The sequence below is a fragment of the Spea bombifrons genome, chromosome 11 (assembly GCF_027358695.1).
Source record: "Spea bombifrons isolate aSpeBom1 chromosome 11, aSpeBom1.2.pri, whole genome shotgun sequence".
NCBI classification, from domain to species: Eukaryota; Metazoa; Chordata; class Amphibia; order Anura; family Pelobatidae; genus Spea; species Spea bombifrons.
Window position 1 is genome coordinate 19,293,244 of NC_071097.1, and position 69,293 is coordinate 19,362,536.

Sequence of the window (69,293 nt, forward strand, 5' to 3'; positions counted from 1 at the left end):
CATAAAGTTTATTGTACTTTGCTTTAATAAGGAACTTTAGTCATAAAAACAATATGTGTCTACATTTGCATCAAATATCTTTTACATTTAGCTGAGACTGCAACGTAGTATTATGGCCTGCTCTGTACATGGTATGAGATTCAACAGGGGGCGTAACTTCCATTAGGCAAGAGAAGAATCTTTGCCAGGGGAGCTCTGGAAGGTTCGGGCACCCTTGAGCTGCGTGGCCGCAATGAGCCTGTACCCCATCCTGCTTCTGGAAGGCAGGTCCTTCGCTCATGCCCCAGATGCCAAAAGCCATAGTTATGGCTCAGATGGACAAAGTTTATCTCACTGTTCCTGTCCTTATGCAAGTTGATCAGTCAGTGACTATGTGCCCAAGGATGCCTCCGTCCAATAAACTGAAATGTTCCCTGTCTATGCCATTGGCAAGGCAGCCTGTGAAATAAGCTAGAGTATCAGCTGCATGCATGACCTACTGTTTCTTAAAGAAACGCCATACAACGCAGAGAAGGGTAGGGAATTCACACAACTGCTCCTTTTACTAAAAGTGATGATACCAATAAATTCAAAGATATGATATCCCAAGATCCATAATAGTTTAAACTCAATAAAACTCTACTGCCAAGCAGGAGCCAAGCAATTATAATGCTAATCACTTGTTACTGCAGTAATTATAGTTATTTGAAAATACAAAGAACTTCATACATATTTACAATAAGTTTGTGCTTATGTCTTGTCTCTTACAGTCAATTTTGTACAGTGCAATGCTTTTTAAAATTACATTCTTCAATTCTTTTTGGTTACATTTTGTGTAAATGTTGAATGTAATATATAGCGTCAGCCAAATTTTAAAAAATGTAGAAAACAATCAATTAAAAAACGAAATACTGTACTGTTAGGTAAATGCTAACACTTGACTTATTCTAATGCAGTTAGCAGTTGTCTTCCCAATAGCCCATAACACAATGTGCCTGTTTTGAATTTAGAAGTCATGATAATAAGACCTTTTTTGTTTTGTAATAATATTATAGGTTTAACTATTATATGTTAAACAGTAACTATATAAAATATTACCATTTTTATTTAGAATATAACACCCCTGATGAGACACACACAATTAAACAAATTAACCAGAGAACACTGTATATTATCATAATCTATTGTTACAATAACAAAATAATTTCATGATAGAATAATATAAGATCATGCTTTCTATGTTCATAAGAAATGCATTGTATTGTGCTGCAGTACAGCAGTGCATGCCTAAAACAAGCCTACAGAAGGCACAATTAGTAATGCTTAGTAATGATGCTTGTATCTGGCGCTAGTTTTTACTGCTTGAAGCAATACTTTTCAATCTATCCACATACTGGGACTGGGAAAAATGAAAGACGAGGCAGCTATCATATGCACTAAAGTGCATGTGATGGCTCATATGTTCTTTTAACGCTTCTCGCGGTCTTGCAAACTTTACAAAAAAAAATAGCGATGGCGCAGCAATGCCAAGAAAGCAGACACACAGTACATGAACTGATCACACAAAACATTAATGGCACAACTATATGGCAATACAAATGTGCAAAGAGACATCAAATACTTTGTACAATGAAAATCCATTGACCAGAGCTACAGTTTCCATATGTATTTATTAGAATTTGATATAAATTATATTTATGAAGTGTTGGTTGTTTTATACTCCATACATTATCTAGATCATGCAGCAACTAAACTCTAGAAGGAATTCCAAATGGGGAGGAGAAGCATCCTATTACTAACGGTACCGTTTTATGGGTGGCGACTGTAACACAATCAAATATATTCTAATGATATCTCTGCTCTATTTTCGTTATTTCTCCCACTAGTGCAGCTCTCCCTGTCGGGTGCTTTCTATGTGAAGCACTCTGCAGAAAGCCTAAGCTACAGCATAGGGAGCTTAAAGCTAAAATTTAGCACACAGTAATGGTTAAATCCCGTATTAAGACTAATGCTTGCCTTGGTCAGATTCATCAGGAAAGGAGGAGGTTGAGTCAAAGTCAAGATGGATGAAATACCACCTCCTAATCCATCCTTGCTTCCTTCTGCATATCAAGAAGGATGCTCACAGGAGTGTGTGTGTAAGAAGGGTGAGTAAGACTCATTTGGCATATTGGCTTCGCCTGGTTCAATTTATATTTTGCTACCTGATCAGACACTAAGTCATGTTAGAAGTTCAGTTTATGTGACAAAATGCCATATTGACTCAAATTAACATAACCACAGACATTTTGGTCAGTAAAGTTATTAATTCACTCTGATCAAAGTCTCAATAAATTAGACTTACACGCTTCAAGTCCTACTCAAGAGCACTGAAAAGCAACTCAGAACTCTTGAAAATAGTAAAGTCGCTCTTTAGATCATCTAGGACTTTGGTGAACAGATCAGTTACAGACATAAGCCATTTATAGCATTGACATCCTTGGTAAATATGAGAAAAGAAATTATATATTTTTTAACCCTACAATCTTTTCTTTAAAAAAATACACAAAAATACCCTGCTCTCATGGATACCAAACAATTGCAAACACAACACAAAAAAATGAAAAAAAATAAACCATGTTAAATATGTGTGGCACAATTATTGGCATGAATATGCATCAATATATTCTTCTAGATTGATTGAAATGAATCAATCTAGAAGAGGATGTGTGTCTATATTGTCTCAACACAATGTGAAGAGGATGGTTTGAGTGGCCAAAAAATCCCCAAGAATCATAGCTGGAGAATTACAGAAGTTAGTTGAGTCTGGGGGCAGAAAGTCTCCAAAACTACAATAAAATATTACCATCACCACAAATGGTTTGGAACGGTTTCAATAAAATGCCTCTACTCTCATCCAAAAACAAACTCAACCGTCTTAAGTTTGTCAGACACTACTGGAACTTCAAATGGGACCAGGTTCTATGGTTAAATGAAACCAAAATGTATTCCCCAATCTTATCAGGCATTATAGGAGAAAATCCAGAGCAGGTATCTTGGCAAATGGATGTATTGACTAAAAAGGTGCCAATGATTGTGCCAAACATATATTTAACAATTTTTGTATTTTGTTTGCATAAACCTGTGTTGTGTTTACAATTGTTTGATATTCATGAGGGCAGAGTATTTTTTTGAAGAAATGATCAAAGGGTTAAACAATACACACAAATATTAGTATTTGTATACTAGTTGACACAATCCCACCAAAAGGCTAAACTACATCTGCCATTTACTCCCATTCTGTGTGTCTGGCAAAAGCCAAAGGATAGATTTCTGTTTATGAGAGATACATTAAAGGTTACTTGGGTTACATTTTAGTGCGCGAATGTTGTCACAATGTTCATCCAACTTACTTTCTAAGGCAGTGTTACCAAGTAGAAACAAGTAGCCTACTTACAAGCACCAACAAATAGAACAATATACTGTATCCTAATAATGCCCACTCTATAACACTGCTAGTGTGTATGACAGAATATTCCTTTAAACCCTCAACTAATTATATTTTATAATATCTGAACTTTTGCCTCTAGCCAGCACTTAACTGAGATATATATTTACTAAACTGCAAGACAGTTGAAGACCATTGCTAAGCTGAGCAACTGTGTAATGCATAGGTGAGTTTCAAGTAATCACCCGAAAACTTTTTCTTTTAAGTTTTTAAACATACTGTGCTGTTTTATTTTTAAACCAGTTGTATTTTTCCATGATATAATGTTTTCAGTTACCTGCATATTAGCCATTTGTCTGTGTTCTAGCTACGTCATATTAGCCCAGTCTACTAGACAAATACCCTGACACCTTATCATACTCACTGTGATAAACAATAGCATTAGCACCCAGATGGACACTCTGACTCTGGTCCTTTTTGCAGGTAAAGCTGAGTGGGATGGACATTATTTAATGCATAATGATGCCAAAGAGTTGACATATTTAACTTTCCTGGAAACTTCTGATCTAATCAATAAACCCTAAAACTAGTTACCTCTATGTAAGTTTTAGCATTTTGCTGTTCAAACAGCTAGCATTACTATACTACACACAATAAATTGCCCAGTTTCCCTCAGACCTTCAAAATCTGGATTTGGACAGCCTTTTATAGGCATTGTCTATCGTACTGTATACAGATATGTGGCAATATCTTCCATGAACCATAGGAAAAGCCATGATGCAGGACACATAGCTCCTGCTATAGCTCCTGTCCTTGTCATCCATTCTGTTTTATAGAACACTACAACATTTCAGAATCCAAAAATAAATAGTACGTTTCCGCTGCAGCCATTTAAACACCAGAAAAACATCCATTTTTATTATTGGTAGGATTTTCTGCTGCTAAATGTTGTCCGTTTGATTACTGATCTGTATGTTTTATCTCCTAGAATATTACATTTCAATAGAGACAACATCTGGCAGGCCAGCTGCTGTTGATTCTACATGATCATCCATACACTACATCTTAATAAGGATATACAACATTAGGTAGCAATGTTGCAATTTCCACATTTTAGGACCCAATAATACTTAATATCCCATAGATTTTAATTTTTAATAGGCTTGAACAGATAAACATGGAAAATAGTGACTAGGTCAACCCAAAATACTGTGAACAAATGATGACACGGGTGACTCCAAATGGGCTGCCCTGGGTGAGATGCATATATTATACATTATGAATCACCTGAACCAGTAAGTTTCAGCAATACAAGTCTAATTATTGGCCTTGCATAATGCATAGTATAAACATATATGTAATCATGGCCAGAAACCTATAGAACACATTGTAAGTCTGTAGAGAACAGAACACTTAGAACACATTGTAAGTCTGTAAGAGCAGAGCCCTCTTCTCCTTTCTACCAGTATGTCCTAACATGTTTTATTTATATTGTCCACTTTATATAGTATTATAGATTTACCCCATGGGAATCTGCTAGCACTCTATACATGAAATGTAATGTAAGATAATGTTATACCTTTCCATCAACAAGAAATAAAACTTTTATGGTAGAACATTCATGGCATTAATCATACATAGATGTATATACCCATCTCCTAATACCCCAAAAATATTGTGAAAAAATAAAAATATTTAATGTTGCTTTGTACTTTTTTTTTACAAAAACCTATTTACAAACTAAATATTTTCCAAACACCTCTGAGAATCAAAAACAGATTTGCCAACTCATTGAGGAACGTTAATTGTATAAGTCACAGACTTATTTATTGTCATTCATTTAAAATAAAAAATGTCCCCAGTTAAGCTACTATCTCCTTAATGTTTATTAGCTGATACCCAATTGTAGGTTTTTGGACTCTTCACCTTCATACATTCTATGGTCAGTGTTTAAGTCTATCTGACCTATTTAACACAATACTTCATAAAGATTCATGCTTTTTAGATGCAAATGTAGCTGGGTGCAAAACTGAAATTTGCTTCCACCTGGAGTATTTGCCAATTAATTGTGACTTTTCTATTTTTAGCTAAACCTTTTATAGATGCTTACAAATGTAGACCAGGAACTTTAAATATCTGCTTTCTGATGTCACAGTGCATTCAACAACTGCTTTTACTTCCATTGTACCACAACGGGAATGTCATGTGACACTTGTAACAAAACTGGGCTTGAGAACCCTAGGCATTATCCACCGTTTTCAGAATATGGGCAAATGTTTTCAACCACCTCTAGTAATGAGATGGAGCGTTTAAAGCAGACCCATGATCCTTAGACATATCAATATTTAATAGAGCATGAAAGGTGCCTGCAAGTTTTTTTTTGTTTTTTTTTTATCTTTCTTTGTTTTTATATATCGCAGATTTTAAAATATATATAATTACATATCTCTGTCCATCCACTGTGAAAGCTGGGCATTTTAAACAGTTAAAATGAACAGCTAAACAGATAAAATGAACATCTAATCAGGTGAAAGTCATCCCTATCATTTTTTTCTGTTGTTAAGAGGTCTGTTTAAAGAAATAGCTTTATGGGGAATAAGCCATCTTCTGCACACTAAAGCTGCAGGTCAATTTATTGCTTCAAGTCAAACGTTCACCTTAAAAGCTACAAACGCACGAGTGAAAACACATTTGGCATCACGTGGCAGCTTTTATGTCGGTTTTACAGCTAAGGATACTTTGGTTATGAGCCAAACAAATAAAAAACTGTGAAAAATGTACATATCTCCTATCAACAATTTACATATTGTAAATGTTACGCAATCAAAATACAGCATATCTGTGAAATAAATTCACCAAGGGAACTACACAATTGAAATAACTATTACATATATGCGTTACTTTTCACAAGTTGCAAGGTCTTTCCCGTTTGTTAAAACTGTATGATTATCTATAAGTGATCAGCACTGAATTTCATGTTTGCTGCTCATCAGCCACATACTGTTGCCTGCTTGCATGTAGAACATGTATGATACATGGAATTATGTGTTACAACTTTTGACATATGAAATTAGCCAAAAAAACCGCACTACTCTCCTATGCTTAGCAACCCTTGGCTAAAATGGCACAGGGAAGGGCATAAAAAAAGGAATACAAAAATAAAATAATACTATACAATAAGACTGACTTTTAACCATATGCGTTCTTTTCTACCTCTTTACAGGTTAGGGGTCAGTAACTGGCCCTTGGACACCTTTGAGGTAATGTCAACATTTCAACTATAGACATATATGTGTGTGCATTTCAGTTATATCTTAAAATACATTCCTGCCCAATACTTACAGTGATGTGAAAATCTAAAAAACCTTGATCAATTTTTACAACTTGTCATAAATATACTAGCTTTACTTGGTATTAGCAAAGCGTGTTAAATCCATTAAGAAATAGCTCGGTTGGCACATTAGCCAAATAGTGTTACTATGTAACTACAAAATCACAACTAAATTCAAGCTTTATATCAGTCCAAAAATCAGTCATTACAAAAGAATGCTGTATTATTTACATCGTGGTTAACCCACTCACTCTCAGTTTCACTTGCAATGGTTCTCTTTGTAATTGTAATCTGAAAATGCAGGGCAAATTCGTATGCTCCCGCTCTGCCCCTTTAGGCCAGAGGTCCGTAAAGATTTCTACTTGAAGTCGTTTACATCAAGTGGTCAAGTAAATAGCACTGCTGTCCTCATCTGAGTGAATCAAGTAAGCAAGGTCAGTGAAGACAATACGTCTCAAGTTTGTGTCCTCCTGGTTTGGGTTTCTTCTTACTGCAGTCCAAATCCCTCCGCGTTGGAAATAGCTATTGTCAGTTTTTGCTTCAATTCTTTTTTCGTTTTGTAAGGAGGCAGGCAGAGCTGGTTAAAACAGGTGTGTGCTGTTGGCAACCTAGAAAACAAGAAAATGTATATGATAAAACATTCACTCTCTACAGAAAAGCAATGCATTTGGGTATTGTTGGTTTATAGTTACAGTAAAAGTCATCAGGTGCCAAACAGGGTAAGGAATCAGGACACCCTTGCTTGCACCATTAGACTCCAATTAACATATGGGCAATGCTGTAATAATTTGTGTGCCCAAGACACGGGCTTCCTACTAGGAGAGGGGCCCCTCCACAGTTTAATGCATGATCTTTGTAAGCGTTTCTATGCAGTGATCTGGTGAGAATTCTTCAAAAAGGTTTGGTAGAATCCATCCTTTTCAGCAACAAAATACAGTACTGTAAAAAAAAAAAACCTTTAATTCTAGACGTTTGGGGGTCAAAAAAGTAAATACAAAAGGATTTTAAAAAGAGCAATACCAGTTAGTGGATGTTTCTGTCTTCGAAATCTTGAAGTTTAAATCGGCCATTCCGCCAACTGGTACCCTGTCACTTCCGGTTGCAAAGTGTAGCAACTTCTTTTGGAGTTCAAGTGGAAATCCTAAAACAACATCCCAAAAGTGTCTGGGAAAAAGAGACACATGATTTTAATTGTATTATATATATATCTATGTCTTTATTTAGTCTATTGTTGATATTATATTGTATTTGGTAGAGCCCACTGTTTTTGTAAGCGTTATCCTAGCAACCAAACTATTTGCACTTCCCTTCCCCACTCTCTTCTTCCAACCAAGAAGCAAACTGTTAACTACATCAAGGGTTAAAAAGCCAAGACATTAGCAACAGAGAAATGGTATCACAGTCAAGGATGGTGGAATCTACGTTTGAGCCTATACCAGCTGTGTAGGCAAAGATTTGTGGAACATTGTACATTGTACACATTACAAAACTGGCCTAAGAAGAAAAAATATTTGTGTAGTATGTATTTTTTTATTTTTATTAATTTAATTGAATTCATTTATAAAGCCACTAGTACAGAACCCTACCTGACTAGTGTGCCCCCTTTAGAAGAGGTGAGACTTAGAATTTTGGCTGAGCACTGCTTAAAGGAAGGCAAGGAATATATGTTATGTCTTCAACACCAAAATACCTGAGCATGACTGCTCCTTTAAGGAAATTATGGGTTAAAACTGGAGAACCAACAGATGACTCAGCTTTTCAAAGATTGAATTCTCTTTTATCTTATTTTGCTTTACAGTAACAATGGGAGTGCCGTAGATACATTGGTGACTAAGGTTTCCTTTCACTTCTTGCATTATATTTACAAAACAGGAGTATTCATCTGATATAAGATACACTATAATATATTCCAAATGCAGGCGTGTATGTTTATAAACATACTGCATAAAGTGACATGTCATCATGGGCTAGACTGTTTTGTTAAACAAGTTTTGTCATATTAGAGCTTTAGAATAGTAGATCCGTGGAAGAGTAGTTGGTAGAGGTACAGTTGAACAATTAAAAAGTATTTTGGTTAAGCATAAGGGTAACCTGAATTATAAATAACTAAGAGCTTTTAGTTATATTAAAAAAAAACAGGCTACACACATTGACCTCTGGAATGAAAGACCCCTAGGGCTGATAGAGCTCTAGGCAAAATTGAGCTCTGGTGCCCCCTCCTGCATGCACTTGCTTCCTAATACAGGAGGGAATGTGGCGAAGGAGCCCCCCACACCACCACCTCAACCACCAAGGGTTTCTATATGGTAGGGCCAGCCCTGATGGAATGTACGTCATCTTTTTCTAATTTATAAAACATTTCCCAACCTCCTGTATTTACATCTGTTAGTATGGTCTAATGTTCAAATAAATGATTAGGTTTGCAGTTTCTTAATACACAGCAAACATTTGCAATCAAATGTTGTTAAAATCAATATGCTGCAGACAGTATTTCTGGGTTACTTCAATTTTAGACTTTGTAAAACACCCAACATGAAGCTAATCTACTGTTCCAATATTTGGAATAAGAAAACCACTATCCTGACACAGAGGTCACCTTTAGCTGTACAACGGGCTTGGGAATTGAAAAAAGTTGGAGGATCGGCGCCTTTCCAGTTTTTGCTTGTTCTGTAATGGAATCCAAAGGGAGTAGAACAGCTAATTTACACGTCTAAGATATCCTAAGTGCTTCACAAATCAGGCCTGTATGATACAGTGTAAGGGAGGCCTTTCTCTAGAAAACCCTAGCTCCTGCTTGAGGTGTGCAACAAACCTTGCCTGTTGTGTATAGGCACAAATTTAACAATGTACATCACCAATGTAGCATGGCATGGCTTCAATATTATCACCAATGTTTAAATGAACTTGTGCATAGTTTGTAGATAAGATACAGTCTGTGATTGGATCCACAACTAACAATTGATTTGAAAGGCAGGAGCATAATCTATATTATACAAATATATTTCTCAATTAAAACTGATATATTTTATTGACACACACGACTGAAGCGTTTTAGCTTTCTGGAGGTTTTGCCCCTTCCAGTGTTGTTTTTGTGTACAGAATTGTGATGAAAAGCCTTATAACCAAATATAAAATGTTAGAGCACAGGCTGGTTGCTGTTTACACCACTCTAGCGCTCGGATAGATAATGCAGATCTGGTGCATCTCACCTAATAGTGAGGTCGGTTTTTAAGTAGCCATCATACTGAGTGTTCTTCTGTAGTGCAAGCATATCGAGCTCAGGGCTTCCGCAAACAAGAATTTCCACTTCTTCAGGCCGAAGTAGCTTAAAAAAAAAATCAGGTTGTACAACAATTTCATTTAAAAAATGCAAATAAATCAGCATACTTTTTTTGGGGATCAACATTGCTAAGGTAAGATGCGTGGTTATCCTGGACCTTTAAGTTATTAAACCCATATGTGCATCTCACTCAAAAAGGTTAATCAATTGTTAGGTATCAAAAACTACTTTGGTAAATCTTTTCAGAGACAGTATGACAAGAAAGTCTGAAAATCTAACAAAATAGCAATTACGCTAATACACACATAAAATGCATACAGTCACTCAGCATAATAACGTGGGGAAGAAAGAGTTAAATGAACATTAGCCAACTATATGAATGCTAGCACTAATTTAATAGAAATGGAATTTAATCCATTGCTAGGGCCATCTTTGCCAATGGCTGTTTCTTACCTTCCCTGATGTCTGGGGATGAAAAGAAGACTACTGTGAAGTTAGGAGTTTGGCAACTTATAGCATATTGGGGTAGTTAAATACCATACTATAACACTCTAGGTGTAGGGCGACATTACATTTACTGATGCAAGCTTTTAGGGAATGTTAGTTCAATACTATATCCCATCATTTCTACCAGTACCATGATCCGCAAAGGCATTAGCCTTTACTAGTAAAATAAATTACATTCCTTGCAACATTAAAAGATTAAAAAATATTAATGGTGATAAATCCAGTCTTACCATTAAAGCATTTGAAGAGCACACGCTGTGAAATCCATAGTAAAAAGCCGAGAACTGTTTGTAGATGGATTTATTAAGAAGGAAGTCAACATAAAGTTGGACATATTCTAGAAAGCAAAAATGTTGTATTTTTTTAGTACAGTTTTAACAAAATAATAATCCAATTAAAAAATGACTTTTTTTATCAGGTTAATTTGTTTTTTTTAGTGTAATGAGATATCAGTAATTTACCTTTTCTGTTCTGATTGGTAACAGGGATTTTATCACCACTGGGTTTTAAGTTATATGATTTAATGACCCCAAACTCTTCTTGAAAAACCTAGAAATAAAATCAAAACGGGAATGTATAATGAGACTGTAAGAAATACCGCATATATTATAAAAGAAAACACAAATGACGGCATATATATATATATATATATATATATATATATATATATATATATACGTAGAATTTTATGACAATCACTGCACTAGTTGTACAACTCACCTGGAATGTTGAGTAAAAGTCTTCTTCCACATTGCCTTCATATGTTAGAAGCTCATTTAAACCATGTGCAAGTTCCTAAAAATAAAAGATTTGCAATAAATAATGTCCTGTTCATTCATCATCACATTAACTTAATATGCACAAGTAAGACACTAGGGGAGTGTAATATATTGGTTAATTTTATATAATTAATTAAATAATTAAAATCTAAGAGGAGTGGCCTGGCCAAGTACTTTGACCCTTTGTACTTGTTTTTAATTGTCATTTTCTTTCTTCACATCTTATTCGTTTTTGAATGAGTAGACTGATCCAAACAATCAAGGTTCAAATCTCAATTGGTTTCTTTTAATAAATCAAACCTAGAGTTTACTAACAGCAAATATTAATTGCATTGATTTCTTCAAACTTTGTAAAATCAGACCTGGTGGGGGCTAATTTGAGGTCTGACATTTCTTGAATTTCTCTGTTTAGATTGTATTCAAGCCATTTACATACTGTGCACCAAAATAGTATCATCCTGAAGTCCTGTTTGATTATATCCATCAATGACTGAATGATGACATCTGCTAGCTAAGTCATCCAAAAAAATGACCCAACCAAAACGTCATATTGTAATAGGCCACGAGAATTAGCAAGGCTTACACTTCTATTATACAGATTATTATAGAATAGATTACAGAATAGTAATCTAACTTGGTCACATTTTTGAACTTTACAAATTGACTTTATTGTCACGAACGAATGGATCAAACAATGCCTTGTGAGCCAGAGTATACTATAAAGCGAGTGTGAATGGATGTGAAAATCAATGTAAATACATTTCCAAGGAGCTGTGGGAAGTCTTTATTCAATAAAGTCTGATTAAGGTAATGCTGGACAATTGATTAAATTATAAACATGAATATTATAAGTGTGGATGTGACAATCAATGTTAAATGTATTTTTGAAGAGCGGTGAAAAGTCTTTATTCAATAAAGTCTGATTAAGCTTATGCTGAATAATTGATGAAATTATACACATGAATAATATAAATGGTATAATTATCTCTTCTTGGTAGAAATAATACTTACAGGCATAATCTGATAGAGGTCATCTAGAGTGACAGATCCAATGCCTACAGGCACGTTTTGATCACAAGGAACTATGGGTGGACTCAGGAGCTTCTTATAGCAGCAGGGTGGAAAGCGGATATCAAGGGTTATACTGTTATAGACAGCAAGTCCCATCAGCTTGAAATGTTAAGGATAACCAACAGTAGTCTGTGCTATACATTCTTATTGCTGAACATGTGGGCTTCCAAGTTACTTGGGCAAAGAACTGTGTGCTTCTTCTTTTCCTTATGTATTCTTGCCAATATGAGCTGCATATTCTTCTAAAATATCAGAGTTATGTATAAAAATTGATGACTTGAAAAGTCATCTTCTTCTCATACAATGGATCATTCCATTAGATGCTAGAGCAGTACTTACATTGCGTTTGATATGGTAAATCAACACAAATTATAGTTCATGTACAACATCAATTTTAATGAATACAATTTTTGAACCAAAAAAAAAGGATACAGTTCCAACAAGCCGAAATTCAGAATAGTTATCACATTTATAGCTGCTAAACCAGTGGAAGTTAGAATCCTTGTGATAAGTAAACATGCCTAGTAAAGAAAATGAAATCACAAGAACAATTACTAAAACCAACTTATATAATGGACTATCACAGTAAGAATTATGTCAAAGTTTTTCTTCTTAATTATTTTAATATAATAGATAATAAATTTAAATGAATTGAGTTTTCCGCACAGCGTATTCTATGCATTTCTTTCCGATCAGCAATTTAGTGTATAGTGTAGCTAATGGGACACCATATATCCATACAATCTCTTAAAGACTCACCTACAGTCCTCAACCAGTTATAGATTTTTCCCTTCCTTCCCTTATTGTCCCTATTATCTCCTATCTTAACCATTCCAACCTACTAAACACCATTCCACCTGCATGACATTACATTAAGCAAGCGGAACACAAATACCTCCGCATGTATGATACAGTGAGTCTGTCATGTATTATGTGGATACAGAAACTTTTCTGCAAAGATGTAACTTTTATAAAACATAGGCTTACCGTAGTCGGGACGAAAAATTTGCCTGATGAGCAGGAGAAACCATTCTTTTGTCAGACCACCCATGTCAAGACCAGCTTCTCCTACAAAGGTAACCTTTAACTTTTTTTTCAAATCTGTTCTTTTTCTTGTCAGCTAAGAAGAAAAAATGGATATCAGTTCATATATATATAAAGGATTTAAGTGCATATCTTAAAAATCCTTCTAATATTTAAGTTAGAAATTTCTATTGGACACATTACACATATATATTTATATATATATTTACATATATATATATATATATATACACACAATAATATGCTTAAGGACGCTACTATTGATAGTAGTAGTCAGTAGTAGTGATAGTAGTAGATAGTAGTCTACAACATTAACAGTACCAGACGCTGCCTGTCCCAAAAACAATGCTTACTGATTCTTAAAAAAAATCAGAACCAAGTCATTTATTTGAAAAACCTTTGTAATCTCCCACAGCCTGCAAAAAAACAGCAACATTTTATGCAAAAATAATACTGTAAATTTCCAAATAAGACACACAACAATATACAAATATTATTACCTCGTCAAGCGAGTCACTGACGAGCTGCAGCCTTCGCACTTTGATGTTCAGGAAGAGCATATTCATGTCAGGTTTTTGCCTCCGAGACACTTTGTCGACAAGACTTTGCTACAGGATATATATATGTGATAGCGTAAGTACCCAGCCAGATTTAGTAAATAATAATGACATTATACTTTTGTACAATGTACACAATAAAACAGTGTTATGCAAAAAAAACCTGATTGTAATACTCAGAGTCCTGATGTTTTATGATGTAATAAGTGCAGATTTGGCGTGTAAATGAGTTAACCCCACGAGGGACATAGAGGTTTGCTACCATTTTGTATTTGAAGGTCACAATGAGATTTGTAATGTGTACATCACAAACATTGTCATTACAAAGTTTCTCTTGCAACAGCTTGATTTGTATTTTTAGAAACATGAAATAAGATAACAAGTTTGATCCAATTGGCCCATGTAGTCTGGTGGTAGTTACGCCACCTACTTTGATAGCTGGCATTGTTTCATGCTGCATACCGTATCTCACAACGGTGAGTACACCCCTCACATTTTTGTAAATATGTTATTATTTCTTTTCATGTGACAACACCAAAGAAATGAAACTTGGCTACAATGTAAAGTAGTGAGTGTACAGCCAGAATAACAGTGTAAATTTACTGTTCCCTTAAAAATAACTCAACATACAGCCATTAATGTCTAAACCTTGGCAACAAACGTGAGTACACCCCTAAGTGGAAATGTCCAAATTCGGCCCTAAGTGTCAATATATTATTTTCCAGCACTGCCTTAACCCTCCTGGGCATGGAGTTCACCAGAGCTTCACAGGTTGCCACTGGAGTCCTCTTCCACTCCTCCACGACGACATCACGGAGCTGGTGGATGTTAGAGATCTTGCGCTCCTCCACCATCTGTTTCAGGATGCCCCACAGATGCTCAATACCCTCAGCTTCTTTAGCAAGGCAGTGGTCATTTTGGAGGTGTGTTTGGGGTCATTATCATGTTGGAATAATTCCCTGCGGCCCAGTCTCCGAAGGGAGGGGATCATGCTCTACTTCAGTATGTCACAGTACATGTTGAACTGTAGCTCCCCAGTGCCGGCAGCACTCATGCTGGCCCAGACCATGACACTCCACCACCATGCTTGACTGTAGGCAAGACATACTTGTCTTTGTACACCACGTGAACCAAATAAGTTTATCTTGGTCTCATCGGACCACAGGACACGGTTCCAGCAATCCATGACCTTAGTCTGCTTGTCTTCAGCAAACTGTTTGCAGGCTTTCTTGTGCATCATCTTTAGAAGAGGCTTCCTTCTGGGATGACAGCCAGGCTGACCCCCCACCCCTTCAGCCTCTGCAGCAATGCTGGCAGCACTCATACGTCTATTTCCCAAAGACAACCTCTGGATATGACGCTGAGCACGTGCACTCAACTTCTTTGGTCGACCATGGCGAGGCCTGTTCTGAGTGGAATCTGTCCTGTGAAATTGCTGTATGGTCTTGCCCACCGTGCTGCAGCTCAGTTTGTTTGTTGAGTTATTTGAGTGTCATTTCAGTGTTCACATGAAAAGATATTATGAAATAGGTGTACTCACTTTTGTGAGATATTGTATGCTTATACATCTTGTATGAAACATAAATCTTTGCATTTATTTATTTTTCTTTCTAAATAAATAGGGGTTTCTAAAGCAAAATGTCATTGCTCAGAGTAGGCTTATGAACCATACATGAATCTTTCAAGAAAGACACCAGTGGCCTTCACCTGTAAACCTTGTGTGTTGTCAACACAGGGGGAAACCCTGTTGAAAACTACCCTGACTATAATAAATATGAATGTCATTTTTGTAATTATTAATGTGTAACATAATCACTGTTTTAATATGAAAAGCAATAACTCAATAAATAGCTTAATAGCATTAAGACTATTTTAGTTTTAGAGCTCTGCATACTCGTGCAATGCTGATCATTTGCTGCTCTGAATCCTTCTGGATGATGACTTTCTTTGCAGCGATAGAAATGATAAATGGAAACTGGCAGAAGGAGAATCTGGAAGAAAAAGAGGGAAATTATTAAGTAATTTAATAAGAAGTATTAAAGGACCATTAATAAAAAGCCATGCTCCAGTCATACATATATATATATGATGTTTCTGAGGCTTTGTTCAAACTGGTGATGCCCTCGTGTGGCCAGTGTGAGTATGGAAACAATTCTGCATGAGTGGTACAATGTTGTCATTGTACCACTCTTGTTTTTCTTTTCTTGTGAATGTATTTTCATGTACATGCCATGTATTGTGTCTTTTATTATCATCTAATAAACGCAAAATTGAAGAGAAAAAAAAATGGAAAAAAAAATTCTGCATGGACAAACTGTAATGTTATTTTATATATATATATATATATATATATATATATATATATATATATATATACACACACACACACAATGTACAATTGCCACAAAGTAATAGAATTTTAACACCAGGATCTTGTTAGTCATCTATTTGTGAAAATGGAGTGACTGAATCTGGGAACCAGAAACATTCAAATGCGGAGTCCAGCTGATGCTTTTTCATTATCCTTGGGGTAAGATTTGCCAATATTGTGCACGTTCGTTGATGTCACACACTGTGCTAATTGCCAAACAGCCACTGTGTGGAAATTTGGGTAATTTGGTAACCGTTTTCACTTCTGACCCTGTATCAGTGTGATGCAGGTTAGGTATAGAGTAATCCTGGTGCAGACTGGCAACCATGGGACAATCAGGAGGAACATGCCATTGTTTAATACAGTGACTGTAACATGTTGCCTCAAAAATGCTTTTTAAACATAACCTTCAGTGAGTGTTATGCAATTAATAAGAAGAGAGGAGAAACCTACATCTTTACCACTACAGTATGTATAAAAACCCCTTCTACACGACACTGCTGCTGATTCCAGCCATAAAAATAACATTCCTCAAAATAATAAGCAAGAAAAGTCAATCCTTTACCACCTTCCTAAAATATAATAAACTGTAGTTGTTATTGATCCCCATATTAGATGGAGGTTGTTTTAAGGGATGCCTTGAATGGGCAATACATTAATAGCCACCCTAGGGCCTTTCTGACAAAGCAAAATTGCATCCATAGCAGTGAACATTACAAAGATCCACTACACAGGATGAGAAATTTGAAATAAAGTACTTTTCAAATCTGACTTTAAATGGTCTTTGCAGTACAGGACGGTCCTGTACCACGAAGACACCATTAAAAATCAACTTAAAAAAGGTACTGAGCTACTTCTTTATATGTTGAGGGCCGTTTAAAGTCTTAATCTAACTCTGGCACACATGCACACACACACACACACATAAACCCAACCTGTGAGAGTTTCCATAAAACTGCCAGGTTTGATATTCTTCCATGAGATCAATATGATCCAAAGTGGAATTATAGAAGTCGGTGTAAGATATTAAAGGTGGATTGCAGAGGGTATTTGCAGCATCTGCAAGAACACACAGTAGTTAAAAATCACAATAAGGCAACATAGTTTAAATACTATAAAATCAGTTAACATTCATGGTTTGCCCAAAGTCCTATTGTGAGCAGAAGAAAATATCCCAGCATGCACCTGACCTCCAAATATTGATTTTTTTGTTTATTTTGTATGTTTTTTGTAGGTATGCAACTTAATTTACAAGTGGTACCCAGATCTGGAGATAAGAGAACAGTTAGGAGTGCAGCACACAGACACCTAGAATGATTTCATTAGCAAGAATGCTAATATTAAGACTGCATGAACACCAGTTTGGAAAATGGTTCTGTAACATGTGGCCATTTTTATTTGCTTTACTTAAAATGGAACAACTGACAAATCAACTTTAAACAAAAATATTATAGTGGTCGTGATTTTTTACTATGGACAACTAATCCCTTGCCACTCATTGTATGCTTGCCTTGGTCATCTATGTGTCGTATAAACATTCAGCTATTTGGTATTTGGTCGTATTTTGTGGCGCATGCTCTCTCACAAAAGACTAAGTGGTAAACCTAATCCCTTGGTCCTACAAATGCCGTAAATCTTTTGGAGTCATCACTCGGCCATCATTCAGGTTTAGAATTTATGGGGGGGAAATTAGGCTAAGAAGAAGGGATATGATCAACTTTGCAAGCTAAATAACAATGGGGTCAATTATCATTTAGATAAAGGACATTTTTCCCTCTGTAATCACCCATTCTTGGTTGAGCTAGTCTCATATCTCTTTATACAAATGTTATCTAAAAGACACTCAAAGGGCTAATAATCAATCAACTAAACAGGTGAAATTTAGATGGAGTAATCTTTCACGTTACTAGGTTGCACCTAAGATTAGGTTTCCAGAGCTAGCTTCTCATTCAGAAAGAAATGAGGACATTCCGTATTTTGTCATTTGAGGTTTATAGTGTTTGAAATGGTAACAGAATTTCCTGTAGTCTTACTTAACAATGCCAGAACTTTGGTTGCTGAAGGAATCCACCATGTGCATTTGGCCAAAGGAGGAAACTCTTCTGGTTTTGCAGGAAAGAGCCGTAGGGAGATAAACTGCAGCAATCTGTCAACTAATTGCTTGAACCTTTTCTGGGACATCCTAGTAAAGAGGGAATGTGCTTTAAAATGACAATAATACTATAATTGTATCAAGCGCTAAAACAAACCACCATATTTAATGTTATGTTTTCAAGTTATTCAAGCTTATGTTTTCCGTAAATTGCAGAAGACTTCTGGATTTGTAACAAATATTCTTATATCATGTTTCCAAGTGCCAAAGTACAAGAGCAATTCTTACTTTTTAAACCAGTTAATTAGGAAATGGTGGTCCGTATCTGAAAGCGTGGCGATTTGCCTGAGTAAATGTGCGTAGATGACATAAGTACTTGTACTACTAAACTGGGGGTTCTGCAAGAAAAAAAAAGATAAACATGTAAATTTTATCACAATCCATTACTTGGCAAATTATTGGAATTTAACAAATAACACAACAAGTAATCAAATACAGGATTTTAATATATTTCTATGTTATAAAGCAGTGTGGCAAATTGTAAGGAAGAACCGGGCAATGATTTTACCTGTGTAAGTATAAAGTACGCTCTAAGATCATCTTTTGTTCTTGGCCTGAAGTTTAAAAAAAAATAGAAAACACTGTTACACATATTGCCCCATATAATTAATGTCTTGGCGTGGGAGATTCTTTAATCACGGGATTCTGGTATATATATATGTTAACATTTTTGATTGTCTCATCTGATCATTTTATAATACAACAGACAACATATTATCAAAATCATCAGTGGACATTTATATACTAAAAAAAAAAATACATATTTAATATATTTTCTTGGCTCTAAAATTTGAGCAGGGCACTTGTAACATTTTTCTTTCTGTATGTCCAAAGTGTTTCATAGTATTTGCTGTTTGCTCATTGTACAGTGCTCCAAAATTTTATGGCACAAAATAAATCAATAAATAATTATGTTGATAGTAATATTTACATAGCTCGCTAAATTGCACATCAAATGTCAGATGTATGCCAAAGATGTCTCACAAACAGTAAGTTGAATGCTAGGGTGTAATATTAAAAATGCACATGTCTAAGTCATTTAGAAAGTCAGACTGTTTTAAGGTTGCAGGACTACTTTAAAGAAGTGAGACAGGGCAGGAAACCAAAAGGAACTGAAATATATTTGGGATGTAGTATTTGTTCTTGCATAAGAATGTATTGTATGAGAATACCTGTCAAAATTGTAAATGAAACAGTTTCAGTAAAGTACGCTTACCCCTTCCATTCTCTTAAGAGGCTGTTAATAATACCCTTGAGCACTGCTTTCTGGATATCTTGAGACTGAAATAGTAGAAGGAAAAGTGTAACCAATTTATTTAACATATCTTATTTAACCCTTTGGTCTGGTAGGTTAATACAGGCTAAATGCCCAATGTGCGACATGGATAGGTTATAGACATTGATGATGAATAACATATTGATGCTATAGTTTTTTGAGATACTTACAGTATTTAATAAGGCATCATAGACTGTATTCACAAATTTTGTGTTGATCCTGGAGTCTTCTATGGTGTTTATGGATACGTTAACATCTTTCTGTAAAAGTTAATCATTTTGAAGTCAATTAGGATACTTAAAACAGAAGCACTTAAGAAAATGTACCATCTCTCCAGCTCTCCTAAACAACCACAAATAAAAAAAAAATCCAATGCAGTATTCTGATTATTTAAAAATGATGCCCAAATTCATGTCATTTAAGCTTTAAGATGAAATAGATTGACCTGGTGATGCAAGATTTGTTCCTCTGCTATCCATGACTACCAAGCAAATGGACCAATTAAGATCATTCACATTATTAAAGATAAACACAGGCCATTTATCTTGTATAGCTCAAAGGGTACTGTTAAAATAAACACATAACAATTCAAACATACAAATTGATTACCAATAACAACCAATGAGCTTATCTCACACAGAACTACTTTCAATGACATTACTTTCTGCATGTTAAACTATGGGGAATGGTGATCAAGATGGGGGCAGCCTACTATCTCCATGTTTGACTACGGGGATCACGACAGGCAGTCCATCTTAACTGTGAACACTCTTTCCCCGATCTGGCAGACACAATCTTTCCTCTTCCATCACACTCGCTGATAAACATATTGTAAATCATTACCTTAAATGCAGCATTTAGCTCCAGGAATGAATCAAATGTTGTTAAATAAAAGTCATATACAGCTTTCCATTCTCCTGTAGATTTTGCTTTCTCCAAATCGGTCCTGAAAAAAGAAAATAGACATAAAAATTATGAATAGATATTATGAATTTAACTAGTACCTACAATAACTAGAACAGACCTTCACAACAACACTGGATACTATCAATCCATAACGTTCATGACAAATACTACACAAAGTAAATTTACTGCACATCAACATTTCATAAGTTATATTAGAGGAAGGGAACTATAGGGAGTCTGTCATAAAGTTTGTATTTGATCTGTAGACCTGGTTAGGGAAATGGGTAGCTCATGAAATATGTTTTTAATTATAGCTACATACCCAATGACACCTCCCTCTATGACTACTCCGGTACTACTGAGATGTATTTCTGCCTAGCATACACTGCAGGTGCTTCTACAATACCTGATGTATGGCCCATGTGCAGTGCCCACTTTATTAAAAAAAATCTGAAATTTTTAAGGCATATGGTTCTAGTTCTCTCTGTCTTCATACCATTCACACCTTTCCAGGCTCATCATCATTGCTCCCCGTTCTCAATGCTGTCTTGTAGGCCCTTTCTTAGTTATTGTCGATTTCTCTTCTACACCAATACCCCTAAAATGTCATGCAAATTTCTGTCACGCTACCTCACCTACATTTCTTTTCAAGAGGACTTGTCTTTACCCGTTTGTAAGCAGGTGGGATGCTATTAAAAATTGCCTGGCAATAGGGTTAAGACACAATATAACAATTTTCCCTTCGTCAGGCGGAGATCTTCCAACCTGGCCTTTGAAGACCCGGAGCTAAGAAGACCAGCATGAAAGGCAGGTACAAAACCCCTGGCTTCATTTCATATTGAGAAAAGAGAGCCTTACCATCAAACACTTTATATATATATATCATTCTTTTATGTATCTTTAGAATACCATATTCTATACCCCTAACAGGTGTTTTAGATGTCCAATTTTGGGGTGGCAACTATCCAATATCAATCTATACAGACCCGATCTGTCGCTCCAGCTGGGGAGAAGATCCCCATTAGTTTACATTAGCGCTCCAGCTGGGGAGAAGACCCCCATTAGTTTACATTAACAGCCCCTTTCAAGATAAAGACATCAAAGACCATTTTGTGTGGTTAGGTTTTCTTGTCTGCATGATGAAAGGAAAGCTGTGTTTTTCCATAACAAATCCCTTTCAAAATAATTTATTTGCCATGTATAGCTACTGACCTATTTCATAAACCTGATTCTTTTTATAGCCTACTGTTTGTTGTCCTTTTGATTAAGTAATAAGTCAACTAACAGGAACAAAGGTGAAACATCAATGCTTGACAGTTTTGTTTTACTCTTAAGCGACTTTAATAATTAACACGTTTAACTTAATTAACACATTCACTTTTTTCAAATTATAGTATGTCTGCTTTTGAGTAGAATTGTAATTTTATTTGTTGTTGTAAATGTTTAAAGCATTACGGAATGGCTTTATGAGCAAAATTATAAATATATATATATATATATATATTTACATACATAAGATACGCATAGAACTATGTATATTTGATACACAAAGCATGCATGTATAGTCGTGATTTTCTATACAAATGACTCAATTCTTTCTGATTTTCTGTAAAAAAAATAAATAAAGTTGCATTATGCTGTGTTTACTGATGGCTGAAATTCCAGAAATTCAAAAAGTAATAGGTGGTTATGTCAGGAAAGACATGTAACTAAATGTCAGTCCTTTATCTAGTGAGGTCTGTTGACATTTCAGAGATGCGAACCCCAAAGCTTTAAATTATACCATTTACCCTTAGCTGTGGCAAGGAATAATAGTAATTACCAGTCACACACATTTTAATGATTAACACGGTAGGTAAAGGCCGATTATTAATACAGAAAGTTTCTGGACAACATAAAAGAAATAAAGATAAATGTTTTACTTTAGCTTCCTAGTTCAAAAGCCACAAAGATGAATTTTGAACAAAATATATAGGTGGAAGCCTGAAGAAGGTTTCTGATTAGTTGGATATGCTGCCAATGAGAATAAGATAAGGGAGAAAAAGATACAAATAATGTAATATTAATTGAATAATAAATTAGTGTGTGAATGAGGAGCTTCCTCTTGATGAAAGATAAAAAAAAATAAAAAATTAAGTAATAATCATAGAAACACTGCATTGGCAAATTTATTGCGGGTGAAAAATGGTAAAGTTTTTTTAAGAATTCTGATTAAAACTGTATCTCCTTACTAGCATTAATGTGGGAATTTTTTTTAAAAAAAATTAAAAATTATTTAAAATATAAATCAATCAAATTCACAATAGCCAGTAGAAGCTGCTGCCTGAAATGGATAAGGCTGCATATGATGTGTGATTCCAGCTGTTACTGGTCTACAGCACCCAGCCACGTGCTTTTCTTTTAGGGGCGATATAATCCATTAGAATCTGGTGATGTCCCCCTCTGGCTCATATCTTGGACATAATCACTATAGCTATTGATCACTATGGGTAACGTTATAATTTCCACAATATACAATATGATCCCCACATGATTTATTATACCATATCTCAAAGCATTGGCGGGAAACCAAAAGAACTCACAGCGAAAAAACGCAGAGCCTAATTTATTTTGTTTAGGGAAAAAAAATCACCTGCATCTATATTTCATGGAATTAATTAAATAACTAAATGACCCTGGTTTATTGGCCACACGTTCAGGCAGAGCCAGAACTCCCAAAATGCATTGAGTCACTTTTCTTTTAATATTGCTTTTTGGGAGAAGATTGCAGTATAGAATCCAAGCATGTTATGGTATAATTCATTCAGAGGGAGTACTTTTACAAGTTTCCGCAATGACATTAGGGGAGTATACATTATTATTATTTTTATTTTATTCTTATTGATTTCTTACTCGCCAGAGTGATTATTATTTTTTATATATATATATTTACTGCAACTTTTATGAGGGTATTAATGATATTATTTCCCCAAGTACATTTTGGGCACTCATTCAAACTATAAATTAGTTATTATAAGGATATAAACAGACAGGAAATTAACATAAAATAAGCTTTGCGTGAATTGGGATAATCCCAGAAGCTCAACAACCAGCAGGAGAATGTTAAGGGTGAAAGAGCAAGGGTGGAAATGTACCTTTGATAGCCATGAATCAAGGCCAGGTTATAGAAAAATGTGGTAATGTGCAAAGGGTATTACAAGATTGTGCAACATTCTGTTACTTTGCATCTGCGTTACTGCAGTAATACAGCTACTCCTAACTACATCAAATATACTCCACATTCACAGCAATTACATACATGGATAATTGCATTTACAGTGCCGAATACTTCCTACCTTAATAATAATTTAGTGTTCAACCAGTTGGGTGTCAATTAAAAGGTTAAAGTTGTATTACTGTACACTTGCAAAACACCAGTGGATTGCAGTGAGATAAACTGCCCACTGGGTGTCACTGTTGTAGTATTTTATTTTTATCTATTTTTTACACTAAATCAAGTTTTAATAAGCCGTTTAATCTTAATATATAGACATGCCAATACGTTTGAATGTTCACTTCACATGTGAATTCCAGGTTTGGTGCATACACTTTGTGGAGCTGCTGAGGGATGATGTTACTTTCCATATTGGTCATATTTGTCAAAAATTACTCTTTATGACCCGGTATGTCTCTTAAATAAGGTGCAATTAGCCGACATATTCTGTTGGTTAGTATGGTGATTTCACTACACTTATAACTGCTTCTCATAAACATTACCTATAGTTAACTGGTCTAGTATATGAAGGCTGTGTAGGCATCTAGTAACGGGGATGAATGTGTACCATAAGTGGAACAGCCTCCCAACAAAGGCTATTGCAGTGAGGGACTTGGAATGCATGGAATACGCATATGACTATTTTTTTTTTTGTAACCAATCACCCTAAGAGTTAAGATCAGGGGATTATGGATGCATATACAAAATAGAAACCGGAAACAATTAAGCAAGGGATAAGGCATGTTACACACAGTGCAGATGGGTGATGACATCACAGGATATTAGGAGAGGATGAAAAGTATTATGATGGAATAGGCTCTACGTACATATACATTAGCTAAGTAAACATGATTAAGAGGTAGGCAGCAATTCATTACTCAGAGTCTAGTAATCGCATAATGAATATAAGAGCTGTAAATGGTTATAAATGATGGGACCACAACTGAAAAATCAACATGCCTTTTGCAAGACACATTGTATCACATTTATGTCCCCTAATTTATGACTAAAAGCAAAATACCTTGGTGAAAATATCCATGACGGGTCTAAGTTCGCTTGCAATCACGACTTATTCCAATTCACTTCATATATATACCTATACTTAAATCATCAAGAGCAAAAACGGAAAACTAAAAGAACACATTAAATATTTATTTTAATATTTATTTCAAATAGATTTGGGATCATATTCTAGCCCTGTTTTTCGTAAAAGGGGGAATTTCAAAGTGGAGCTAGGACCTGGCAGGTACTAATAGTTATTCCCTGTCTACACCTTGAAATTGCCAATTGAGATGCTTTATAGTGAGTAAAAGTCCAGCACTGACATTATATGAATTCTCGGTATCCTAGATATAGATAAATATCAGGTTGTATAGATTATCGCATGAATTGTGTTCCTCTAGTGCTCTCCTGTGAAAATAGATATATGCAGTTCTGTTACCTGATATTAAAGGATCGCTATTATTATGCATTCAATTCAGCAGTTTACCTGATGTTACCCAAGAATGTACTACTAACGCGTGTATGCACACAGGGAAAAGCATACAGTAAATGTCCTTTCACTCTTGAGTCGTGTATGGCTTTTAAACACACCATAATAGTCCGTAATAATGGGTGATTTACAGAATTAAATTATAGAGAAACTAATAAAAGAAAATGACCCCTGAGGGTATAATGTTCTTGTCGTGAGGTTCTTTACTTTCTATCTAATAGCCTGATGATACCTATGTAATACAAAAAAAGAACATGTACAATATAGCAATTAGATGATTATCGCAAAGGACAGACACATTTCATTTGTATAACCCTATTAGAATAGCTTGAGTGGTTGAACCCTGATTAGGCAAAAGTTGATTCGTGTTTCAGTTGTTCTACAGTACAATAACCTAACATGGACCTTCACAGGTCAGACCCGAGCATGGGGCATGCACTACATATCACCAAACCTTTGTAACAGTTCAGCAGCTGTTGGGCAGGCAAAATAATGTATGTTAGGTAATTCAAGCTGTTTATATAGCCTTTGTAGATTTCAGTAAGGCATTTAACACTGTCACTCCATGAAAACTTTTACATTTCAGTCTTTGAGATGGATGTCAGAATAGTTAAATGGATAAGGCAATGGTTGAGTGACAGGAGGCAGAAGGTTGTAGTTAAAGCTGTATACTCAAAAGGGCTTGTTACTAGTGGGGTACCTCAGAGCTCAGTATTGGGACCTGAGTATTAGTGGTTTGCCGGATAACAGTTATCAGATTCGATATGTATGGGATTACATAAAATACAGGGGACAAGCCTATTTGAAAGGAGAAGCAATGTTACAATAGTCTAAAAAGTAGAGGTAATGTAAGGAAGTTCTACTTTACCAAGACAGTAGTAGATAAATGGAACAGTCTCCTAGTAGAAGTGGTGTAGGCTAATACAATAAAGTAATTTTAATATCCGTGTGATAGGGCAGACCAGATCGACCAAATGGTTCTCAGTTGCCATCAAATTCTATGTTTCATTATTTAGTTCAACAGGGCCCTGCTTGCAAGATTACACTGTAGATGATGTGCAATATTAATGAAAACAAAAAATATTTGAAAATGAATCAACTCACTGAAAGTCCCTCAGTGTTCTGCTACGCATGGGGATCGTAGGTTCGGGAAGGATGGGAGCTTTCATCTCAGGAGGCAAAGTATCAATGGAAATGCGCTGTTTTTGTCGGACATCAAGGCAAATTGGTGGAAGGTCTCTTACTTTAAAACAAAAACAAAAAAGAGTGAAGCATTTGATATTTTTTACATAACTATTCAACATTCTGTAGTATATAATTAAATATTGCACAGCAGAAATATTGTCTGAACATAAAACATTATACTTTAGCAGTTACAGCAATTTGTGTCATGACAATCTTTATTGCTTTATGAATATCCATCGGGGTGACTTACGTTTTTGTTACATTTAACAGGATTTTTAGAGATAAACATATTTAAGAATTACATTGGTTACATTGTTTTAGTTGCTAGTTGTGACCTTAGCCCTTCCTGGGAGATTCCCGCCATGATCAGCCCTGTATAATACACAGTTAAGTCATTGGGGTCTAGTTACTAAAGGGAGAATTGGCATGAGAGTTTGCAGGAGAGATGTGGTTTTAACTTCCTGACTTCGCTATAAAAATGACAAATGATGATGGTCCAAACCAGCGAGCTTCTTCTGGAGGTAGAGCTTGGTTGGCCCTGTGTGATAAATACTTATATCGATGAGAGTTCTCCAAAGACGCCTCACCCATTGAATTATCCATTGAGGCAAATTTATTGTTTCACTTCGACTCTTCAGTACATAAATCACTCAAGATATTTTTCAATACAGGAATCCTACTGGTTCAGGTGTCAAAACATAATTACTGGTCTCAGAGGGCACGTGTTTAAAAGGACATTATATCATGAAAATGACTGCTGCTTACTTATTTTATCCCTGCTGCACCCTGTAAATATTCTGACACTTTGTTATTTCCAGCAAACAACACCTAATAAGAAATATGGCCATTTTTATTCAAGCAGGTACTACTCACCTTAACATCACTTGAAAAGTTGCATGAAATTTAGTATGTTACAAGTACAAAAAAATATGAAGCAGAATACATCACATGGTTTAGACTAGATGATGGTCAGCTAGCCGCTCACAACCACTTCAGAGGTTCCTTATGATTTTGTGTTGGGTTCAACAATAATCAATATCTTATTCTACGAAAGGTGATTGGCAACCAAGCTGTTTGTGCCTATAAGAGTTATTTTCTGTTCTATTTGGACAGATGGCCCACAGTGGCCGTAACAATGATGGTTACGCTCCTGGCCAGAGTGGAAGATCATGATGGTGTAGCCCCATTTACGTGTTCTGAATTTGTGAATGAGAGAAGCACGGCAGATGGTACGTTGTCAGCTGCCGAGCATATAACATGACTCACACCTGCCCACACATTACCAGCCATCAGTAGCATTGATTTTAGAGAAAGGTTTCTCATCTGTTTTCACAGCTAGAAAATTGGAAATACATCATAGGGGGTTCGGCTTGAACAAAAACTGAAAAAAGGCACTCTGGAGAAAATACAGTTTTGTTATATCATTTATTTTATTTGGCAAGTAGATGCTGCTAAAATACATACAAAGTTGTTAAATAGATTTAATGCTTTTGGTTAATCTTGGTTTTAGTCTCGAGCAGGTAAAACATCTCTTCTCTCTTGAGGGACTTGTTTTCAAATTAGAGCTAGTACTTTGCATCATAACAATATGGGATCTATCGCCCGAACATTATTATCAATAGGACTTAGCACAATACCACTCTGAGTGCAAGGTTTAGCCCAAATCTGTAGGTTTCAGGTGACCTTCATGGGGCCCTGAGGCACCTGGAGTAAAAGACACAACTGGGAACCCCACACTAGAATATTATAAATAGATTTCAAAGATGGTTTGATAGAAATAGGCAGAAAACAGGAGATGCATGGGCAGATTGGAGTAACATACCAGTGCTTCAAAATAGGTAGATAATGATCAAAAGGGACTAGGCGTGATGAGAAATAGTTTTTGCTTTAAAAATACATTAATGTTTGTGAGAGAAGAAAAGTAGCTTGATTCCATAGTGCATACCACTTTATTACTTCTTAATAATGATTGGTATGTTATCTAACGACTGTAAAAAAATAGAATAGTAATTTATAAGTAAGGCATAACGCCAGCCTGCTACTGATTAGGGTGTATGGATTTAACAAAAACATAAGCAAAATTGGGTGCATGAGGATGGCCATGCTATAGTATACATAATGGAGCATGGCACAAATAGAACTATATATGGCACTAGGATATATATATATATATATATATATATATATATACATACACAGGAAGTTGTAGCAACGTAAAACTACTACACTCTATGACCTAAAGTATATGGATATCTGATCGCTTGTTGGCCATCCCATTGAAAACCATGGGCACCCTTTGCAGCTACATCAGCCTCCTGACAAGGCTTTCCACAAGATTTTATACACCTGTTAGCAATAGGTGAGACTGAAACATCGGAACTCATAATTAAGAGTGTCAATATACTTTTGGTCATATAATGAACAGTATATTCATTCATTAAGTTATTATGCAAAGACTGCTTTAACATGGTAAAGGAAGTGAAACTGCCACAATGAATGAGATTTGATGGTCCCTCTTTTTATGAATATTAAATTCATTTCAACATGTACTAATATTCCATTCCCAATTACATCAAGGGAGAAAGTATCTTTGATATACACAGTAGTCCTCAGGAATAATGTATAATGTCTTACTTGTGTTCATACTTGCTTACCTTTAAACTTAGTTTAAGTTATATAGGTTGAGCACCATCATGTTTTTGTAAGTTGCTGTTATTAATTTTTGTTCACTTAATAAACAGTCCACTTGTCTCCATTGTTTACCTATTACCTTATTTGCTGAACTATCACTAGACCTTATTAATTGTACGTAGTCGGTTTTTGACCGTTAACCACCATTTTTGCAATAAGTCAATATTTTCATCTCCGTGTTTCCCATATAGATTTAATGGCAGCACAGGGATACCAGCTCCAGGTTTTGGCCCTTGAGGCCTAGAGTTTACAAACCTGTGGTAGAATAATTTTAGTATAGCTTGTTGGCAGGCATATGTGGGGGACCAAAAATCCCAAATCTATAAAAATCTATGAGCTGCTTACCACCCTGTTATCTTTATGTTAGTTGTGTTTCATATTAGAGAAAGTCTGACTAAAGCTGGTATTACCTATTTATCTTGTTTTTATGTCATATTGCCTTTATACATATGTGCTATTCATATATATTGCTTGAGTAAATTTACTTGGCTGCACTATGCAGTTGTGCGTGGAATTAATCAGCAGCAGAGCATCCCTCGTCATCAGGAGAGAACAATGGAATTTGCTTGCTGTCTTAAACAATACATGTTATATACAAACAATAAAAACACGTAATATTCTGGGTTCAGGGATACCATCAATGGTGAAAATATGCATTGATAGTAAGCTATGCCTTGAATGTGTTAAACTGTTACTTTAAAGCAAAGAATGTCTGTTCCTTTTACATTATCACATTATTAAACATCAGAGAGGTAAAAAAAATGGATTGTATTATCTCTCATAAGCAATTAGTGGCAGGCTGCTCTAAAATTCGTAAAACAGGGCAGGTCCGGCCCACTCGCATAGGCAGGAACATAGTAGGGTCATGTAACTTGATGTCACGTGACCTTGCAGTAAAATCGTGGCTGCGAGTAGCTAGAAAAATGTCTCCAGGAAGGTAAAGGGTTGAGGGGAAGGAGGCAGTTTGGGTGAGAGAGATATGATAAGGGAGTTAGAAAAGGAGTGAGTATGTAGGTATGTATGTTAGAGTGAATGTGTTAACATAAGTGTAAAAGGGAGTGTGTGTTAGCATGAGTGCATATGTTTAAGTGTGTGCATGAGCGTGTATGTTTTACAGTTCCACCCTGCTTGCCAGGCTCCTATGTTTATACCCATTGTGGTGCTGTTTCCACTTGCAGCCTCTAGTGGCCACTCTTCTGGGTTTTGGAACTACTACTAATTTGTGTCAGCTGAGCCTTGTTATTTGGTGAAGCCCTGCCCTTTAAATACATGTCCTATCCTGCCTGTGCCAAGTGCCCTGTCCGAGGGCTATCCTGCCTGTGCCAAGTGCCCTGTCCGAGGGCTATGCTGCCTGTGTGCAGCTTCCTGTTTCTGTGGACTTTCCAGCTCCAGCCTGGTTTTTGTGCCTCCAGTCTGTTCTACCTGCCATGCCTGGTTGCAATCCTGCCATGCTGAGTTCTGTCTGTACTAACCAGTCCTGTTGATACTCTCCTATGAAGCCTGTATATCCAGCCCTGTAGATTTCTTCTAACCTGTCTGTACCTACCAGTTATTTGTCATGCATCATGGGGTACAGACAGAGTCCATCATGTTCCCTACTAGAATAAAAAAGCAAACTGGCAGGAATGGATTTGGAATGGCATTGTTAAAATGTAGATAGAAGGGAAAAGCCTTGCCCAAATGCCCCTTCTGGTCTCATACATGCTTCACCCTGTTTTGTCAATACTTTGTCACCATTTGTGTGATGTTGCCTTAAGTCCAGACAATGTTCTTGCTACTCTAGTCTTTAGAAGTGGACCATAATCTTCAAATCAGAGAGACCCTCCTGCCTCCAGCCCCTTTACATTAACCATTGAGAGGATTGTGTGAATATCCTTCCATAATAGAATTAATCAAAACTTTCATTCATGCAAATTATAGAAGCATGTGGCTTGAAAGGGGTTACATGTACATTCATCGACATTATGAAACAAAATACACTGTAGGAAGGGCTGGCCCAGAACAGCTGTGTATATAATGATTTTATTTATTTACCATTTTTACTGTTAGGTATAACAAGTTGTGTAGGTGAGTTTCTGTTCCCAGCGGCTTCTTTCTTCTGGTTTATAGTCGAAATGAAACTGCTGAATGTAGAAAAATGTCCCTTGGCTCCTCTCTCCATCCCCTGTAATTAAAGGAAGCAATTACTGCAAATGTTGCTTTACAACCAATTTCCCACCTCCGAATTGTACTATCATAAGAACATTTGAGAACACAGAGTTTCAGAACCTTTCTGAAGAGAAGATAATGAGGTCATTTTTATATAAACATGCATATATAGAAAAAACAAATGGAATAAACTATACATCGTATAGGTAAGAATGCATCATTGCCAGAATACCAGTGGGTGCAATGAACCACCAATTTGATCGGTTTCATTCCATAATTAAGGTTGTTAGCGCAAATCTTGAATGTGAGACAACTTAAGTAAACAAGACTGAATCATATACCTTGAGTATAATTTTTAAAAGTTTCACTACATTTGGTCAGTTGTTGATCTTCAGACCACAATAGAACCAGGTACACTGAATGATGGTCTGAGAAGCTGAGCTGGTTGACCCTTAGATGCAGCAGGTTCTCCCATGTACTGGGCACGATAGGTTCTCCTATGTTTGGTTCCATAGCAGAGTTCACATTACTAAACACTCAGCTATGGAAATATGTGAGCTTCTATTGGCCTATTTTTTCAGTTACCATGTTGTGAACCTTTTTGTTTTGGCATACTGTGATGCCAACAAATAACTTCTTGTGTAAGTTGCTGTAAGAGTGGGTGTAGGAGTGAACGTTTATGTAGTTTTAAGCGATTGTTGCAGGTTCATGGGCCAAATGATTATTTTCTGCCATGAAATTCTATGCTTCTATGTAACACAAGTGCCTCTGCAGTCGATACATTTACAAATACAAAATTGTTGCACATGTATGAACCAAGTTCATTTGTGTTCATTATGAAATATGATGAATTATACGATGAATATTATATGAATTATGTCCCAATTTTAAATATATTGCAATGTATGCTAAAAGTTAACCAAAAAATCTTGTGATATACCTGATGGATCCACAGTGGACAAAAGAATGGTGCTTAATTTCATCAAATAATCTGCTCAATTATACCATGGCTGTTCTAAATGAATATGTTCCAAAATGTACATATTAACCTAGAGGTTGTTCAGATGTGTTAGGTATGTGTTTAATAGTAGCTGCACTTTATGCTATGCCCAGTATGCTTGTGATTATAGTTTTTTAAATCTTGCTTCACTTTTCATTGAATGGTTGATATTGGCTTATGTTAAGCAGAAAACAATACTAATACTTGGTATAGTTTTTTAAAAAAACATTTGTTAAATAACAAACTATGCAAAATCCTACAGGTCTGTCACCAAAGCATTGAGATCACTAGGAATTTGCATGAGGTTACACACTCCACCCAAGCTACTCCAACGCTCTGCAGTTGTTATAGGCTGTAGGCATGTGTTTTGCTACATAAACACAGCCATAAATACATCTGGGAAGGTTGTCTGTCGCTTCCACACTTAGTACTTGCAGGATACATAGACAGCATGTAACACCTCTTCATACTTTGTAAATGTAGCATAAAGGTACAGATTACAATGCAAAACAAGTTACGTGTTTATCTATCCACACTCTGTCAATCATTCTAGTCCCTTTGTAACCAATATATCAAATTTGATATATACATGTTTTACGTTTGCCCATGCAGTTAGCTGCTTTTAGTCAGTTAGTCAAGCTAATTGTTCTTTTAGTCATGATCCTGGCTTCAATCCAAATATATAAGTTAAGAACATGCCCAGGTTCTGATTAAACTTTCCACCTGGTGAATCTTCAGAATGTGGGAGGACAGCTCAAACAAGAGGACTCAACCTGTGGGGAGGTGGGTGTCCTCCTGCTAAGCTGCATCTGATTCTACTGTAGATACTATAAAGGCACATGCAATTAAGTCCATAAATATTTGGACAGTAAAACAGTTTTACTTTTGAAACTGCATTTGAAACTAAGTAACCAAGATGTGATTGAAGTACAGACTTTCAGCTTTCATGTGTGTGTATCTACATACAAATTGGGTGAATGGTTTAGGTCATTGGACCAACTATTATAATCATAAACAAATGTATCATTGTTTAAAATACTTTGCAGTGAATGACTGCCTGAAGTCGGGAATACATGGACATCACAAAATTCTGGGTTTACTCCCTTGTGATGCTTTGCCGGGTCTTTAACGTAGCAGTCTGAAATTACTGGATTTATTGTGCCTTCAGTTTTGTCTTCAGCAAGTGAAATGCATATTCAATTGGGTTGAGGTCAGGTGACTGACATTAATGAATATTTAACTTTTTTAGTTGCTTCAGCGGTATGTTTTGGGTCATTGTCCATCTGTACCCTCCTATCTATCTTGCAGCATTTGGCTGTATATGGTCTGATATTATAGTCCTATAGACTTTAGAATTTTTCCTGCTGCTTCTGTCAGCAGTCATACCATAAGAAAACACCAGTGACCCAGTTCCATTGGCAGCCATACATGTCCATGCCATGCCACAGATGATGTGGCAGGCTTCAGATCATGAGCCATTTATTTCCTTCTGCATACTCTTACCATCCCTTCATTCTGTTAAAGATTGCTCTTAGTTTGATATGTTCAAAGAATATTATTTAAGAATTAGGTAGGCATTTTTATAAGTTTCCTGACATAGTCTAATTTGATCTACATATTTTTGAGGCTTACCAGTGGTTTGAACTACCCTCAGATGAAAGTTAATCTACTGCATGGTATAACCCTTCCCTTTTGTTGTGATAGCACAGGGAGAACAAGGACTAACTTTGTAAGTAAGTAGAGTAAAGCAGCCTTTAGGAAAAGAACAGTGGCCTTAAAACATGTTAACAACTTAGCAAAGACTGATACACTGATGCTGGTGGATAAGGATTGTTGTATATAAGGATTGTCTGTACAAAAGATGCAGTAAAAGTTTATGTAAATTAATTTAAACATCTGTTACTAGGGTAACGATGCTTTAAAGTGGATTTTTTTCTCAAAATGGAGTGCTATTTTAAGTTGTGTGGATCTACTGTTTCTCAAGAATGGTTCATATTTTTGGCCAGTACTTCCTGTTTCTTTCTTGTGGTTGTAGGAAGCCACAACAGATGATGTTGGGAGTTCTAAAATGAAAACAGCAAGGGGAAATTATCTGTTGCTTCTCCCTACAGACTATTAGCCTGGAAACAATTTTACTGACACCATCCATTTTTTTTTTATTTGTATCTTCCAACTGAAATCACACCAAATTCCTAATCAAGGCATTTCATCCAAATCTTTTTTCCCCAATAATCCTTTACTGAACACAGCATTGTGATCCATTTGGATCAGCCCAAGTGGAAAGCTGGACTGTGTAAGCTGACTGCTAGGACCTCTTGCTGTAGAGATTGTAAATGATTGTGCAGTTCCTCCACATAACTTTTCTTACGAATATCATAGGGTGAGGCAGCAATTGAAAACATGTAATGAATGAAATAATTGCAGCTGAAATCACAGTGATTTCTGTAAAGATTACTGTAAAACCTTGTGTACTATTTGTTCCTATGTAAAATACACAGATGTTATTTTCTCAGAATGTTGTAGGAAGATGTACAATTTAGTATATAAAGCAAATCCATAGCTCAGCTGATCAGCACATCCCATTATGTGACACATCTTTTGATTCCCTGTTTCACTATGTGCTTTTTTTCTGCCCCTCCACTGTGCACCTTTTGTTTCCCTTAGTTCAGTTTCTGATTTTTTATTAGTCCCTCGCTTTCCTGATGTTGTTTTTGTCTCCACTTGCCCATTTTTTTTTCTTTGCCTCCTTTGCGGCTTTGGTTGTTGTCCCTTTCCCCACCCCCTCATTCAGTTTCTTTCCTCAACTCCTTGCCTGCCAATGTCAACAATGAGCATTCGCTCATCAACTAATATTGGCACATGTAAAAAGTCGTCATCACATTTCTAAAACCTTATAAATGTATTTCAGAGAATAAGACACCCCTAAGGTGGAAGGATATTATCAAAAATTAATTAATACTAAAAATATAATATATCCAATCGAATGGGATGCCATGGCTGGCTCTACTAGGCTATTCAAAGTTTCCCATGGTTAAAATCTTGTCTGCTTTGTACACAGAAACATATCTGACGTCAAATAAGAACCATTCGGCCCATCTTTCCCAAAACTGTATTAGCCTCTACCACTGCTGCTAGGGCTTATCCACTTACCTACAAGCCTACCAGTTATACTAATGAAAAAACCCTATCAGTGAAAACTTTGTTACATAAGATTTTTTTAGATGACCTCTTGTTCTAACATTTCTCCTCCTCTGAAATAAAACTCCTTTATGCATTTAAATGTTTCTATCATATTTCCTTTGTAGCACATCCCTCTTCTCTGTTCCAAGCTATACATGCTGACATTTTAGTAGCCCTCTTCCAGAATGCTCTCCATAATGTCTATACACTTCTGGAGATGGAGTCTCCAGAACCATACACACTAGTTCAGGTGTGACTTCCAACCTCCAGCCTTCCCCAATTACAATGGAAACTCATGGAGCCAATCCCATGTACCAGTAACCCTGTAGTAAATACCAGTGCTGAAATGTAGCTGTAAAGAATTTCATTCTGCTAAAAAGTACAAGGGGGAACTCTAAAACTAGAGGGTTAGAGCTTTAAATATAATGTAAGAAATTTTTACTTTACAGAGGGTAGTAAAATTTTAAACATGCATGGGGTAGGCATAATGCTTTCCTGGATCTAAGACAAGATCAAGGCACACTTGATGGGCCCAACTGGTTCTAATCTGCCATCAAATCCTAGGTTTCTATGTAAAAAAATAACTGTTAGCCATGTACAAATCATGCCAAGGTAAATACTCTATGGTACATTTAACATAATTTGGAGAGGGGAAGACTCCAATGAACATATGGTTATGTCTTCAAACAAAAGTAGAATACATCAAAAAGCTTTTTCATTGAGATCAATGACTTTCAAAACAAAAGTAGGAAAGACCTGATGAATTAACACTGTATAAATAAACTTTCCTCATAGATACTGCGTAGCTTTCAATTTTATCAAGTTATAGTTTCAAGTATATTATATGTGGTATTTCATTTGTGAATATACCACTGAAAATAGATTTTTTTTTTCACTTGAGAAAGTTATTTCTTGTTATTTGTAGATATGTTATCAAGAGTAAGTTAGAGGGCAGCTGCCACAACTAGGCCCAGTTCCATATGTTATGTATTAATGCTTGTAACTATTGGTTTGTATGTTTTATTCAGTTGATCTATACCTGCCAAGCTGTGTTTTCATGTGTTGTTTATTTGATCTATACATTAACTACATGAAGGAGGAAAAGAAAGTTGTGGTACAGTGAAGGAGGGGACAAAGGGACTCTGCTCCCTAGAAATGCCGCTCAGCTCCCCTAATATGCCACTCTGCCCCCAAGATATGCTTTATGCCCCCTAGAAATGCCACTCTGCCCCCTTGATATGCCACTCTGCCCCCTGAAATGACTTACCAATGCACCCCCAGACTCCCTGGGGAGAAGCACCTGCATGTCTGTATGTCCCGGGCATTGGGGCGATACGAATTGCGCATCCCTGAGCTAAACCCCGATTATAGGCTGCACCCCCACTTTAAAGACTTAAAGTGGGGAAAAAGTATGACCTATATTCGGGCAAATACAGTACTTTTGTTTTTTGTGGGGGTTTTGGTGTTTTAGTGGAGGGCGTGATTGTATGCCAGGGAGAGTGAGGCACAAGCAAAGGGTCCATTCAATATTAAAGATAGCCCTGGTTGGGAGGTGGGGAAAGAGACGCCCAAGCATTTGCCAAAGTGATAGCAGGAAAATTAAAATGCACCACATATATTAAAGTGCATATCATGGCAGACACAAGGCCAGTCTTCCTTCCTAAAGGTAACTGGCCCACCCTTGACCTTTATATGTTCTGGTCTATAACATGTGAAACATATATTTAGAAAGTAAGACAGGGACCTTCTTTCCTAATGTAACCAAGCCCATTGTACCCCAATCAAATTGTTTGTAGGCTACTGTGCTACTATATGACAGCACCTCCCCTTTTATTATACTGCAAAATGGTATGTAATTCAGGTAACATTTAATAAAACAAATTAACATACATATGTGTCCTGAAAAAAATGGCCAACATGGTCACCCTAGTCACGACAGCTACAGATAGGAAAAGAAAGTCATCGGACTAGAAAAAGTCAGAATGACAGTGTGGAGAATAATCATCAAACTGGATAAAGCAGTTCTATTAAAAGAAATAACACAGTGACAAAGAGGTTAGAAGTGCATTGTTTTTGCAGGGTGTTCCTGTCCCCTTCTAGAAGCACAGAATTTTAAGAATACCATTTTTTTTCATCCTCAAGAAAAGCTCAAAATATATAAAATGCATTAGTTTTATTAAATTCTGATACCCGTTGGGAGAAATCAATCTTTTTTCAAGACTACTGCATTCAGCATGAGCTGCCGTTAACAATAACTGAGCAAGGCTATTATTTGCCATATTTTTGTAAAATGTAAAATGCATTGAAGGGAAATCTATCCTGTGTAGTACTACCTATGGTGAAGCGTGAAGCACATTAAACACAACACAATAGCATTCTGGTGAGCAGCCTGAAACTTAAAAAAAGCCTGAAGCGAATCGTTCAGCAACATTTTATATAATAATATTTATGTTTAAACACAGCCTTGTGTAGTATAACATTCAGTATAGAGGTACCAATTTGCATAAAATACTATGTATTAATGAATAATTTTGTGATAACGGATTAGAACAAATTATGCCCAGTGCCATGTCCCTTCTCTTGCTTTCACGCCTATCTAAAACATCCAGTCAGTTTAAGTACAGCCGTATGCATTTTGCAGGCATCGTAATATCATCTAATGTATTTGCCCATCCTAACTTTGCTGCATGCATCTCATAACCTGTCCAGATAAAAAAAATCTTAAAGCACAGTTTTGGATGTGACAAACTCTCTTTCCAAGGTCAGATGGAGATCAAGCTCCAGTCCTAAGTCTCTTTAAACCACTCACTGGCCCACCAGCAGCCTAAGAAACTTTTGATATATATATATATTAGCAATATGTCATTGTTAAGTGCTGTAAGACCAAAGGGACAGTGATCAGAGGATTGATATTGGACTGGGGTTGTTTGGGTATGATGAAGTCCTACATAGACGAAGAGCATGAGGTATGCGAGTGATCACTTGTTGCTGTTATTGAGTCATTTGGTTTACCTTAACATTGTGCCAAAATTTTACTGATGTATTACCCATAGAGATGAGCTTTTATTTAGAATTGGGTCCAGCCTTGTGATGGTTTCAAAATCTTAAATTTGGATTTGTCCTGAAAACCCAAGTCTTTTGTCTTCTTTCATCATGCTCCCGTAAATTGTTTTGGTTGGATGGCCCTAGTAAACTATTTAGGTTCACCATGCCAATCTAACTGAATGGCATTGGTGGTGAGAAATGCTTGTGCTCAGTAGTGCTAAGGCATTTTACTACCCCTTTCTTAATTCTTTCTTGTTCTTTACCAGGAACCCTAATGTATGAACCAGTAAAGTACATAACTTCCAGAACCGTAAACAACATAATGCCACAGAAGACAAAATATGTTAAAAAGATTCTCTCAAACACAAGAATCAAAAAATACTCCCAGAGAATATAGTCTTAAGACATTTGTGATATCTTTAAGTGGATCAATTCCCACAGAGAAATATGAAGTCACATCAACTTTCATGGCCACAGATGTGGCGAGGTGGCCTCTGAGAGCTCCAAAAGATATCTGAATCTACATGTTACTCAATGGCCCTTTCAAGGGTATCACAAACTTCTTAAGACTCAAGATTCCCTTGTTATCAAACATAGGGTAATGCTTCTCTCATGTTGCACTCCTAGCTGCTAAACTCTCCCACTCTCATAAGTTCACTACAATTCATAAGCCATAGTGAGGTGTCCTCAAAGTAGCTTTCTAGGCACCTTCAGCTTTAATTAGTAAGCAGCCATTGCACTACATTTAGCAATTTATTCTAAGATACAATAGCAATGGTCACTTTCTGAGAAACCTAAAGGCACCGTCCACCAGAAATCTCTCCAGCACCTGCATTTTGGAGTTGTGTTCCCTTCTGAGTCTTAGTACAGTCATGATACACAGAAAATGACAACACTCTTTTGAGTGATGTTCGCCAAATGTTTACCCTGCTTCTTTATTTTTAGTCTTTGTGGGGTTCCAGGAGAATGATTCCTTAAGGATGTACTGCACAAACCTTGGTAAACAAGGAAATACATGTACAGCAGATATGAAAGACTGGCTGTGCGCTGATTCGTGACATGCTGCTAATAAGGTGTATACATTTCCACATCACACATCCAGATAAAGTATAATCCCTCGGAAATGAACCGACAGCTGATTGCAGAATGCTCAGAGAATAATAAGTGAAACATAATATCCCAGCAGGAAAATACTATCTGCATAAGAGATATTTTGGCATCTCACCGGCTATACATTTCCACCCCAAGGTAATCAAAGGTAGATTGTAAGCTCATTTGAGCAGGGGCCAACTCACCTGTTGTTTCTGTATGTCATCTTGTTATGTTATATACTAATTGTTATGTCCTGTCTACCCTTTCTACATCTCTGCAGACTCTGATGGTGCTATATAAAACAATAAATAATAATACTGGCAGGGCAAGTAGAAAAATATCTAGAAATACCCTGAACATGTTTAATACTGATTGATAAATATATATTTTTTTTAACTATAAGAATCAATGCTCCATTACTCAATACAGTATAATATATAAGTTTTGCAATTGCTGAAAATATATATGCAAATGTACACAAGGGTGCTATGTGGTCTTATCACCATAGCAACCAAAGAAGCATTCAAGCTGATTGGACAGTTCCATCGGTAGCTATAGTAATGAGACCACTTTTTACCCCAAAAAAAATGAATAACTTTTCATACAAAACCCCTTAAATGTTTTATTTTGGTAATGTTTATTATTTGTGTTATATAAAAAAACACAAGTCACCAATGTTTGCTTAAATATAATAATATTTTTCTTTCCATACAAAAATACATATGTAATGAATATATTAAGCGAGTTAGAATGTACAGATTCCTAAATATTATTTATTCTTCATAGTTTGCTGTCTTGGATTGGTTGATATACATTTCTGGGGTAAAGTGCCAAGCTCTCACCATCCATCAATCCTGACTAGCAGAACATTCCATCAGTGCTCTCTATAGCAACACATCAACAACTTCCCTTAAGCAAGAAAAGCAGACACAAATTATCCTCACTTTTTATCTGAGACGGAAAACCAGGTTTCTTAAATCTATTTTTATGTACATATTTTAATTACATTATTTCCCACAAAAAAAAATGTGTTGACAGCAATGTCACTGTCCTAAATGGGAAGACTTTTAATTTGATTCACGAGAGGTTAAAAAGTCACAGTATTGCTAATGTTTTCATGTTTTGCGACTATATTCTGCATAATCAACAAAAGCTATAGGAAAGGCCAACATCTTCATCGCATAATACGTGGATAATGTATAAAGGGCAATTCTGGCGCAAAGTTAAAAGGATGCAAACACCATAGTAACCAGCTCCTACGCTTTAACCCCTTCCGCACCAGAAATGCACTTTATACAGAAATCCTGAAACAACGAACTAATCATGGCTGGTTCTTACTCACTGGAGAAGACATAGGATCTCAGTAGATTGGTTTCAAAACTTTGCACAAGAGTTGCTCATCATAAATAATTCCCAATACGTAATATTTTGTTGAATGAAAGATGTGGTTTTAATTAACCTTGTCATAAACTGAATCATTTTGAATAATTATTTTTAATCATTTCTGACGTGTATATGGCTGTGATGTGTCTGAGAGTGTGTTGAGCTGAATCTGTAGGCCCCAATGTGTGTTTGATGCTCTCTGCGTGTTGGTGCACTCTCTGTGTCTCTTTTTTAGTGTATGTCTCTCTCTCTCTCACACATCACTATCAGTTTATCTTGATCTTTATTTATCTGGCCTTTTCTAGATTGTGTAGTTTGTACTACATTTGTCTGGAAAGAACTAGATCTGAGAGTATTTCTAAGTAGTTTACAGCTTTCCATGTCAACATTCCAAATGGAAGCTCCCACAGATGGTGTGATATCATCATACTGTAAGCAATGGAACTGCCCCTTTAAATAAGGGAGGCAAAAGTTGTGAAATCCAGAGTATGCAATCCAAAAAGGATAAATTATAAACAACAAAAAATATATAATAACCGGCATAACAACACCTACAAACTCAGGCCAATGCAGGTAATCACAGAGGTAAAATTCTCAAGGAAATATCGTAGTTCCCTGAAAAACCAAAAAAATGCCACTGAAAAAAATCAAAACTTTTTTTTCTAAATTGTTCAATCAAAACTTTTAGACAAAATATTCTGTTCTAGCCTTATTATCTTGCTTGTTAAACCTTTAAATTAACACGGCTATTGTTTTTTCTAAATTTAAGTTAACTGTCTTTGATGGTCATTCAACAACATTACCAAGTATCAGTTATTCTAGCTCATGAACACAAGCTTATTCTACACTCTGTGGTTTGACAGGTTCAGTTTAATAGTTGCTTATTATAAACCATACAGAATAAACCTTTAATTATCGGATTAAAGAAAAAAACACAAATCCTTCACAGAAAAGTAGCTGTCTGAGATAGAGTGAAGAGCAATGAATCAGTCTCCTTTCTTCATTCAAGAAAAATATCTCAATACAAAGCCACAAACCGTCAATGTGAATATCTATTTTTCTAACACATCTTTTGATATTACCCATTAATAAGATATTATTATATTATAAGATTATAACCATATCATAATGTTATATTTGATGCAAGACGGATTAGATCCCTTTTTTTTTAGCAATAAATCCAGTAGACATCCTTGACTACCCCATCAAGAAGCATCTCTCTCAAGCCAATAATCCACAACACAGTGATCACCCATAAGACATAGGTTTCCTTTTTACATTAGATTTATTAATATCGCGCCAGCTGATTCCGTAGCCAATCAGAGTCGTTAGGATAAATTTGGCCCATGGTTTGTGATGGAATTAATTGTTTCCATGTAACTTAGAAAAAAAGAAGTGCCCCAAGAAAATGGAAAGTTTCTTGAGATTCACAGATGTTACGCAACACATTACATGATTACCCTTCTGGGGTTTGGCTTTAAATGATATAATCAGAGACCACCTAGTATGAGTTTAGTGAATCCTAGTTGTAATTATGTAGCAGTTATATGTACAGGATAATGTGCCCCCATCAATTGTCAGAGGTAACTATAGTTCAGGAATTCTCAGTATTCTCCATACACAGCAACTGGACAGCATTCCTTATTGTTAAAATAAACTATACATTCCTGTCTAGATATTTAATAGATCGCTATTACCTTTGTGTTGCATGAAATGCTAGGATGATGTATTATAAGCTGTCCTTGTGAAACTAGTATAATGCTAATGAAATGAAAAGAATTGTAAGCTATGTCTGCATCAGTTTTAAATGCAGACCCTTAAGAGGTTCCCATTATGTGTTTTAAGCCAAGATTTAAGCGATTTCATTAAAGTTGTCAGGCTGTCTGCCCCTAAGTGAGTGCGGATGTGTGGAGTAGTGGATGCAGAGGATGCTGCAGCAGAGCTGTCAGGGCACTGCAGACAGATATTTACCCCAGAGGCTGCACTGGCTGCACACAGGATGGGCGGCAGTTTGTCTCGCTGTCTCTCCTTCTCCTCCTGGGAGCCCAGATGCTCCTCTTCCATCTGGTAGTCTGTAAAGAGAGGCTCAGATCCGGCTGAGAGTGAGGTCTGCACAGACATGTTAACTGATGTAAATCGGATGATGGCAAGGTCTCCTCAACCACCCCAGCCAGGAGGAGGGCGAGGGCTATACACACCAACCCCTTCGCTGCACTTTATTCTCCGAAAGGCGAGTGCCCGTGCCTCCTGCAAGGGGACCCAGCAATAGTAGCTAGTCCTCCACGCTGCATGTCATCAAATGCCAACAGCCCCCATCAGCAGGTGAAAAAAAAGCCAGCCTCCAAATCGACACAAGCGCTAAATCGACTTAGTGCCTTTACGCTGGTGCATGGGCTTTAGCCTTCCATAGCCCAAACTACAATGCACCTACAGCCGGAGGCGCCATGTTGTTTATAAGATGTTCCTAGAGACCAGCTTGGAGACAAGGGGATGTCTTTTCGGGGCCCCAATACGCTCTTAGCGCAGCAGCCAATTAGCAGTCATCCTACGCCGGTGGCGTAGACGGTGTTTGTGAATGGGAGAGTATGCGTAGAGTGAAGCGGAGGCGGCTGTGTCAACTATATTAGTCCCTCCTAGCAGCTGTGCCTGCCAGCAAGTGATCGCTTACAGGGCTGGTTCTTGGCGCAATCCAGGGGCTCTCACCCGTAAATGCTGCTAAATAAACAGTCTTCTGCTTAGAGGAATTAAAACAATACAGCTCTGTGCAGCGCTAATGCTATTTCTTGCCTCCTTCGTGAGAATGGGGGTGGTAGATTGGCACAGGGTGAGGGATGACATAGTTTCAGACTGTGCTCACATCCTGATCAGCCAAAGACTCCATAACCACTTCATCTCCACAGTAGTATGAGACATCCAGTCATACTGTGACTAAACGTGTTATTTATAGACAGGCTTGGAGTGCAAATACAAGGGATTGCAGATGAAGCCGTGTAGGTTCAGTAATTCCTAGTAAACATTTTATTTTTATTTTATTTGAGTGCTTCCCAGCACGATCTAGTGGCAAAACAATATTTATCGTATGGCCTAAAGCTTCGGAGCAGGTCTTTCATTGCAGAATTTGGAAAGAGTCATTACCGCAAGTGGAAAGTGTATTATCGTAGAAACCCCAAGCGATGCCAGCCATAAATAGAAATTAATGTGGCTGTATTTTCCTTATGGAAAGTGTTATTCAGATGTCCTACTGTGCTGTCGGAAGTCAAAAAAATATTTCCACAGGGGTTTCTTACTCATTCCAGTTTACAGAAGCAATCCCGTTTAAGATGCATTTATACTGGCACAAACAGAAAAAAAGATGAGATCATTTTTTTGGAACCTCTCCTGATTTCGTCCTTGTGCGACTGAGAGAGGAGAATTCCTTAAAGAGAAGAAAGAAATGTGGAGATATTTACTGAAAAATTATTCTTTCACAAAAGATAAAAAGTCTCATGATTTTTTTTTTTGTAATAGAACATATTTTCAGACGCTGTTAAAGATATCAGCAGATGTTCCGCTAGTCATCGAAAGCTGTTCAAGAAAATGTTCAAGTAGGGGCTCGCTCATATACTGTATATTACTTAATTTGTACAGATTTAAAGCTTATGCCTTTTCTGACGCATTAAAAAATGTTTCTTATGTACTAAGTATTGCTTAGGAGGGCAGGAGGGCACCTGGTAGTTGAAGATTTCTCCCCGACCTGTTAGGAGGGTCCCATAGATGTTTACGATTGGCCTGGAGCTCCTGAGAGTGTTGTGAGCTTTGTAGTGCCTCTTGGACCTGCACCCACGTGGAACAGATCTGCTGGAGATGATCCTCCAGTGCCAGAATCCCCTGTGAATTTCTGATACCCAGAATTCACCATGAAAGGGGAGAGCCGGGTTGAGACAAATGTGCTATTCCGCCCAGGCTAGCAGATTGGACCATTTGTTTTGATGGTCTGATGAAGGCCTGATTGGCCCTTGCCGCAGCCCCATTCGATTGTGGGTGGTAGGCTGAGGAGAAGGAGAGTTGGACACCAAGTTGCGCGCAGAAGGCCTTCCATAATCTTGAGACAAACTGGCTACCCCGGTCGTAAATTTTGACTATGGGAACCCTGTGTAGTTGATAGACCTCTTTCATAAAGACGGTAGCCATCTCCTTAGCAGATGGGAGTTTTCTGAATGATATGCTGTGGATCATCTTAGAAAACCATAAGGATAACCGTGTTACCATGGGACTGTGGAAGGTCAACTATGAAGTCCATGGCAAGGTGTGACCTTTGCCTTTCACCATGAGGTATACAATAGCTCACAAAAGTGAGTACATCCCTCACATTTTTCCCTATATCTTTTCATGTGACAATACTGAAGAAATGACACTCTGCTACAATGTAAAGTAGTAAATGTACAGCCTGTAAAAGTGAGTACACCCCTAAGTGGAAATGTCTAAATTGGGCCCAATTAGCCATTTTCCCTCCCCGGGTCATGTGATTTGTTAGTGTTACTGTTAGTGTTATTGTTATTGTTACTGTTAGTGTTATTGTTGCATATATAGCATTGCCAGTACAGAGCAACTGAATAACACACAAACCCAGCCTTGTAGGTATAGATCAACTGAAAAACCACGTGCCAAGTCAGTATTGAAGGTTAAGATCAAATAAATATTGTATGGAAATCCTACACTGCACACATAGATTACAGGTTGCACACCCCAGAGGTAAACCCTGGCACCCAGATTGCACACATAGGTCTTTTCCAGCACCCGGACTTCACCCACAGGACTTGCCCCAGTACACAGATTGCATCCAATTTACTTGCTCCAGCACCCAGATTGCACACATCATATAACTCAGCATCAATAGCCTGTGGCATCACAAGCAGTGAAATAAATTTCTGTATGAACAGACCCCACTCTTTATTTTGGACCAGTTAGAGGGAGATCCATGATCTACCCAACTGGCCCACCCCTCCAGTGGCAGGCAGTCTAGTCCACCACAGAGGATGCACTGGCCATGTGCGCACATACATTTTCTTTGTGCGCTGTCTGCAAAATGTAATTGCACGCACACACATACACACTTAGCTTAGAGGGAACATTGCTCCTCGCATGTGTTATAGTTACAGCTAGTCAGTTCCAGCACTAGTTCAGTGAATGGTTTTGGGGATCGAATGAGACGCTTACACCGAAAACACTTCCCTTGATTGCCGTGGCATAAAACCTCAGACCGCGAAATTAATGCATATGAAAGTGCTTAGAAAGTACTTTCATATACTTTCATATGCATTTATTGTTAACAGGGGTTCCTGGGACACTAGAGTATCCCTTTAATGGCATTGCTGTCCTCCATACTGCTTTAGATATTTAATGCCACAAATATATGTTTATGTATTAAACTTTCCGAGATCATCAGTTAGTACGTCTGGTAAAATACACTTACTGTATGGAATGCTCATGCATCAAAGTTAAAATTTAACAGCTGGACTTGGGAGGAACTCACTTTTCCCAAGCCACAAAGCCTTTTCCCTTCTGACTCCCTCCCAAGATGCACTTAAATAACTTTTGTGTGGTCAAGAAAAAAATATAATGTCCATGTTGTCCCTGGAATGTAATGAAATTTACACTTCTAGTGATATATGGTACACCAGTGTTTCTCAAAAGATTTTTTTTTCCCGTGATCACCACCGCAGCCGCAGGCACAGCCATGTTCTCGTTGCCACACCTATGTAGACTCAAACACTACTCTCAAACCAATGCACATAATATTTTTTTTTAATGTCATATGCTCAAACATACACATAAGCATACCTGGGAACTATACCTGGGTTTTGCCCAGAGACTCTGGGTAACGCGTGCTTCTCCGGGTGAAACAGACCACAGACCACAGTTGGTCACCAGTTGGTCGACCAGGCCGATGGCAACGTGCAAGAATATTTATTCAACCCCCTTTGCACGTAACACAATTTTCAGGCATGCAGTTAGTAATCCAGGCAAATCAGTCCAGCGGTGGAACTACACAATGCGCAGAAATCTTGGTGTTTTTAGTGTTTCAACATTCAATATTCTTCTATCCGAGAAGCCCTAAAATAATCAACAAGTACCTCAAATGGTAAAAGGTAACCATAGTTCAGTACATTTTCCATTTGGTTGTAGTTATTAACTAATTTAGGAAGGGTGGTATTTAGGGATTTCTATTGGATTTTCCTCTACCTGTTATTATCAATGATGAAAATAACATGAGAGAGTGAGGTACTTTTCAGTGCCCTTGGTGGCACCAGACAAAGGAAAGCAGTAAGAGGGAATCAACCCACACTTAAAATAATATTTAAGATAATTAAAGCTGTCAACTATAACAAAACATCAGTCACATTGATGAAAATACCTAGGGAGTACAAAAATGAAACCTTGTTATTTTCAAATTATGAAAAATATATAGCTTATTTGAATGTGCAATGCAAGTAGCAATTTTTCTGTTTTTTAATGTTTTCAGTAAGATTTCCAAACTTGATTGGCGTTGCTTTTTCTTTCCGATCACATCTCCTCCATCCCAATTACTTTATAGGAAATAGTCTATGTTCTACTTCAAACATCTTAACTGGTGACAATTTAAGATGTTTGGTGTAGTCCTAAATCACCCAGAAAGACCATTTGGTTGTACTTTAAGATTTAAGAGTCTGTATTTCAGCCTACACTTCTATATGATATCCATTAGACTTGTGCATTCGTTTTCTTACAAACATTATTTTTTACAAAAATAGCATTTTTTGTGCGTTCATACGAATCAACAAAAATGAGGACGATCTCCAATGAAACTAACAAAAACGAATTGCAAAAGTGATGAAAATTCGTTTGGATTTGTTAGATTTGTTGCGATGTGTAGCCGCCGCCATTACAAGCCATTTTGGTGCCATTACAAGCCTTTTGGCGCTCCGTGATGAGCTAAAGTTGGAGGCACTGTGTGTAGGCGGGTACATATAAATGACTGATAGGTAGAAGTAGCCAAAAATTGGAGGTGGTCTCATTCATGATTATGGCTGTAATTGGTGGGTCCAACAACTCTCCAAAGTGAGAGTTTTCCTTACTTTTTTTACTCAGTCCAATCAGCATTTATAAGGAGAAAGGACAAGCATTAGATATATAAGTGTGCTGAAGCCATTTTAACTTGTCAGTAACAGCAGTTACAAACTGATGGGACTTGGCGTGTGAGATTTAGCAGAGTGTGAAATTAATGCTCATTACTCACCTACCATACTGCAAGTTAATTAATAGTTTATTTTAGTGCAGAAAATGTACTGTTATGGGGTGGATTGGAGATGTTGTAGTTACTACTGTGGTGTATTACAGGGACTGCAGCAGATAGTTTTGACGTTTAGTTGATTAAGACAGTTGCCCATTTATGCTACTAGTAAAACTTGTAATTTGTGGACAAGTTAATTTTTTATTATTTTTCTATAATTTTATCTATTATTCTTCATTAAAAATAAATATTGGTGACAAAACCAGGCTTTATAATATATATATATTACATATATATATATAATATATATGTCTAATATGCATACTTCACCTTGATAAGAAGTTGATAAACATTGGGCAAGAGTGAAGTTGAGTGAAGCAGTCTCAGCCTGGTTCAGCCCAGCTCATGAGGAAGACTCACGGTAAAAATGGCCCATTTCGGAATAAGTTTTTATTTTGTTTTTTTTTTTCTGCCTCTTGGTTCGGACAAAATTCTGAGGGCTAAATTGCCCCAAAATAAGTGACTCTCCCTTTGTCCCCTACCCTGTCCCCCAGACCTGTCTGTACCCCCTGAACTCTCTGCCTTGTATCTGTCCTTCAACCTGCTCACCTTCTCCAGGCATTGTCTGGTCTCCTCTGATCTCTCTATCCAGCTGCGATCCAACAGAAGAGATGGGAGGGACAGCAAGAGAGGGGAGGGAGTCAATGTGTGAGAGAGTATGCAGCTGTAGAGAAAAAATGGCAGGGGAGAGGGAGTGTGTAGTGTACGCAGTGCATACAATAGACACTAACCTAAATTACACTATATGGACAAAAGTATTGGGACACACCTCTTAGTGTTTGAGCCAGGCTCCTTACTTCCAGTGAACGAAAATCTTAATGCTTCAGCATACCACATTTTGGACAATGCTATGCTTCCAACTTTTTGGGAAGGCCCTTTTCTATTCTATGACTGTGCCCCTGTGCACAAAAGCAGGGTCCATAAAGACATGGTTAGATGAGTGTGATGTGGAAGAACTTGACTGGCTCCCATAGGTCGTGTCTTTCATTCAGGAGCGATATGTCTATCCCAAGTTTAAAATCAATCCTTACAGACTGTGGCTGCCCTATACTTATAAATAAAACATAGGATTCATGGGGATACTCAAACCCTGGTAACAACAATGCCAAACAGAACAACAAGAATGCTAGAATTCCTAAAATAAATTGTCATATATGAATGAAATACCAGGTCAGTCCCTACTTACATAAGGTGAAAATGGCAGTGTATACGAGTAGCCACTATCGCCTATGCTTAAATGCTCTAATCTCTACTATATTCCTCATCTATGTTACCATAATCTAAACATAAATCCAACACAAGTTTCTGAACAGCCCTATATTCTGTGTCATTAGAGGATTCTAGTACTTGTCCAGTATTTATGTAGGTGAGGCAGGAATATGTGCTGTGTTAGGGATTAGAACAGGGGTGTCCAAGTTTTTTCTGCAGTGGGCCACTTCATCAGAATTGTATACGTGCGCAGGCCGCACTCATTTTTCACTGTGACAAAAAATATGGCCTTTAATAAAATATGCAGATTAAAATAAAGTTAAATGACACAGAACCTTTACTCTTCCTCTCACTGATTTCTGGGCCTAGAAAGTTTTGCGACTACAAATTCAGGATTCCCTAGATTTATTCTAGGGATGAACTAAAATGAAAATTCTGGACCAAAACATTCAGGGTTCACTTAGCCAAAACCGAAAATGACCCCCACCTTTAAAAATAATAATAAAAACTCACATTTTTAATAAAAGTAGGTAACACACAATTGGACAAAATTAGCAATATGACTAGGCATGATAGGAGTGTGATTGCTAACAGCAATCACACTCCTATCATACCCAGGCAACGAATAAATGCTGGTACCTAGGCATGATGGGACTGTGCTCGCTGTGATTGCTGTTAGCAATCACACTCTTATCATGCCAAGTCAGCCAGTACATGCTGGTACAGGGTGGCTGTAAGTGATGTGCAGACCCCATACTGCTGGCAGCATCACTACACAAGGGGGGCAGCTAGCTAGGTTTCAGCATGTACTGGCTGACTTGGCATGATAGGAGTGTGATTGCTAACAGTAGTCACAGTCCTATCATGCCTAGGTTCCAGCACTTACACATCCATCCAGTAAATGCTGGAACCCAGGCTTGATGGGACTGTGATTGCTGTTAGCAATCACACTCCTATCATGCCAAGTCAGCTAATACACGCTGGTACAGGGTGGCTGTAAGTGCAGACCCCATACTGCTGGCAGCATCAATACACAAGGGGGGCAGCTGGCCAGGTTTCAGCATGTACTGGCTGACTTGGCATGATAGGAGTGTGATTGCTAACAGCAATCACAGTCCCATCATGCCTAGGTTCCAGCACTTACACATCCATGCTATCACACACACACTCATTTATTCATATAATCATTAATTCACAGATTCATTCCCTCAATCACACACACTCATTCAAACACCCTCCCCACCCCCTTACCTGCACTGCAGCTCCTTGATGCCGCTCACAGACTTCAGCAGGGGGCGCGGCCTCCCTCCACCTTCTCTGCTAAAGCACAGAGGAAGTAGGATGTCATCTGAACTCCGCTTCCTCTGTGCAGTCCAGAAGACCCTCCCACAAGTAAGTAGCAGGGCTTGAGGTGCGGCTCGCGTAAGATCGGTTGCCCTGGCTGCCGATCTTACGCGGGCTGCACCTCGAGGTCTCGCGGGCTGCATTTGGCCCGCGGGACGCATGTTGGACGCCCCTGGATTACAACAATTAAGGGTTAGATACTTAACCATAGGACTAGTGGCTAGGTCAGTGAAAGCCTTGCCATTTTGCCCTAAACTGAACTTCCACCAAAATTGCGGTGCTTTTGCTGACATCCTATTCTCGAATAGGAGGATCGACAGAGATGACATCATAGGGAACACCATCATTGCACTTCCGGTGACGTCCTCACCGATAGAAGGAAAGAAGATGAAAAACAGAAGATAGATTAAGAACAAGAAGGTGCGGAAGTGGTCGGCAGAAGCAGAAGTAGTCGATAGAGAAGATAGGGAACAATTAGAGAGAGTGAACAATAGTGTGAGAGAGTGAGTGAGAGTGAAAGAAAGTGAATGTGGACACCAGGCAACTAAACTGTTCATAGAAAGCCTTGTTTTTGTTTTTAGACAATGAAGTTTATTCCCCAAAGGCAGAATTGTTTTTTCAACTCCTTGACATCGCTACACATTATGAAGCACAATTCCTAGTGAGCTTCAGATGCAGGAATGATTGTCTAGTCTTGTATGTTAAATCAGTGAGATATCTACAAAATGCTCTTAACAAATGTGATTATTAATTAAACGGGGCACCTCAGGCCTCGCTGGAGAAACTTGCAAGTGTTGACCCTTCATAATTAATAGCGGAGAGAGTTTAAACAAAGGCTCTTCTATTAACTCTCTCTTTTGTGAATAAATTCCTTTGCCCCTAAAATATAACTCTAGCCAGAGCTGACTGCTATGTAGAAGACTCCACCTGTACACCAGTTTTTTTTTCCATATGTTTAATACTCATACACATCTTATACAGTATGGATGGTGGGGGACTCTGCTACCATATAAGGAGAGACCAAGATACAGAGCAAGAGAAGTTGGAACCATTTGAGTCCTGGCTAATGCTCTTGTATTCCTGGTGAGCCACCTCATTATTTTATATTAACTTATAGAGCACCAAGATTCTATAATCTTTTTCCAGTAGAATAGCCAATGAAAATTAACAATAACATTAAAAAAGACAACTTCCAAAATTGCTAATAACATTAACACACGTTGAGAACTTGAGAAAAAGGTGTATATACAAAGCGCCCTACGCACATGTTTAGAACTACTGATGCATCTACTGATGGAGAAGATGACTTTGCTTTTGGGAGGTCACAGTCTATTAGTTGGTTAAGGGGTAAGAAAATAAAAGGAGTGGGGCTTGATTGGATTAGAGATCTCAACAGTGGAGATTATTCCAGGATGCCGTTTAGGAGTGGGGATTCTATGCTCCCCTGATTAGAAGTATTTTAAAGAGCGACTATACTTCTTTTTTCTCATACAATTTCAGGATAAATTAACATCAGTACAGACTAAACGATTTTAGTGGCTCTTCTCAACCAATAAATTGATGATTGACCCTCTTTATTATAAAAAAGTTCTAGAAAACACCAGTGATTTGTAACAACAATCTCTTTTACTTTTCTACAAAAGTGACAGTGCTATGTTATCGACATTTAAAAATATATCTGTTTATGTGAATTCTCCCTGAATTGCAAACTTGCATGATTGCCCAATGCTCAGCAATCTTCCTCGCTTTCCTCTCTTGCCAAGCAGGAGGCATGAAATGTGAAAATACAGATTGTGTCTCACGTTAATCACAGTGAGGTCTATCAGTCATCCGGTAGCTCAGTTTATTGCATGTGACATAAATGGGGTTTTATATATTTTTTATTAACCACAATCAGTGGCTAAAAGAGTTAAAAATAGCTCTTGCATCTTGATAAGAATGTATCCCGCAATGAACATCCCTGTAGTGTCTGCTTTCATTTTCTTGATATTTGTTAAAAGCCGATGGTTCATAAGACTTGTGAATCATGATACGCAAGTAAATCAGTGCTAAAGATCTTGCTAATTAATTCCATGACTGTTTTGGATGACGTCTTTTGATGTAATTTCTAAGCATTTTGGTTAATTCACTCTCTAAAATATATATATATATATATATATATATATAAATATATATCTTTGGGTTTTTTATGGAATCACATACAAGAAAAAAAAGACACCAAATATTGGGAGAGAAGCAAGCAAGTGCTGGCAAGGGTTTAGGGAGGTATTTAGCTGCCTTGGTGTGAAGATTATGGGATGACAACCTAAATGTATTTTGTTTCTTTGTATGTATTTTATTTTCAATCTTTTATTCAGCCATTGCATTATTAAGGGTAGCAAGGATTCAGGCAGCATATGCACCATCACTGGATCTATTGATCAAATGTTTAATACAGACAAAGTCTTTCATGCTCTCTAAATGTTTCTCTACCTTCTCTGCCGACCGCTTCTGCCGACCACTTCCACTTCTGCGTCTTCTTGTTTTTCATCTTCTATCTTTTCTCTTTGATGATGTCCTCTCCCTGATGCTCCAATTGGGGGAGAGGATGTCACCCAACTACCATGATTTTGGCGGAGGTTTGCGCAATGTTATGTCTGCGGAGATGCAAGCTGAAGAACAAGAAGAAGTGGAAGTGGAAGCAGAAGCTGAAGCGGTCGGTAGAGAAGGTAGGGAAACATTTAGAGAGCGTGAATGTGGGCACCAAACCGAATGGGCAAGGAACTTAATAAGTTGTCCATAAATGAATAGGCCAAAAACAAACCCAAAAATGTGTTCAAAATTGTTTCTGGCCAATTTGGACATGTCTAGAGGATATCACCTTGCTTCTTTATAAGTCAATGGTAAGACCTCACCTTGAATATACAGAGCAATTCTAGGCACCAGTCATTGAAAAGGACATTATGGAACTAAAAATGTGCAAAGGAGGCTGTAACGGGTTCACCAAGAGAGCTGTAGTAACTCCCAGAGATCACCCACATGTATCCTCCTCTTGTCCCCGGAATCACTTCCAGCACCAGCCAGCATGTGCACCTTGGAACCCTGCTATGTGTACCCAATAAGTAGACACACAACTACCTTGAATTTAGTACAGCAGGAATGAACAGTTTATTGTTGTAAAACAGACTGATATAGCCAAATAACTTAATTAACACAAATCAACATTGATAAACAGGTACATGTAGACAACCCAACCTTTAATCCCCTTTAGCTACTGAATATCCCCCTGGTAGCAATCCTGTTAATGGGATTAGTTTAACAATGGAGTACCTTGGGGCCCTGTATGACAGGTCATTCTGTCACAGAGGCCTACAAAATGAATAAGGGGATAGGAAGATCTTAGTTATGAAGAGAAACTAAAAACAATGCATCTATACACGCTATAGAGGGCATATTATAACATTGTATAAATATATGCAGGGCCTATATAAAGACCTCTTCAGTGACCTGTTCTTTAACAGAAATGTTCAAAACAACAAGAGATCTTCCTTTGAGGCTGGAAGAGTGAAGATTTTAAACTGATGTTTATGTCAGTGGTAGGCTTCCCTGAAGAGAAAAGTTTTAAGGGAGCGTTTGAAGGAGGGTAGAGTTGGTGAGAGTCGGACAGCACGGGGTCGGTGCTGTGCAAAAGAAGTCCTCTAGGCGGGCATGGGAGGAAGTGATGAGTGAAGATGCAAGGAGCAGGTCATTGTGGGGTCTTAGAGGGCGGGCTGGAGTATATTTGCTGATGAGGGAGGATAGGTAGAGGGGAGTGGCATTAGTGAGGGCTTTGTAGGTTAGAGTTAGCATTTTGAATTTAATTCTGCTATGGATGGGGAGCCAGTGGAGGGACTAGCAGAGAGGTGCAGCAGATGCAGAGCATCGGGTGAGATAGATTAGTCTGGTAGAGGCATTGAGGACTCACTGGAAGGGGGATAATCAGGAGAGAGGGAGGCCGGTAAATAGGTTGTTGCAGTAGTCTAGACAGGAGATTACAAGGGAGTGGATTAGTTCTTTTGCGGTCCTTGTAGTCAGGAATGGACAAATTTTGGAAATGTTGCGTAGTTGGTTGTGGCAGGATTTAGAGAGTGATTTGATATGAGGGATATAAGATAGGTTTGAGTCTAGGGTCACTCCGAGGCAGCGGACTTGTGGTGAAGGAGACATAGTGGTACCCTCAACAGTGATAGAAAGGTCAGGGAATAGAGTTAGAGGGAGGAATTAGAAGGAGCTCAGCCTTAGACATAGGTGGTGAGAGGCCATCCAGGAAGAGATGCCAGATAGGCAGCTGCTGATCTGACAGATGCAGAGAGATTGGGGTAGAGAGATAGATAAGTGTGTCGTCTGCATAGATGTGGTATTTGAAGCCAAAGCTGTCGATAAGTTTTAAAAGTGAGGAAGTATAGATGGAGAATAGTAGAGAACCCAGGACAGAACCCTGAGGTACTCCAACAGATGGAGGCATTGAGGAGGAGTCGCCAGCAAAAAGACATGATATGAGTTAATCCAGGAGAGCCATGTCATGGAGACCAAGATATCTGAGAGTCTGTAGGAGGAGGGGGTGGTTGACTGTGTCAAAAGCAGCAGAGAGGTCAAGTAAGATTAGGATAGAGTAGTGGCCTTTGTTTCTAGCAGATAGAAGGTCGTTTGTGACCTTGGTGAGAGCAGTTTCGGTGGAGTGCTTTGGGCCAAAACCAGATTGCAGGGGGTCGAGCAGGGAGTTTGAGGACAGAAAGTGAGTTAGACGGTTGTAGATCAGTTTTTCTAAGAGTTTAGATGTTATTGGAAGTAGTGATAGGGGGTGGTAGTTAGCAGGTGAATTTGGGTCAAGGCAGGGTTTCTTGAGGATAGGAGTGACCTGTGCATGTTTGAATAGGGATGGGAATATGCCAGTAGAGAGTGAGGAGTTGAAGATGTGAGTGAGGGCAGGAGTAAGGCTAGAGGAGAGTGATCGAATTAGGTATGAAGGGATGGGGTCGAGAGGGCATGTAGTGAGGTGTGAGGAAGACAGTAGAGTATGAACTTCGTTCACTGTGGTCGGGAGGAAGGAGCTGAGAGAGAGGCAGAGGGGTTGATCGTGGAAGGAGGAACGTGGAGACCATGCACTGAAATGTTGTTGTGGATGGATTGTGGGGTTTTTTTTAGAAATAGTCTGCAAGATCTTGGGCACTAAAGGCAGATGAGGGAGGTTGTGTGGGTGGGGTGAGGAGAGAGCGGAAGGTGGAGAAAACTCATTTGGGGTTGGAGGAAAGAGATGAAATGAGGGAAGAAATGTATGTTTGTTTAGCTAGCTGAACTAGTGGTTGTAGTCAGCTTCGATGCGAGATTTCCCCCAGACATGCTCAGCAGTGCGGGAGCATTTTTGTATGTAGCGTGTCTGCCTTGAGTGCCAGGGCTGAAGCTGACGACGTGGAGCTTTGCGAAGTTGAGGGGAAGCAAGTGAGTCAAGTACAGTTAATAGAGTGTTGTTATAGTGTGCTGTGGAAAGGTCAGGGCAGTTTAGGTAGTTTAGTAGAAGTCTATTAGAAAATTAGAGATGATCAACATCGCACAGATTTCTACAGGTGCGGAGGCGAGGAGGAGGGGAAATAGGTTTAAGTGTTAGTGTAAGATTGTATGAGGAGATGGTGATCGGAAATTGGGAAGGGGCAACAGGTGAACTCTGATATGAAGCAGAAACTACAAAATACCAGGTCGATACAGTGTCCGTCACGGTGAGTAGGGGATAGAGAAGATTGTAGGAGACCAAAGGAGGATGTGAGAGAAAGAAGTTTAGAGGCAGTAGGGGAGGGTGGGTTATCGATGGGGATATTGAAATCACCGATTTCAACCTCAGTTACTATGTTACTAGGTTACTTATATTTTGCAGCTTATATTGCTGCTACCTAGAACCAAAATCAGAGTTTTCTGTATCATTGATAAATGACTCAAGGAAGACAAGCAGATCCCTGATTGACATTTCTATCTTCTGTTTGCTTAAGCAATCCCTGAATCCATTAAAATTCTATTACATACAGTATGTAAATTCTATTTAAAATGTAAATGTTATTTCAAAAGTAACTTTTGCTTTAAATGCCATATATATATTTGCCTTTTACAGTGTCATTACATAAATCCCTACAAATCAACTTATTTTATCGAATGCCAATCCTTAAATAATATTTTAGCGTTTCCACCTATTCAGAATGGGTTCAGTAAACCAGGCAGAGACGGCACAATATTACATGACACCTACAAGTCCACATCCAGACAAAGATGTCTCTCTCACCGTCCTTTTAAGAAGCCATGAAATATCTGAACACCGCGTTTTGCAAACATACATGCAATTGGCTGCTGTGCTGATGGCATCATTGGGAATGCTACTCCCAATGTGTATATATGTTTTATATATTTTATATATTGTTTATATACATTTTATATATTGTTTTGCTAACATACATACAATTGGCTGCTGTGCCGATGGCTTCATTGGAAATGCTATTCCCAATGTGTATATACTAATGTCAGCAGCCAGGAGAGGTCTCTATTTCCAACAATTGAAGGAAGCATACTTTAATCTCCATGCAATAAAATGCATTCAAATACATGCAAATTAAAATACAATTTTGGGGACTATTGTAATAAATATAGAGAACACATGCAAATGAGTCTCAAGATAATTTGACATTACATGGATCGACGTAACAAAAAGCTTGCATGACCATTGAGCAGGGAAAAAACTTCAGGAGCATGATTCATGTTACTGAGTACCTTGGATAACCACCCAGGTAAAGAGGACAGCACAAAACTCGATGGAGTTAAAAGGATCTATAGAGATATATTCTATAAGATATATTCAATGAAGCGTCTGGTTTTATCATTAAAGAAGAATGCATATTAAAGTATTATGTGAGCCCAGAGACACACAACTCCAACCCCCCATGGGTTACATACAGGCCAAGTTTCTTGGATCTTTACCCCCTTTGGGGGTAAATTAACTTAATTAAAGCTAATACGTGTGGTGTAACTTATTGGCGAGGACTAGAGTTATTTAGCTCTGATTTAGCTTTTACTTTGCTAAACATAATGACAATTAAACAGTAAGCAGGTTTTATAACCTACTTTGAATGGTAGGTTATAATTTAATATATATACGAATCACTGTGTAATAGTAGCTGTCCAAAGACCACAAGGGTTTTACTGAAGCACACTGCTTAATGCTAAATTAAAAACTATTTGGTAAGGACTTTTTGAAATTAAATTACATATTATAAATTATAACTCATGTGTTTGTAACTTTTCAGAAAGGTCAAAATAGAAAATATCAAAGAAAAATAAGCACTTTATAACATATACTAAACATAATAGTTACAATTGGCATGTTTGCCTTTGTTTTACTGTATGTGTGAACATCTCCATCTAGTGGATGACATCTTACAAAACAATATTATGCCAACCTGCCTTTTGCTATTTTTTTTATTCAGGATTAGATTTCAGACAAGGAATTTTGTTTCCTGCCCTTCCAATTCAGACCAAATTTTGATGGCTTTTTTTGATATGGAAACTAAATTTGTCACCCACTCTAATCCTTTCACTCTCTCTCACGAGCTCTTATACTCTCTATCTCTCCATGTCTCTCTACTTTATCCGTCAACCACTTATGTCTCAACACTTCTTGTTCTTTTCTGCCTCTTGTTCTACCTTCTGCTTCTACGAGCTCTCCTCTGCTCCTGGCTCTCCCCTGCATTATCCTGGTCCGCAGCCCTAGCAGAGCCTTCGCACACACACCATCTCCCCAGATTGTAGGAATGACGGAGTGGTTGTACCTGTGTTGTTGAGGAGGTTCTCCAAGAAGCAGGAGCATAACTAGAAACCACAGGGCCCTGATTCATAAATTGCCCGTGCCCCCCCCAACTTCAACAGCTGGCCCGTGCCATCATTGTCCCTAAACTACTTGTATGTGCCTTCTTTGACCCTTGCCCACCCCTCTTCCAACATACACTCTGGCTCACAATTGTAAACACACTTACACAAAATACACAAACTTACTCATACTCACTAACACATGTGCACATTAAGGTGGGGAGACACTAAGAGCGAATGTGAGGGAGGGAGAGTGAGAAAAAAACAACAAAATCTGAATAACAATTCAGAGCTTTGTCCTTTTCATTTCATTTGTTTCATTGTGAGTCCTTTCTTGATCCCAGACATTCCTACAAACTAACAAAGTTGGCAGATTAAGTTAAAATTGAAGTTTGTGCGAATCCGAAAATCTATTCAAGAACATTTTAAATGTATTTGACAAGATGGTCAATGGATAATGGTTTACATTCATGTAAACAACAATAAAATTTTCTCAAGCAAGGAAGATGTTTTAATGGACGTAATTATGGAGTATGACATACCAATTAGACTGTCTAATGCATAGTTTAAGTCTGTAAAATAACTATGCATTATCGCATGGATCCGTATTCTATGGATTCAGGTGGATTCCAATAAAGGGGCCCCTTTAGATGTTTTTAAATATTTTTTTAATGTTTTTAAATATTATATTACATTTCTTAACTTATGTATAACTATTGTTTTAATAATTTTTATTCCTAAAACTTTACGTTTGGGTCCTTGAGAGCTGCTCAATGTGGAAATTTGTCCAATTTGAAGATGCGTGGGGACATGTGTACAGAGGAATACTAAGGAATTAGGCAATCTTAATGAAAGAAGAAATACAGGTTAAAGTGTAATATATGTGTAAAAAATGTATAGGAGGAAACTGAAATAAAGGAGAACAGCAACGGGGGGACTTTTTCACAGCCTTGTGAACACTCAGGCATTGTAGGACTTGAATAATACATGGTTAAACCAATTAGATGAAATGTTGCACCTCACTTCAACATACCTCATGCCATGTTGACCGAAAGTTTCCATTAGACGGCAACCTGGTGGAAGTTCCAGTTGAAGGACACCATCGTCATTGTATGTAACCCAGCTGGAGTGCTCCTCAGCATTCATTAGGCCTTATGGCTCATGGGATTTTATAGACCTCAGGTACTTTTTGTTTTAGAACATTAGTCTTTAAATAATAAATCCGTATAATAATGGCATATTTGGAAAATTAAGATACATTTAAATATTGAATTGGCCATCATACTACAATATTTGTTGCAAACCAAAGTAGCTGAACATATCTCTCACCGTGGGTATTTTATTACATATTATTTAGTTTCTAATCCTGGAATGTAGACTCCATTAATTTAGGACACTAGTATACAGCTACAAGATTAACATCTTCATATTCTTGGAATATTTTGTAGACTGCGAGAAGAGTATTTTTTCAGGGATGAGAATGAAGGGCGTTATAAGGTGAATCCAAGCCAAAAATCAGGGAGGGATGTGTTTATAGAAACTAATGATCTTAAGAGTTCATATAATCACTAGGACTGCAGGATCTTGGCTTCAAGCTATCATTAAATACATCTGTGCTATTTCCTTATTTCTAAGGGAAGCAAAAGTATATGAAATGTCATTTTACATTTTATTTAAAAAATAATTGAATAAGATATTTGGTCAAAATATTACATTTATGTGCTGTTTTTTTAGGATTATGCTACCTTGTACACATTTTTGTATGCCACGCTCTTAAGAGTAATAAACCATTGTTTCAACGCTTGGCCGTAGACGTTTTCAAACATCTCAACTCATGGCCCCTCCTATGCTCTTGCCTCTGCGAGTTAATTGAGGAATATGGGCCATGGCCATGTAGAACCACCGGGCAAGTGGCTCCATATTTACCTGACCAGCCGCATGCTGTGTGACTATAAAAACGTAATCTGCAGCCTTACATATCCAGACAGCAGCCGCACCTATGTCACTTGGCTGTCCTTGGCCTTAAAGTGCCTGGGCTGCCTAGTCATCCTAGAAGCCTCTAATATTCACCCCTTCATTCATGTAGGAGCTTCTTATGATTCTTGACCTTATGGAAGGCACCTCACTACCCCTCACAACCTTCCAAGCCTGTTCTGCTGTGGCTGCTTCTGGAAAAGCTACATTTTTGTGTTCAATTACTGAAGTGAAAACTAATAACTGAAACCTGAAACATTGTTGCATGTCAAATAAAACAGAAAAAGAACAGGGCGTAAGCAGATACATGGTGTCTTACTGATTAAAACATTCAGAAGACTGGATTATAATCTATTTAGTTAACCGCTTCTAGTGGGTTATGATTAGTTTAAAGCATTTTACAGGGTCTGGGATAATGGGAGCTCTTGTTTAAAAAAAAAAATACATATATTTATATATGGTATATATATACGTATAAAAAAATTGAGCATATAATATAAAAAAAAGTCTTAAGATATTGTACTTTTATTATTGGAATATAATTTGGTCATTTGCAGCATTTGCAATATATAACACTTTTCAAGCCTCAGGGTGATTTAGGAATTTAAGTATTATCCATTTATCTATTACTATATAAGCAGCCCCAATTTAATAGCTGCTTGCTTGTCTCTTTTTGTGATAATAACATACCCCTTTGGTTAAATAAAGCATTGAGAACATCTCAGCAGGCTAACAATAGCCAAAGAATCTCTTAACTATTAAGGTTGGACCCCAGATCTACAATATATATTTTGAGGACATACTTAATTACTTCATTAGCGTGACCTTTAATTTGAGCATATGGTCATAAAATTATGTACTACATTTCACTAATGCTTCGGGCTGAAGTTCAAGATACAAATAGAATTGTAAGTTGAATGTCAAGGTTACAAGTCAGTTTTGAAGGAGGTCAACTTTCATGTAAGGGCTGATGAAACAGAGAACCTAATTTAGCATTAGATCAGTGTAACTACATATTTTTGGGTGATTGTAAGAGGTTTACATAGTATAGTAGTAGTAGTAAGCTACAGCTCTGCAATACACAAGAAACATACAGTATATTTAGCCTTGAAGTGTAGCTAAAAAAAACCTCACTGACGACATGGGAAATCTTACTATAGCAAACACTGCAAGAGTCTGAATGTAAAAAAGCAACATCCATCTTAGCATAACTTAATTAATTTAAGTTACATATTATCTGTGCTATTTGTGTTTTTATAAAACACATCTATAAAACTGCTATATGTAGAAACATAGATTTTCATGACAAAAAAAGAACATCTGCCAAAGACTGGATACTTAGTATTATGATGAATTGAGTTGAATTCAGTGTTGGAAATAATTAAATAGTAATTCTCACATAAATAACAAAAACAAATACCGTATTTGCTCGATTATAAAACGACCCCCCAGCATGTATGTATGTTAATTTAGAAAAAAAGCCTGAATATAAGACTACTAGTAAATGTTAATTCACATGTAAATTATTTTTTCATATTTAATAAAAACTATGATTGAGAAATGCATTTTTGTTTATATTCCCTTTTATTTGCCAACCTGCCCCCCAGTTATGCACATCTGCTCCACGGCTTGCTACTCTGTCCCCAGATATGCCTTATACCCCTCTATATGCCACTCTGCCCCCCGATATGCCTTATACCCTCTATTTACCACTCTGCCCCCAGATATGCCAAATACCCCTCTATATGCCAATCTGCCCTCCTTATAGGCCTTATATAAAAGATATATAGATCTTTATATACCCCCCCACCAACTTACCGATGCAGATTTGCCCCCTGTTCTCCAGGCTCCCTGCTGTCAAGTGGGGGCGGCCATTGAATGTCTGCGTGATGTGTGCAGACAACCTCTGCTGCTACCTGGGACTTCCGCCAGGGCTTCTATGACAGAGCACCGGAAGGTCACGTCATCCGTCATAGAAGCCTCGGCTGAAGTGTCGGGTAGCTCGCATCATGCAGACGTTCACTGGCTGCCAGAGAGGAAGATCCAGGTCTCCTGCAGCGCTGCGGGTTATCCTCCTCTCTGGCAGCCTGTGAACATCTGTGCGATGCACGTAGACATCCTCTGCTGCTGCTGACCAGTACTCTCGCCGGGGCTTCTATAGTGTATCTCAAACATATTTTAAAGAATGGAATGAATAAAAATACACATTGTTGCACCATTTTGAATAAAAATAGTGCTGTATGTCATAAAGTCAGTTATTCAAAACGCATATTTTTATATTGGGTAAATGAAAAACATGCATTGTTTACTACAGACACAACTGGATGTCAGCGAAGTTCTGTTCCGTCTCCAGAATACCCATAATAAACATAGAGCATTGGCAGTGTTTATGATGTGTGAAACATGGCAGACATCCACGTGCTGGAAACGCGTCTGTAATTGTTTAACACAAGACTCATAAGAAAATGCCTAAATTACCAGACATTGGCACGTTTTCCAAACCTACGCCTTATATATAAAATGTAATGATGTCTAGCAACTATTATAAATGATGTGCCCATTTGTTATATATTTTCTTTATAGCAGAAGAATATGTCTTAGAAATGATGGTTCAGGAAATATTATGTGTGTGGGCCATAGACATAAGATACTGGTAGTATCTGATTATTATTTTCACAAGGATTAAAAGCAACATAATTTTATTATACTAGACCAGTCACTGGCTAAAGTTGTCACTGACACACAAAGAGACACAAGAAAATTAAAGAGTAGAATACAGTAGGTCAATACTGCCAGTAGTCAAGCATATTCCAGATATAATGGAAAGAATTAGCAGGCCTGAAACAATTGTTACTTTTATTGGTTAGCTTTAAAACATATTGACTGTGTCTTATGTTCCCATTTTAATTGGCAGTATTTTAGATTGACAATTATAGTGAAAGTTGCACAATAGGACTAAAGAAACCAAAGTGCAAAATGTGTCCTTCTTGACTGCAAAACCAATTAGAATGTTCTTCTCAATATCACCCAATCTAAGTTAAATTGTTGTAACCCAGAATGCCTGTGTTTATTTTAAAGGCATCAGACTGTTTTTTAAAGTATTAACTGAATCATGAAGCCCCGGATGAAGCCTTGGGCTACTGACATGCTTGGACTAATGACCTTTGTTCACTAGTTTAGCCTTTGCATTTACTTTATAATCACCAAGTATATGTACGGAATGATATGCTAGTGGGCTCCTGATTATTTGTGACCATTAGGTACATGATCTGGAATCAACAGAAAACTGGGGTTACAATACTGGGTTATTATAGGCTCACATTTTGATATTATAGATTTTCCATTTTTTGGTTAATTTCTTTTCACCAATTTTAATAATTACTAAAAGTAAGATTTTTAGTAAGCTTACTACTCTCCATCACTGACGCTATTAACAACTCTTCAAAAACATTTGCAGTGCTTTCCACATATTAACTGCCCTGACTTTGTATATGGTAACCATATCTCTATTTAGTGTCTTTTCTCTAAAGTAGACAAGGCCATTTTGGATAGTCTATCTTCTTAGCTGAGATTTTCTTTTCATTTAATTACTTTTGTTTCCTGTCTCTGAACGCTTTCCATTTCCATGATGTGTTTCTTGAACTAGTGCCAGAAATTGTACTGCATACTCAAAGTGTGAAAATGCTACTTTCTCATCCTGGACATGCACATTATGTGGATTCTCCAGTTTGCATATACCTGTAGCCCACCACTCTAGACCTTTTCATACCAAAAGATGATGGAATTAGGGGTTTTCAGTTCTAGAGGTCAATACAATCTTTATGAACAAATTTGGAGTCCTTGGATAAATCTTCCTAGGGATAATAAGGAATAAATAATCCCCACATGGGAATCTCATTTCTACATAGTAGTTCTAGCCCTAAGTATGAGTGGAGTATGAATGTTGTATGATTATATAACTTTACTATCCATTGGAAAGTTGGTATAGGAGATATAATCCTAAATGACTGAATTTTTTATTACCAATAATCTATTGTGGAAAACATACTTGTAAATTATTATAAATTATGGAAAAAATTACACACTAAATTAATGTATTTCCTCTTATTAATATGGAACTTTGGAAAATTTTACTGTCATTTATTATATATTATGGAAAGATTTGTATACCTTAATAAAAAAAAAAACTACAGGTGGTTCTGAAGGTGCAGCTGCAACATACACAAAAGAAAAGCGTATCTTTTTCTCAGATGCACATTGCTCCGCTCCCTCTCACACGCAGTGCAGTACTGCCCCTTTAATATTTCCCCTTTTCTTCAGAGCAAGCTTGAGTATGAAAAAATATACAAAGTAAAATCATTGAGGTCATAAGTTTCCTTTGCAGAGAAATATTTTATTACTGATATGTAAGAAATGAACTTTGATTACAAATCTGGAATATATTACCCTTAGCATTAAATATAAAACATTGGCGAAATGTTCAGATCAGCAGGTGGTACATATTTTAATCTAAATGCCGTAATGGCTTATTTTCACAGGGAACAATGTTCTTGATTGCAGCATTTTGCAAATGTGCAAGGTTGTAGATTAAATTGCTTTTGGATATCTGGGGATATGATACACTTTTTGTGTTTGAAGATATATACGATTGTGGCATGCACATAATTCATTCAGTGCATTCAGACACAGAAGGACATTGAGCTCTTATTAACAAAAGATTATGCATACATTTAGTTTGTTAAAGTATAATCAATAGTAACTCACCGGCCAGCGGCTGTTTAATTTAGTTGGTGAGTACAGCTGTTGTGGCAAATAAAAAAAGAGAAAGGAATACATACGTGTATATAGCACACATGGGGGGCCCCTCCCTACCCCCCCTTTGTAGGTCACTTACCGTCAACTCCTGTCTTGGGAGCGTGAGGCGTTTGTCTCGGGTGCCGGCGCTTCACTGCTGAGCGCCGGCATATGACGTCATATGCCGGCTCTCAGCGTGAAGCGCCGGCACCCGAGACAAACGCCTCACGCTCCCAGCACTGCACTCTGGGCAGCGCTGAGGCAGGCGGCGGCTGCGGTAGTAGCGGCTGCGGCTGCGGCAGCAGCGGCGGGGAGCGGAGGCATCCTGGATTTTTGTCAGTCAGGGGGGCCCAAGAGTTGCCGAGCGGTCGTTTTCAGCAACCGCTCGGCACCCCTTGGGCCCCCCTGACTGGCAGAACTCCAGGGCCCGGTCGCAGTCGCGACCCCTGCGACCCCGGTAGTTCCGCCACTGCTTCTATGGTGGAGCACCGGAAGGTCATGTCACTAGCGCTGTTGCTCCATCATAGAAGCCCTGGCAGAAGTGGAGGATGTCTGCACGCATCTTACAAACGTCTGCCGGCTGTCAGAGAGGGGGATGCAGGTCCCCTGCAGCGCTGCGGGGGATTTGGATCTTAGTGTAATTATCCAACCTCTATTTGAGGTCAGATTATAAAATGAGGGGTATTTTGCAGAGCATTTGCTCTATTCGATAAAATAGATTCAACTAATCGATTTTACACGAAAACAGGGCTCCTTTAAATTTTAAGTAATTAGATTCAAGTATATAGCTGGGAAAGTTAACAGCACAGAAAATCTATGCAGTGTTTTTGAAGTTTATGATTATTTTCTTTCTGCTGCTGGTTTATGGGATTAATGCCAACACTTTTATGAATTATAAATGTAGCGAAATGATTTCCAAATGAAGTTGTTGGAACTCTGCCATAGTAAGGAGGTGCTCAAATTACAGACTGCCAGCAGATTTCAGTTTGTTTAATGGAAACTGGACCTATAAATCACTTTTCATTTGAAGCAAAAAAGTGAAGGAAAAATGTTATTATTCGTATTAAAAATGGTTACATAACGTGTTATTAAAGAGTACACAGGCATTAGTCCAGTATTAGCTACTAAATTTAATTGTGTAGGGTATCTCACTAACAAAAGGATTTAGCCATTACAATTTAGTCAGGAGAACATTATAAAACTAGGGAGTGAAAATCCTTTACAACTGCAGTTGGAATAACAGTCCTGTTAATTAGCTTCATTATTGACATGGAGAACTTTTCCACCCAGTAACTTTCACAACAGAACTGACTACGCACCACAAAAGTCACTTGATGGACATTTATTTAACTTTGACAGATTTGGACTTTTTTCCAACAAATACTTTGTGGCAGGGCACACGCCATGAATAACAAGGACATTTGCGGAATAGATGAACATTCCATCCTCCTGATAACAGTCCTGTGACAGGCCTCTAGTACCCCGGCTGGGTACACCGATGGATAGCTCGGGGTCCTGTCCAAAAAGCGACACGATCGGCCAAAAGGACCCTGAGCGACAACAGTTTCCCCCGGGTCAGACCGTGAGATAGCCGGCGTGCGTACGATAACTGCGCCAGCCGATCTCCATTCTCCTGGCTGTCCCAGCGACCGGGGATCTGCCGGAGGCTCCCTCTCCGAACCACCCCTTGTATCTCCATAAAAGAGCACTGTGGTCGGGTTGATGGTGTCCAGGCTACGAGGGGTTAAAGTCAGTGGGCAGGGCATGGGAAAACATAGACAGGGTAGGACGTGAGGGAGAACAAAGCACAGACAAGAAATACCACATATTTGGGAAAATACAGCAATCACAACCAATAACTACGACCAAGATGGCAACTATTAACCCCGGGCCGTTATATAGGGACTTGTCGAAGGTCTGTAGTGGGTCTGTTATAAAGCACAGTGATACGAGGGAGTTTACAGATATTTAGGACAAGTAAATACACATAAAGTATCAAATAAAAAAATCCATGAAATTGGTTTTATACTGTAGAACAGTATACTGTGTGAGTACTTTAATACGTATTCTTTATAAAAAATAAATAAATAAAAAGCACTTACCTGAGGTTCAAGCTGCAACCCTTGCACCCTTGCAGCTAAACTTTTCCGTGGTCTGATAATCCTCACCACTGACTGGTTGCCTGAAGGTAAGTATATCGCGTATGGAAATATGTTCAGTCTAAAATAGCTGCATAGAGTAGATACCTATTGTGTTATCACACACATTTCATGTTAAAATAAAATTTGAAGTTAATGGTTTTACATATGAGGACATAATAATCATCTGTTCCTTAGCACGTTGTGATTCAAGAGCTTGCAGAACCGCAATAACTTGAACAGCAATAACTTGAAATAATCTTTTTCCTATAACTTTATCAGTCCATCACATTGTTATGGAGGAATTGTGACCCACTCTTCTTTACAACGTTGCTTCAGTTCATTGAGGTTTGCAGGCATTTGTTTATGCACAGCTCTCCTAAGATCCTGGCACAGCATTTCAATCGGGTTGAAGTCCGGAATTTGACTGGCCATGGCCTCACATTTGACTCTAGAATACTTTGGTACGCAGAGAAGTTCATGGTCCACTCAATGACTGCAAGGTTCCCAGGTTCTGTGGCTCCAAAACAAGCCCAAATCATCACCTCTCTACCAAAATGCTTGACACTTAGTATGAGGCATTTGTGTTGGTATGCTGTGTTTGGTTTTTGCCAATTGTGGCAATGTGCATTATGGCCAAACATCTGCACTTTGACCTCATCTGTCAAAAAGACATTGCTCTATTAGCCTTGTGGTTTCTTCAGATGCAACTTTGCAAACCTAAGCTGTGCTGTCATGTTCTTTTTAGAGAGAAGAGGCTTTCTTCTGGCAATGTTTGCAATTTCTCTGAGCATTGCAGTTTTAACTTGGTTCAAATTTGCTGGGATGTCCACTTCTCGTAAGATTGCCAACTGTCTTAAGTGTGGTCAAATTTGCTGATTATCAATTAATCAATGTCATACTTAGCATCTTAATTCCTATGGAAGTATTAAAGGTGTACTTAGTTTTTGACACATGGCTTCTCCATTTTGGCTTTATTTTTGTTGAATAAATCATGACATGTGTAATATGTTATGTGTTGTTGTTCATCTGGGGTTGTATCTACCTAATTTTTAGACCTGCTAAGGAACAGATGATTGTTACATCCTGATACATCCAGGTTTGTATACCCACCATTGAGTTGTTGAAGAGTAGGACAGAAACAATATTTTGTAAAGCTTGTTTTTCTTTTTTGTATGCAGAAAAAAAACATACTACTTGCATCCATCAACTGCACATATTTAAGACCAAGAAATTTAAATTAGTGATACATTATAAAACATACTTCGCATCAGAATTTTGGTAATAGAAATGTTTATTTCTTTAAAGGAACCATCAGCGTGCAATAATTCCACTTATATTCTTTTGCAGGTAAAAATATTTTTTTTAAACTGAAAATAACTTATAAAAATATAATTCCCCACATCAATCCCTTCTTCAAATACGGTAGTGCAAGAAACATTTTCTTTTTTTCTGATTAAATATTGTGGTTATTTGAAGTATACCAAAAAGTATTTTTTTTGGTTATTAATGTTTT

General features: G+C 37.5%; 1 protein-coding gene across 1 annotated transcript; it reads right to left on the reverse strand.

Moving 5' to 3' along the window:
• Window positions 1-6,592: 6,592 nt before the first annotated feature.
• HECTD2 (HECT domain E3 ubiquitin protein ligase 2) lies at window positions 6,593-43,717 on the reverse strand. The gene is made up of 21 exons (XM_053451214.1): window positions 43,121-43,717; window positions 31,336-31,465; window positions 26,530-26,668; window positions 20,618-20,720; window positions 19,945-20,034; window positions 19,715-19,779; window positions 19,007-19,052; window positions 18,727-18,836; window positions 18,380-18,528; window positions 17,282-17,405; window positions 15,870-15,966; window positions 13,919-14,026; window positions 13,362-13,494; window positions 12,807-12,895; window positions 12,315-12,473; window positions 11,245-11,319; window positions 10,986-11,073; window positions 10,755-10,861; window positions 9,947-10,062; window positions 7,758-7,901; window positions 6,593-7,345 (listed from the first exon to the last, which is right to left on the reverse strand). Exons 1-21 carry the CDS (start codon window positions 43,268-43,270, stop codon window positions 7,225-7,227), a joined length of 2,343 nt encoding a protein of 780 aa, XP_053307189.1. The 5' UTR covers window positions 43,271-43,717; the 3' UTR covers window positions 6,593-7,224.
• Between the last annotated feature and the right edge of the window lie 25,576 nt (window positions 43,718-69,293).

Bases quoted from the DNA above. Each gene is read 5' to 3' on its own strand.
- HECTD2 (XM_053451214.1), bottom strand. From the start codon at position 43,270: ATGTCTGTGCAGACCTCACTCTCAGCCGGATCTGAGCCTCTCTTTACA. The intron at 26,669-31,335 runs GTAAATAAATAA...TTTGTTTTAAAG, and splicing joins TATACCTAACAGTAAAAATG to TAAGAGACCTTCCACCAATT. The intron at 7,902-9,946 runs GTGAGATGCACC...TCTTTTTCCCAG, and splicing joins AAAACCGACCTCACTATTAG to ACACTTTTGGGATGTTGTTT.